Raw genomic sequence first — 71744 nt, 5'->3', positions numbered from 1 at the left:
GGATTTTTAAAATAAACAAATCAAAGAGATTCCTCCTCAAATAGATCATCTACCAAATGCCATTAATCATGTGAAAAATCTACTATGTAAGACCCTCAACTGGGGCCGTTTATACTGTTTTTGCAAATATTTCAGAATATTCTTTTTTTATGAGGCAAGGTATATCTAGCCTAGGCTGACCTAGAATTCACTATGTAGCTCAGGCTGGCCATGAATTCATAATCCTTCTGCTTCTGCCTCCCAAGCGCTAAGATTAGAGACATGCACCACTGTGTTTGGGATGCACATTATACCTTTAGATGCAGTCCTGTGCCATGTAAGGCAGCATAGACTCCACTAACAGCCATGGTCCTGTATGCTTGTAATGGAGCTGAAAATCCCCACTGTCCAGTGGCATCTGAGCCACTGAACATCATAGCACAATGCATTGCTTATACGCTTGTGGTGATGCTGGTGAAACAAACCTATTTATGCTGCCAGCCATGTTAAAGTAGAAAACATGCAATGATGTACTTTAGTACTTGATGGTGAGAATAAATGGCCATGTTACTGGCTTATGTATTTATTACATTGTCTATACTGTTTATGTATTTATTATATATATTTTGAGACAATGTCTGAGGTAGCCCAGCTTGGCCTTGAGTACCACAAGGGGCCTCTTGTGCACAGCTAAGGATGCCTTAGTTCACCCCCTTCTTTTTTTAATTTATTTATTTTTATTTTTTTGGTTTTTCGAGGTAGGGTCTTACTCTAGCCCAAGCTGACCTGGAATTCACTATAGAGTCTCAGGGTGGCCTCGAACTCACGGCAATCCTTTGCCTCCCGAGTACTAGGATTAAAGGCATGCACCACCACGCCCGGCTCAGTCCACCCCCTTCTTTATCCCTCACAAACAGGCTCACTTTGTCTATCCCTCAGGTCTAGGGTTGTGTGTACTCTGGTGTAAGATCCTGAATGTCTTAGAAATGGACTTAGGACTAGTGAGGCAGGGAGTTTTGGGGGTCTACTGTTAGGAAGTAGAGTCAAGGGAAGAACAGGAGACAAAGACAAATCACCCTGGCCTGGAGCCCTTTGTTATTAGGGGTTAGCCTCAGGAGCAGGGCAAGGGAAGGGAAGGCCCTGTTGCCCAGGTCCAAGGGCAGTACAGATTGTTTTGATAAATTGCATTACTAGATTTTCTGATATTCATTCATCCTTGTGATTCTGGAATAAGTCCTGCTTAGTCATGCTTTTTACATACTGCTGGCTTCCATTTGCTAATGTTCTACATAGGAATTTTCCATCCATATTCATAACTGAAATTGATCTTTCGTCTTCTTTATTTGCACTTCCATTGCAGGAGTTCAATGTCAGAGTTATGCAAGTTTTGTAAATTGAATTGGGAAGTTTTCCGTCACCTTCTGGGTTTTGTAGAAGTTATTTTGTTTCTTTTAAACATGTGCGGTATTTATAAAAACATTCTCACAAAGTATTCAAATCATACAGAAAAAGCAACCACTCCTCTGGGTGTGCCCCTTTACATTCTAGTCTTTCACTTAGAAGTAATCACTGTTACCCATCTTCTGGGTATCTTACTGATATTGCCATGCTCTTATATACTTGTACATGGGTATAATTTTGTGCTTTTATTTTACATAATGGCACTAAACTACAGACTGAATTTTTAAAATTATTTATTTGAGAGCAACAGAGAGATAGAGAGAGAAAGAGGCAGATAGAGAAAGAGAGAATGGGTGCGCCAGGGTCTCCAGTCACCACAAACGAACTCCAGATACATGTGCCACCTTGTGTATCTGGCTTAAATGGGTCCTGGGGAATCGAGCCTTGAACCAGGGTCCTTAGACTTCACAGGCAAGTGCTCAACTGCTAAGCTATCTCTCCAGCCCCTACATCCTGACTTTTTTTAAAATGATTTGAGTTTGTTTAATATTTATTTGTGACCAGAAAGAGAGGAAGAGTATGGGTGCTCTAGGACCTCTTGCTACTGTGAACAAATTCTAGGTGTATGTGCCACTTTGTGCATCTGGTTTACATGGGTACCAGGAAATTGCATCTAGGTCAGCAGGCTTTGCAAGCAAGTGGCTTTAACCACTGAACCATCTCCCCAACCCTGAGTTGGACTTTTTTTTTTTTTTTTTTTTTTGGTTTTTCGAGTTAGGGTCTCACTCTGGCTCAGGCTGACCTGGAATTCACTATGTAGTCTCAGGGTGGCCTCGAACTCTCGGTGATCCTCCTACCTCTGCCTCCCGAGTGCTGGGATTAAAGGCGTGCGCCCCCATGCCCGGCTTTGAGTTGGACTTTTAATTTTCTTTTTTTGTTCTATCTTTGCCTGGTTTTGGTATCAGGGTAGTGCTAGCTTCATACAAGGAATTTGGTAGAATTCCTTCTTTTTCTATTTCCTGGAAAAGCTTAAGAAGCAATGCTGTTAGCTCTTCCTTGAAGGTCTGGTAAAATTCAGCAGTGAATTCATCTGGGCCTGGGCTTTTTTTATTTGGGAGATTATTGATAACTGTTTGGATCTCCATGCTTGTTAAAGGTCTATTTAAGTGATTAATCTCATCTTGATTTAATTTAGGTAGGTCATATAAATCAAGGAAATCATCCATTTCTTTCAGATTTTCATACTTTGTGGAGTATATGCTTTTATAGTATGTCCCTATGATTTTTTGAATTTTCTGAAATCTGTTGTGATGTTACCTTTTTAATCTCTAATTTTATTAATTTGTGTCTCTTCTCTCTTTCTTTTGGTCAGATTTGCTAAGGGTTTATCAATCTTGTTTATCCTTTCAAAGAACCAACTCTTTGTTTCATTAATTTTTTTTTGTTCCTATTTCATTAATTTCTGCCCTAATCTTTATTATTTCTTTCCATCTATTGATTTTTGGTTTGCCTTGTTCTTCTTTTTCCAAGGCTTTAAGGTGAAGCATTAGGTTGTTTACTTCTGACCTTTCTAATTTCTTAATATAGGCTCTTAAAGCTATAAATTTACCTCTTAGAACTGCCTTCATTGTGTCCCAGACATTTTGGTATGTTGTGTTCTCATTATTGTTTGACTCTATGAACTTTTTGATTTCCCTCTTGATTTCTTCATTGACCCATTCATCATTTAGTAGTGTATTGTTTAGTTTCCATGATTTTGTGTATGCTCTATAGCCTTTCTTGCTATTGATTTGTAGTTTAATTCCACTGTGGTCAGATAGAATGCAAGGAATTATTTTAATTTTCCTGAATTTGTTAAGATTTTCTTTGTGTCCTAATATATGGTCTATTTTAGAGAATGTGCCATGTGCTGTTGAAAAGAATGTATATTGTGCAGCATTTGGATGAAATGTCCTGTATATATCTGTTAGGTCCATTCCTTCTATGACTTCATTTAGTCCAGATGTCTCTCTGTTTATTTTTCTGGGATGACCTGTCAATTGATGAGAGTGGGGTGTTAAAGTCACCCACCACCACTGTGTTTGGTGTTATCTGTGACCTTAGTTCTAATAGTGTTTGTTTGATGAATTTGGGAGCCCCCATGTTAGGTGCATATATGTTTAGGATTATAATGTCCTCCTGTTGGAGTGTGCCCTTAATCAATATAAAGTGACCTTCCTTATCTTTCTTGACTAACGGTGGACTGAAGTCTACCTTGTCAGATATTAGGATAGCAACCCCTGCTTGTTTTCTAGGCCCATTTGCTTGAAACACCATTTTACACCCTAAAATAATGTCTATCCTTTGTAGAAAGGTGAGTTTTTTGGAGACAACAAATTTTAGGATCCTGCTTTTTAACCCAGTCTGCAAACCTATGTCTTTTCGTTGGGGCATTGAGGCCGTTGATATTAAGAGATATTATTGAAAGGTGTGTACTTATGTTTGCCATTTTTTTGTGGTTCTGGTTCTACCTTTGCTCTCTTGTGTTAACTAGTATTTGAGTATTGCTTGTTTTTTCTAGGTTCCTTATATGTGTGCTTTTCCTTTTCTTCAGCATGGAGGATTCTATCAAGTATTTTCTGTAGAGCTGGTTTTGTCTTCAGATACTCCTTTAACCTGCTTTTGTCATGGAATGTCCTTATTTCTCCGTGTATTTGAATGGATAGCTTTGCAGGATAAAGTAACCCTGGTTGACAGTTGTTATCTTTCAGAACTTGGAATATATCACTCCAAACCCTTCTGGCTTTTAAAGTTTGTGTTGAATAATTTGCTGTCCTGATGGGCATGCCTTTGTAGGTAACTTGATTTTTCTCTCTAACTGCTTTCAATATTTTTTCTTTGGTTTGTGTGTTTGGTTGTTTGATTATAATATGGCGAGGAGAAGTTCTTTCCAGGTTTTTTCTGGCAGGGGTTCTAAAGGCTTCCTGTATCTGCATTGGCACCTCTTTCCCAATTTGGGGGAAGTTTTCTTCTATGATTTTGTTGAAGATGCCTACTATGCCTTTGGAGTGAAATTCTTGTCCTTCTACTATGCCCTGAATTCTTCTTATGTTTGATCTTTTCATAGTGTCCCGAATATCTTGAAATTCCCATTCATACTTTTCTATTAGTTTGTCTTTTTTTTGTTGGACTGTATTAGATCTGCCACCTGGTCTTCTAGCTTAGATATTCTGTCCTCTCCCTCATCCATCCTACTGGTGAGATTTTCTACAGAGTTTTTTATTTCATTAACTGTGTTCTTCATTGCTAGTAATTCTGACTGGTTTTTCTTTATTATTTCTATTTCCTTATTTATGTCTTGTATTGCCTTCTTTATTTCATTAAATTGGTGTCCTGCATCTTCTTTGATTTCCTCTTTAATTTCCTCTTTGACTCCTTTGATTTGTTCTTTGACTTCTTTGAACATATTTACAATCATCCTTTTGAAATCTTTCTCAGGCATTTCCTCTAACTTGTTCTCACTGGAGGTCATTTCTGATGCATTAATACTTTTAGGTGGATTTATATTGTCTTGCTTTTTAGTGTTTCTTGTGTTATAATGTATATATTTTTGTATCTTGAATTAAGTTAAAGCTTGGATTTTCTAGCCAGCTGGGTATTCTTAGCTCTATCAATTGATCTGATGTTATATATCTTTAGGGTAGGAGCTTAAGGTGTTAGGTGTGGCTCTTAAGACTCTCAGAGTATATACAAAAGTGTTCCTAGGGGTTTAGTTTGCCTGCTATGGGAGTATTCAAGTAGCCTGAGTTGAATAAAGTGGAATACAGGTAGATTCTATAATTTAACTAAACACTGTACACCTTCAATCAAAAACAGCACTGAGTATTTATATAAGAGTATGTATTGAAACAACCAGATCCTCTATCAACAAAGAGGTTAAGATTTCTGGTCTGTTGAGGGATCAAGTCAGCTTGTGACCAAGTGAGACCCTTCCCTGGTGCAATCCTAGTTACCTTTTTGGACGATTTTGGTCTCTGTCAAGTTGCTGGCTGGGTCATTGGGCCACTGTTCTGATTTCTGAAGCTGGGCACTGGCTTTTCCTGTGGGGCAAACTGAGCCTGGCAACTGTGGACTTGCAGATCGGCACCCCCGCTGCTGGAACCACTACTGTTGCTGCTGCTGCTGCTGCTGCTGCTGGATCTGTCGCTGCTGCTGCTAAAGCTGCCACTGCTGGATCTGCTGCTGCTGCTGATGAAGCTGCTGCTGCTGGAACCACTGCTGCTGCTGCTGCTGCTGCCGCTGAAGCTGCCGCTGCTGGATCCGCCCTTGCTGGGGCCGCTGTTGCTGGTGCCAGAGCCACTGATGTTGCTGCCGGATTCTGCTTCTGCTTTGGTGCCACTGTCAGCTCAAGTTGGCGTGGCCGGGTCCCCAAGTTGGACTTTTAAAAAAGATTTAAGTCTTGGAGAATTATGTTAACCCATATGAACTTATTTTATTCATTTAAAAATGACATATAATATCCCATAGAATGGAAATTGTATATATGGAGAGAGAGAGAGAGAGGGAGAGAGGGAGAGAGGGAGGGGAGAATTTTTTTGAGACATTCTCACTATGTAGCCCAGGCTATTCTCAAACTTAAAGTCCTCCTGCCTCACTCTCCTTACTGTGTTACAGTCATGTGGGCTTCATGCTCAGCTTAGAATGGATTTTATTTAACACTGTTTCCTTTTCAAGAAATATTTGAGTTCCATTTTTTCCTCTTAACATGGTTTACTGAATATTTTCTTATAGTACTTACTACTGCCTGTTTTTATTCTACTTAGTAATTTGCTTGTTTATTTGTTTACTTGTTGTGGGGGGGGGGCGGTTGAGGTATGGTATCGCTCTAGCCCAGGCTGATGTGAAATTCTCTATGTAGTCTCAAGACTGGGCTAAAACTCATGGCAATCTTCCTACCTCTGCCTCCTGAGTGCTGTCATTGAAAGCCAAGCTTTGTTTAATTTTTCTTGCTTCCTCTCACTGGAACTTCAAGTACTTCCAAGCAAGAGATTTTTCTGTGCTGGGTGTGATGGCACATGCCTTTACGTCTGGCACTTGGGGGAGCTGAGGCAGCAGGATCATGAGTTCAAGGCCAGCCTGGGCGATTCAGAAGGAATGGACATATGCTCATGGTTTTGTCCTGTTCTAACATAACACCTGGGCCTGGGAGATTCTGAAGGAACATACAGGTTGTTCTCATGGTTTTAGAAGCTGGGAAGTTCGAAATCAAGGCACCAGCAGGTTTTTCTGTCTGGTGACGTTCTGGCCTCCGATTCTAAGATGGCATTTGGACATTTTCTTCTCACATAGCAGAAGAACGATCGCCTCCCTCCCAGAAGCCTCATCTCCCAGCACTGATGCATTTCCGCCCAGCGAGTGCTGGTGGGAGTGCTCCCATCCTAGCCAGCATGCCTTGCTTCTTGCTGTTGGGAAATCCTTTTCTGTGTTGTGTTTATATGTTTTGTCACTGTTCCCCCACTTGTTGCTTGGATTTTACAGATTGGTTTGTATGACATTTTTTATTCATTTTGATAAAAAACTTGTCAAACATCTGGTCAATATTTTCTTCCAAATTGTTGCTTTTGACTTAATTTTGCTTATGAATTTCTTCAGTCTGCATTAGAAATGAATCAAACTTACTCATTTGTTTCTTATGGATTTTTTTTTCCCAATGAGAAATTTATCATATTCAACCATAAGGGTTGTTCTTTCAAACTGTTAGTCTTCTTGTTGTTTGTTCTTCTGAGACAGCCTCATTCTGTCAGACTGTCACTCCCAGCTGGCCTCAAACTCTCAGTGACCTTCCTGCTTCAATCTCCCTTGATGTTAGACTTACGGGCATGAGCCATCATACTTGGCTTCAAATTAGTATCCTTTAAATATTTGTCAAACACTTAAAATGATGGCAGTAAGCTATTTTTGTTTTACCTATGGTGGAATATAGCTTTGTAGAGCATGTTACATTAGGGATTTATCCCACATGGTGCCCTTTAAACTGTTTGGCATTATGTTTCATTTTAGTTTCTCTAAACAGTGACTGTCCTGTCGAGTAGAATTCATCTTTAAGACAGAGTTTCAAACTCAGACAGACAGTAGAGCCCGCAGGCCCCAGGAGGGCAGATTCTCATCCTTGGTACGGGTTCATTCCCTTAGGTGATCTCGATGTCTCCTTATGTTTGTTTGGGAGGACCAGGGCCTAAACCACTGGCTGGTCCTTGTACCTGAAGTCTTTGCATTTTTAATATTTATTATTATTATTAATACTATTAACAACATATTTCGTATGGATACATCATGTGTTGGTACTCTCCTTTCCCTCATCCCTGTACTCATTCTGCTGGGGATGCTCCACAGTGGGGTTGAAAGTCTTTGCATTCTTATAGTCGGCAGTTTGGTCTCCCGGTCTAAATATATACACCTGTAACTTGAATTCCTTGCTTATCTCCCTGATATTAGCCATCTCAGGCTAAGTCATGCCGACCTGATTTAGTGCTCTGCAGTCAGCAAATACTGTTGCCTCTGCCTCCTCTTCTTTCTTCTCCGTCTCTTCCTCTTTCCCTCTTCTTCCTCCTGTCTCCCTGCCGTCTCCTGCCCTCCTTCCTTCTTCTCTCTCCTTAATTCCTCCTCCCCATCTTTCTCCTATGTCCTTTCTGTTCCTTCTTTGTCCTTTCTGTCTCCTCCCCCTTTTGCTTCTCCTCCTTTTCTTCCTTCTATTTTCCCCTTCTTTCTCTTTCAGCTCCTCCACTTCTTTTTTCTCTATCTTCCGTTGGTATTATTATTTCTGGATAATCCGTAGCCCTTTGAGAAAGATCCCACAGTCAAAGTCAATAATTCCTAACTGAGGAATAATGCACATCAGAACCGCTAGGTTTGCTTTAAAAATTAATTAATTAATTAATTCATAATGCTCCTGGGCTCTATCCTAGATTTGAGAAATGGAATTGCCAGCCAGGAGGCCAGGAATCTAAATGCTGACAATCTGTTCAGGTAATTCTGTTGTATACCCAGAATGAAGAATACCACCCAGAGACTTAACTTTTGACATACGACCTTAGCTTTGAAGAAGTCTTATCCAGCCCCCTGGGGATGCAGACAGTCAATGTGACTAATTCTATAGGACAAATGACCCAGTTTCTTCAACACATAAATGCAGTGAAAGAGCAGGGGAGTGAAGCTGGGATAAATGAAGACAGAGAACTGTCAACCAATGCAGTGTATAAATGGTGTTTTGATCCTGATTTGAACAGATCCAAAGTGGGAATTTTTGAGACAAGGAGGGAAATCTGAACACAGATGATTTGATATTAAGGAATTATTTATTTTGGGTATGATATTGACATGATAGTTGTATTTAAAAACAAATTCTTAGACATTGGTGGTGTTATGGTTAGTATAGTTGCATGTCAAAAACAAAGTCTTTTTTTAAAAAAAAGTTTTATATTTTATTTATTTGAGAGAGAAAGGAGGGAGGGAGAGAGAGGAAGAGAGAGAGAGAGTGCATGCCAGGGCCTCCAGTCACTGCAAACGAACTCCAGATGCATGTGTCCCCCTTGTGCATTTGGCTTATCTGGGTCCTTGGAGAATCGAACCAGGATCCTTTGGCTTTGCAGGCAAATGCCTTAACCTCTAAGCCATCCCTCCAGCCCCCAATTTTTTTTTTTTTTTTTTTTTGCTAGCAATCAGTATTGATATATTTCTGGGTGAAATAGTACATCTGCAAATTCTTTTAAATGTTCCAGTAAAAGAAAAAAAAAACATATAGGAAGAAATGACAAAATGGTGTTTGTAACTGTGAACATAGAATGGTGAATATGAGGGGAATCTGTTCTATTTTCCTTCTACATATGCTTAAAAATTATAATGAAAATATTTTAGGGTTTTTTCAAGGTTGGATCTTACTATGGCCCAGTCTGACCTGCAACTCACTCTATAGCTCCAGGCTGGCCTTGAACTTATAGTGATCCTCTTACCTCTGCTTGGGCTCAGATTAAAAGCATGTACCTACCATGCCCGGCTACGTATTAAGAGAATGACATAAACCATAAAGATTTGAAAACCCAGCCCCAGATTTTAAGCCAAGTGTGGTGGTTTTATGTTATGTCAGCACTCAGGAAACTAAGGCAGGAAAGTTGAGAGTTAGAGACTAGCTTGAGCTATGTAGTGAGACCATTTCAAGAAACAAACAAGGGGATGGAGAGATGGCTTAGCAGTTAAGTCATTTGCCTGCAAAACCTAAGGACTCAGGTTTGATTCCCCAGTACCCATGTGAATATTTTTGGCATTTCTGTCACAAATCAGATGGCTGTAGCTGCCTGGATTTATATCTGGACCTTCTATTCTGTTCCATTGAGCTACATATCTGTTTTTTTCTTTTTTTTTGGTGTGTGTGTACTAGTACCATGCTGTTTTTGTTACTATGTCTCTGTAATATAGCTTAAACTCAGGTATGGTGATACCACCAGCCTTATTTTTCCTCAAAATTGTTTTGGCTATTAGAGATTATTTTGTGCAGCCCTTCTAATTTCTTAATATAGGCACTTAAAGCTATAAATTTCCCTCTGGACTGCCTTCATTGTGTCCTAAAGGTTTTGGTATATTGTGTTGTTATTATCCTTATCATTTGAGTCTATGATTTTTTTAATTTCCTTTTGATTTCTCCAATGACACATTCATCATTCCGTAGTGTAAAATGTTTAGTTTCCATGATTTTGTTTATGTGCTATAGTTTTTCTTGTTATTGATTTATACTGTAATTCCATTGTGATCAGATAGAGTACAAGGAATTATTTCAATTTTCCTGTATTTGTTAAGATCTGTTTTGTGTCCTAATATACAGTATATTTAAAAGAATATTCCATGTGCTTGTGAAAATAATGTGTATTCTGCAGCATTTGGATGGCATGTTCTGTAGATATCTATTAAGTCCATTTGTTCTATGATCTCATTTAATCCAGTTGCTTCTCTGTTCATTTTTTTTTTTTTTTTTTTTTTTGGACAGGATGACCTATCAATTGATGAGAGTGAGGTATTGAAATCACTCTCTACAATTGTGCTTTGGTGTTATCTCTGACCTTAAGTCTAATAGTGTTTGATAAAATTGTAAGCACCCATGTTAGGTACATATATGTTTATAATTGTAATATCCTCCTGTTGAATTGTTCCTTTAATCAATATAAAGTGACCTTCTTTATCTTTCCTCACTAATGTTGGTTTGAAGTCTACCCTGTTATATTAAGAAAGCAACACTTGCTTGTTTCCTAGGCCCATTTGCTTGAAATACTGTTTGCCATCCATTCACTGTAAGATAGTGTCTGTCTTTTATGGAGAGGTGAGTTTCTTGGAGGCACAAATAGCAAGATTCTGCCTTTTAATCCAACCTGCAAGCCTGTGTCTTTTGATTGTGGCATTGAGGCCATTGATTTTAAAAGTTTTCATTGAAAGATATGTATTTATTCTTGCTATTCTTCTTGTTTTGTTGTCCTGTTTTACCTTTACTCTCTTGTTTTAAGCGTTATTTGAGTATGGTCTATTTTTTCCTATTTCCTCATGTGTGTGTTTTCCTTTCTCTTCAACATGGAGGATCCCTTCAAGTATTTTCTGTAGATCTGGCTTAGTTGTCATGTATTGATTTAGCCTGTTTTTCTTTCTTTTTTTTTTTTGTGGAATGTCCTCATTTCTCCATCAATTTGGGTGGATAGCTTTCCTGGATAAAGTAATCATGGTTGACAGTTATCTTTCAGAACTTGGAATACATCATTTCAAACCCTTCTGGCTTGAAATTTGTGTTGAGTAATCTGCTGCATCCTGATGGGCTTACTTTTATAAGTGACATATTCTTTCTCTCTGCTTTCTATATATTTTCTTTGGTTTGCATGTTTGGTGTAGTTCTTTCCAGGTTTTGCCTGTTTGGTGTATATGCATTGGCATTTCTTTCGCAATTTGGGGGAAGTTTTCTTTGATTTTGTTGAAAACACCTACTATGCCTTTGGAATGAAATTCTTCTACTATACCCTGGATTCTTATGTTTGATTTTTCATAGTGTTCTGAATATCTTGAAATTCCCATTCAAAGCTCCCTATTAGCATGTTTTTCTCTTTGTTGGACTGCATTAGATCTGCCACCTGGTCTTCTAGTTTAGATATCCTGTCCTCTCCTTCTTCCATTCTATTGATGAGACTTTCTACAGAGTTTTTTTTTTTTTTCTACATGAACAGAGTTTTTTAAAAAAATTTTTTGTTTATTATTTATTTATTTATTTGAGAGCGACAGACAGAGAAAGAGGCAGAGAGAAAGAGAGGAGAGTGGGCGTGCCAGGGCTACCAGCCACTGCAGATGAACTCCAGACGCCTGCGCCCCCTTGTGCATCTGGCTAATGTGGGTCCTGGGGAATGGAGCCTTGAACCGGGGTCCTTAGGCTTCACAGGCAAGTGCTTAACCGCTAAGCCATCTCTCCAGCCTGAGAGTTTTTTTTTTTTTTTTGACTTACTGTGTTTTTAATTTTTAGTCTCATGTCTTTATTGACTTCCTTATTTCATTCAGTTGGTTTCCTGTGTTCTCCATCAGGAGTTTATTTTATTTTATTTATTTGAGAGAGCGAGAGAGAAAGAGGCGGGGGTGGATGGGCGTACCAGCCACTGCAAAACAAATTCCAGACACGTGTGCCACCTTGTGCATCTGGCTTATGTGGGTCCTGGGGAGTCAAACCAAGGTCCTTTGATTTTGCAGGCAAATGCCTTAACTGCTAAGCCATCTTTTCCATTCCTCTTTCAGGAGTTTGTTTTCTTCTTTGATTTCTTCCTTTTTTTTTGAACATAGATATAAGAATTCTTTTGAAATCTTTGTCAGGCATTTCATCTAAATCAGTCTCTCTAGAGGTAATTTCTGATGGATTTATAATTTTTGGTGGAATTATGTTGTCTTGATTTTTTGTGTTTCTTGTTTTATAATGCAGAGTTTTTTTGCATTTTGGGTTAATTTGATGCTTGGGTTTTCTAATTATGTGCAATATTCTTAGATGCATAAGTCTGATATTATATACCTTCAGGGTAGGAGTTTAAGGTGCCAGGTGTGGCTTTTATATTATTCCCAGAGTAATAGCAGAAGTGACCCTGGTGTTGAGTTTGCCTGCTATGCAAGTATGCAAGTAGGCTGATTGGAATAATACAGGAAACTTCTAAAATTCAACTGAGCAATATACACACTCAATCAAAACCAGCAGGGAGTGTTTATGTAATAGTGGGTATTAAAACAGAAAATCTAACAAAGTCAAAGACCTAAGGGTGTGTATTGCCCCACACCCTTAATCCTATCTACTGGGCGACATGAGGCTGTTGCCTTTTCTGCCGTCACATCTGAGATTCAGCTGCTCCTGTGAGCCTCTCCAAGCTTACCTGTGCAAGAGTTGGTCAAGCTTTGGGTTTGCAGCACTGCCCTTGCTCCTCAACAGTGCTCCATCATCTGACTTGAAGCTCCGGAGAGGATCTGGGCCTACAGGTGTACACTTTGGAAATCCTGACTGCTTCAGGATAGGTAAGAGTTTGCCCAATGGATGGAGTCAGCAGATGGTTTTTAATAGGCCTTCTGGGGAGCCTCCTCATACTGATTTGGGTCTTTAAGAATCTCAGTGTTTCATACTTGGTCTGCAAGGCCACTGAGAAATCCTGCTGGAACTGAGCTGATAACCTCCTCCATGTAGACCAGCTGGAAGAAAGCTAGAAGAAGCCATTCTACATGCAGTTCAATGGGAGAAAGAGATACCACCAGTGAAGATACTCAACAGTGGATACTTCAAGCCCTATAATTGGCCAGCCAGGCCAAGGCCAAATGAGCCAACTGGTGCAATAGTGGTACATTTGCCATGGTGGAAACCAACTGCCTGCCAATTGGACTGGAGGCCTGCTTCATGGGAGGGAATACATCCCTGATACTGAAAACTTAAAACAGGGGTAGTCATAAGCCCCAGAGGTATAACATTTGCTGATGTCTGGATAAATGTATATACTATGCTTATCAAACTGCCCAGTAAGCACTTCTGTTAATGTTCACACCCTTATGTTAATACTACTCTCACTTTGTGTAGAGAATCTTCTCTTTTCAGATGGCAGTGACCGTGGGACGACTCAGAAGGTATCGTAGTGCTGGAAAGAAGTGACTGGAGTACTCAGTAACATCTTGATCACACCTTCCAAGGTTCAGGGCCTAATGCAGAAGAGGTGGCAGAAAGAATGTAAGAGCCAAAGGAAGGGTAGAACTCCTTACAATGTGCTCCCTCCAGACATAAAATGGCCTGGATATCCATGACCTCATAGTGCCTGACACTACCTACACAAGACCATCATAAGAGGAGGAAAAGATTATGGCATCAAAATAAAAGAGAGACTGACTGAGATGGGGAGGGGATATGATGGAGAATGGAATTTCAAAAAAAAAAGTGGGGGGGAGGGAGGGTATTACCATGGGGCATTTTTTATAATCATGGAAAATGTTAATAAAAATTGAGAGAGAGAAAAAAAAGAATCTCAGTGTTTGGCCTCCTGCATTGCCAAGTTTGCTGGTTTCAAGTTAGGTCCAAATGTACCCCAGAAATACTGGTGTCAGCAGCTCTTGCCTGGCTAGGCCAGGTGGGAAGTGTGAATGCCCAACTGGATGGCAAGAAAAGGTTCTGGGAACTGGGGGAATATTGTCTACTGTGACCCCACTCTTCTTCGAATCCTACTTAGCCTCAGAGGCTCTGTACCAGGTTAGCTTTAACTGGGCTGGAGTTGAGCTTGGGGGAACATGGGGATGATGTAAGGACAGAAAGGAAGAGAGTTTGTTAGGGAGCTTTCTGGGGTGGAGATGAGGATGGGCAAGAAAGACTTCAGGATGCCTTAAATGAGGGAGATTCGAGGGGAGGGAAGATGGGAGGCTGGGAGATCAAGGGAGTGAGAGGGCCAGGAGATCTCTTCCCCCACATTCCTCCCCAAATTTTTTCTGGTTCCCTTGGTTATAGAAGAATAGCAATTAGCAAATTCAGTAAAAAGAGCCAGAAATGGAGATTGTTTTCACATTTGGGGGCCAAGATACATTATCAAAGGAATGTGACCAGAACTATATATAACTCCTTGGCCCACCCACCTGTCCGGCTGGGTGAGCGATGGTCTGTTTGCTTGGAGCTGGTATGTCGCGCATTTCACTCTGGGAGCCCACCATCTGGGCCTGAGCCTCGCTGCCAGTAGCTTGCAGTGACCATATATGGCAAAATGATATATGTTATAATTTAAGAAGCCAAATTCTCCAGTTGCGTCAGCCCCCGGAGCATGCAGCCACTGGGGCTCAAAACCCTTGCCAGCCCCTCTCCAGCACCCCCACCCTGCGACTCCGGAAACCTAAGGAGCTCAGTGATTGGCTGAGGGAGGCCAAAGGCGGGGCTGCCTCTCGGTCGCGGTCTCCTTCCGCCAGCGCGGACCAGAGCTAACTTTGGGGTGGGGAGTGTGACTAATAAGGGTCTACACTGCAAGGGTGTTTGACCCTTGCCTTAAAACCAGGAATGCTAAGAACTGCGTGATAGTTCACATTCTTGCCAGCAAGAAGCTTGGTTAGGTGCGGCTATGCAGGTGGGTATGCATCTGGTTTCTGCCCACCTCCGTTCTAAATAACCCCGCACGAAACATACCTTCAGTTTCCTTGAACCTCCCATTGTGATAAAAGCTCAAACCAGATAACTTAGCTGGGGCAAGGGTGCTTAACAGCCCCCTTTTCTTCTTTTGCTCTAGCAGCATTCCTACCGAATGCCCGTCTGTATGGAATACCCTGCAGCTGATGTCCGCTCTTGGCCGGGCACTATGGGTATGCTGGAGAAGGGGAGCAGCGCACTCGTGATCCACTTTCAAGCAGCTCGCCCTGGAGGAGTGGGCAGCTGCCACGTGGGCATCTAGCCAGATACAAAGGTTCAAAGGGGCTTCTGAAGGAAAGGACATTTGAGCTGTGTTATAAAGGACAAACTGTAGTTAGTGCCATGATGGATGGGCCTTAGAAATGGAAGCCCCAGGCTGAGGAGAGGCTATGAGCAGTCATTTGGGCAGAAAATAGGCAGAGGGCAGAGACAGAAGTCTTAGCTGAGAGGTGTCAAAGGATGCAGACCTCTGCTCGCTACACGCTACACACACACACACACACACACACACACACACACACTCACTCACTCAGGAATCTGCCTATTAATACCCCATGGCATAATCAAAGCAATTTAGCAAAAGGAAAGAAAAGAACAATGGCTTTCAAATGCGAACTAGAGAGGGAAGGCAGGCCTGGGTGAAGGCTGGTTCAGGAAGAGGTGCTGAGTCGGAGGGGGTGGGGTGGGGGGTGGTGAAGTGCAAGGTGTGAGAGCAAGAAGGTGGTTGGGAAGATAAAGGCATGCCAGAAAGCTCTGGGTGCCTCCTGGCTCAGGATGGCACAGACAGGAGAGACAGCTGGTCAGCAGAGGTGGAGGGGAGCATAGCATAGGCTTTGCCCAGCCTCCATGCCTAGCTCAGCTTAGGAAGTGTGTGTCTATGTGTAACCAGGGTAACGCCTCCTTGGCAATAGCAAGTCCCTCACTAACACCCTGTGGGAAAACTGTGGCTCCCTTTTCAGCCCAGCTTCTCTGAGCAGACCATAGATGTTGGGGTACTGTATGCAGTAGGCCCCTGAGAATATGCTCCAGTGTGGCCAAGGAGGGCAACAAGGCCTGGCTTCTTGTTGGGCTCTCCCTTTTAGTGTGTATATTGGTCTGTGCGTCCCTGGACACTTTGGAAGGCTGAGAGCCTGTTCTAGAAGGGTGTGTGAGTAAGCTTTCTGCTGCTGTAACAGAATACCTGAGATAAACAAAAGGAGGAAATATTTATTTTGGTTTGCTGTTTCAAAGATTTCAGTCCATGGTCACTTGGATCTCTTGCCTAGGGTGAGGCCCTATGTCATGGTAAAGGAGAGAAGAAACAGAGGGGGGAGAGAGAAAAGAAGAGAAAGAGGGAGGAGGGGGGAGAGAAGGGGAGAGGAAAAGGACAGGAGAAGAGAAAAGAAAGGAGGGGAGGGAAAGAAAGGAGAGGGAAGAGGTATGCCCTTCAGGGACATACCCCCAGTGACCTACTTCCTCCAACCAAGCCCCACCTCCTGAAGTTTCTATCATTTCCCAGAAGCCCATTAATTTATGATCAATAGATTATTCCACTGGTAAGGTCAGAAGTCTTGTGATCCAATTATTTCTCAAAGCACCCCCTCCGCGCCCCTGTCCCCGCACTGGCATCTAAACCTCCAAGTGAACTTTTAGAACTTTCATTGGGCACTTCAGTCTAAACTTTAACAGAGTGAATGTTGTTTCTAAACTACACCTTCAAAAACCTGCTGAGAGGGAAGGACAAGATTTTTAGACTCCAGTGGAGACATTGCTCCTATAGGAAATCTTCCATGGCTCCTCAGAGATAGGCCAGGTGCCCTCTTGTGTGCTCGTTCGGAAATCATCACGCAGTGCAGCAGACATGGCCAGGGCAAGTAAGGTACATGCACCGTGTCACTACCATTACATTCCATTTAGAGCAGCACTGGTACAAACTGGGAGGAGCTGAGCAAGGGCATGAAACCAGTAGGCAAGGCTCCTTGAGGGCTGTTCTTAGAAGATGGTTACTAAAGTTGTTAAGTTTGTGAGTAATTTGTCACAAACCCATAGTTGATGTCCTAGAAAGGATGCTTGGTCCATAAATGGCAGCCAGGATTTAGCCTCGTTCTGTGTGTTAACAGGATTCTTCCCACTACATGAGGCTGTTACAAAATTATTTCAAACTGACATTGTTTTGGGAAACCTTGTAGGTTTCTCTGATCAAAAGCTCATTGTGGATGGTAGCCCCAAGCTGGTAGTGGGGGTTACAGGTCAGTGCCCACTAAGAAATTGAGGAAAAACATAACTAATATACAAGAGTTAGAGAGGAGAGAGAGAGGGGGGGAGAGGGGGAGAGGGAGGGAGGGAAGATGTAGAAGATTTAGGTTAGTCTTGATCCTACCCTCTCCAGTGTCTTGTGGTTCAGGTGTTTCCTTTTTGAAAGAAATGTGTTGCCCACCCTGTATTAGTCAATTGTCTGCAACCAAGACAAATACCTGAGAGAGAGACAACTTAGGAAGAGAAAAGGGTTATTCTGGTTCAGTTTCAGAGTCCAGAGTTGGTGCCCATGGCTTTGGGCCTGGGGTGATTCATGATGGCAGGAACAAATTGCTCATCTCATGGAGGCCAAGAAAAGAAAAAGAGGAAAGGAAGAGGCTGGGATTCCATTGTCCCTTTCAAGAGTACATTGCTAATGACCTATAGACTTCCTACCTCCTAAAGCCTCTGCTGGCTGTCCAGTCTCCACTATATGTTCCATTTAAAAAAAATTGTCTTTATTTATTGGAAAGAGAGAAAGAGGAAGAGGCAGAGAGAAAGAGAGAATGGGCGTGCCAGGGTCTCCAGCCACTGCAAACGAACTCCAGACGTGTGTACCTCCTTGAGTATCTGGTTTACATGTGTCCTGGGGAATCGAACCAGAGCCCTTAGGCTTTGCAGGCAAATACCTCAGCCACTAAGACATTTCTTCAGCCCCATGTTCCTTTTTTTTTTAGTTTTTTATTTTTATTTATTTATTTATTTGAGGATGACAGACAGGGAGAGAAAGAGGCAGAGAGAGAGATAGAGAGAGAGAGAGAGAAAGAAAGAATGGGTGAGCCAGGGTCTCCAGCCACTGCAAACGAACTCCAGATGCATGTGCCACCTTGTGAATCTGGCTTACGTGGGACCTGGGGAATCGAGCCTCAAACCAGGATCCTTAGGCTTCACAGGCAAGCCATCTCTCTAGGTGCCCCCTTTCTTCCTTTTAATGACACAAGGTTCAAAGTGTAGCACAACTGTAACAGAAGTCTAGAAATACTGCTGGTTTCAAAGGTAGCTGAAACCAAGATTTTGTGAGAAAGTATATGATTGTTTGTTAAAGATGTTTGGAGGGCTAAGAGCCCAAGAATGATGGACAGTGGAGCTTCACGTACTAGAGGTGTTTGGAGGGGAAAGAGCCTGAGAATGACTGATGGGTGATGGAGATTCACATACTAGTCTCTCTGTTTTGGGATCTTTTCAAATTTCTGCAACAACAACAACAACAACAAAATAAACAATAGAAACAAGAGACCAGTGTCAGTGTGCATGCCAGCTTTCCCCTTTCTCCGTCTTTGTAACAGTGGGAGCACATGTTGGGATGGGTCTCATCAGCCTGAGTGTCTAGGAAGAGCAAAGCTGTTGTTATGTGTGATTTTCTTTGGACATGAGGCATGACAAGAATTGGGTCTTGTTGAATTACTGAGACTTGAGATTATCTATTTGTAATGCCTCTGTTATGCTTTGATAACAGTTATTATTAATAAAGCAAAGTGGAAACTCCTGCTCTGTTTTCTGAAAGAATTTGGGTAATATTAATGTTATTTCTTCCTCATGTGTTTCATAGCACTCACCAGGGAAGACTGTCTTTGCTTGGAGCTTTCTTTCTTTTCCTGAATAGTTTTATACATAAAAATTGACACATATGGGGCTGGAGAGATGGCTTAGCAGTTAAACGCTTGCCTGTGAAGCCTAAGGACCCCGGTTCGAGGCTCAGTTCCCCAGGTCCCACGTTAGCCAGATGCACAAGGGGGCGCATGCGTCTGGAGTTCATTTGCAGAGGCTGGAAGCCCTGGCGTGCCCATTCTCTCTCTCTCCCTCTATCTGTCCTTCTCTCTGTGTCTGTCACTCTCAAATAAATAAATAAATAAAAATTTAAAAATTGACACATATGTTGACACATAAAAATTACATATTTGATGTACAACTTGATATCTTGATGTGTTAACATCCCAAAACAGTTGCTACCATACAGGTAATTAATGTGTCTATCATTTCTAAATAGTGTGTGTGTGTGTATGTGTGTGTTAAGATCAATTTAAGATCTTAAGATCTATCTACTTTAGGCTTGGAGTTTCTCTGATAGTTTAATGTCTTCAATAGATAAAATGCTTTAGATTTTCAATTTTATCTTGCACTAATTTTGATAGTTTTTCTTTGGCAAGCAAGTTGTCCACTTTGTACAAACTGTTAAGTTTCTTAGTAAAAAGGTGGACATAATTTTATTTTTCTTCTAACGTTCACCCTCTGTGGTGTTATCTCTTCTTTCATTCTTAAATTTATCTCTCTCTTTGCCCCTGCATTCCATTTCCTTCCTTCCCCCCTTCCCCTCTTCCCTTTCTCTCTCCCCATATCCTTAGCCAATTTACCTAGCTAATAGTTTACCAGTTTTGTCATTATTTTCAACAAACTATCTTTTGTTATTGTTAGCTTTTTTCTGTTGTTTCCTATGTCTCAAATATTTGCTCTTAGCAATAACTTTTTCCTCCCACGTTAAGATTCCTTTGTTCAGTTGGGCATGAGAGTGTACACCTTTAGTCCTGGCACTCTGAAGGCTGAGGTTGGAGGATCACTGGGAGTTCAAAGGCAGTTTGAGGCTACAGAGTATGTTCAGTCCAGGCTAGGGGAAGACCAAAAACAAACAAGATTCCTTTGCTCTTCCTTTTCTAGCTTTTGTTTGTTTTGAGACAGTCTCACTATGTGGCCTAATTTGGCCTCAAATCTGTGATCCTCCTGCTTCTAACCTTCTCTTAGGTGGTGAGATTATAAGCATACATGACTATGCTTTGCTTTTTCTAGCTTTTTAACGTGGAACCTTAGGCAGAGTGTGGTGGTTAACACCTTTCATCCCAGCACTCAGGAGGCAGAAGTAGGAGGGTCACTGTGAGTTCAGGGCCACCCCGGGACTAGATGGTGAATTTAAGGTCAGCCTGGGTTAGAGTAAGACTACCTCATAAAAGCAAATAAAGTGGTACCTTAGATCATTGCTTTTCTAGTAAAACTAAATATTTTCTTCTTTTTTTTTTTTTTTGGTGTGTGTGTATGGCATATGTGTATACACATTCTTGTGTGTATGTGTGTGTAGGTATATGAATGTGTGTGTGTGTGTGTGTGTGTGTGTGTAGTGTGTGTAGGCCAGAAATTGATGATATTGGGTGTTTTCCTCATCTGTTTTCCACCTCATTTTGTGAGACAGGATCTCTCACTGAGCCTGAGCTCACCAATTTGGCTAGGCTACTTAGCCAACAAACCTTCCCAGCACTGGGATTACAGGTGTGCCACCACAGTCAGCTTCTTACCTGAGTCCCAAGATCTGAATTCAGATCCTCATGCTTGCTGAGGCAAGTACTTGACCCTCTGAACCATTACCCAGCCCCCATATTTTCCTTTTAAGTACTCTATTAATCCTATGTCATAATTTTTGATAGATTACATTTATATTTATCATTTAGTTCAAAATATATTTTTTTAAAATTTATTTATTTATTTATTTGAGAGTGACAGACACAGAGAGAAAGACAGATAGAGGGAGAGAGAGAGAATGGGCACGCCAGGGCTTCCAGCCTCTGCAAATGAACTCCAGACACATGCGCCCCCTTGTGCATCTGGCTAACGTGGGACCTGGGGAACCGAGCCTCGAACCGGGGTCCTTAGGCTTCACAGGCAAGCGCTTAACCGCTAAGCCATCTCTCCAGCCCCAGTTCAAAATATTTTTGAGCTTACAATTTTCTGGTGATTTCTTCTTTAATCTGTTGGTTGATTTTAGAAGTATGTGCTTAACTTTCAAATTTTTGGGTTACTTTAGATGTCTTCTTTTATTTATGAGAGAGAGAGAGAGAGAGAGAGAGAGAGAGAGAGAGAGAGAGAGAGAGAGAGAGAGAGGGAGGGGCAGGCCACAGTCTCTTGCCACTGCAAACCAACTCCAGACAGGTGCACCATTTTGTGCATCTGGTTTTCTTTATATGAGTACTAGGGAAATGAACCCAAGCCAACAGACTCTGTAAGGAAGGACCTTTAACTGCTGAGCCATTTCCCCAGCCCCTTCTAGATATTTTATGGTATAATGTGTTATTGAACATGTGATGAGCAGATGGAGTATTCTTCAAGCATCAATTGGGTCAAGAGGCTGGTAGTGTTATTCCAAATCCTCTGTCTTTACAGAATTTTTTTTTGTTAAGAGAAGAATGTGTTGGGCTAAGGGTGTAGGTCAGTTGATAGAGTGCTTGCCCAGCATGCATGAAGCCCCTGGGTCGGATCCCAGCACTACATAAACCAGTTGTGGTAAGACACACTCATGAGATGGAAGTGGGTAAATCAGAAGCTCAAGATTGTACTTGGCTATAAGATGAGTTCAAGACCAGCCTAGACCCTGTCTTAACAACAATAATAATAATTGTGAATGTGGTGGCTTGATTCAGGGGTCCCCCATAAACTTAGGTATTCTGAATGTAAGTCTCCTCAGCTGATGGCAATTGGAAATTAAAGCCTCCTGGAGGCAGTGTATTGTTGAGGGTGGGCTTATGGGTATTAAAGCCAGTTTCCCTTTGGCAGTGTTTGGCACACTCTCCTGTTGTCCACCTGATGTTGGCCAGGGGCTGATGTCTACCCTCTGCTTATGCCATCATTTTCCCCGCCATGATGGAGCTTCCCCCTCAAGTCTGTAATCCAAAATAAACCTGTTTTTTCCCCACAAGCTGCTCTTGGCTGAGTGATTTATACCAGCAATGAAAACCTGACTGCAACAGTAATGTTTGTACTGAGAGTAACATTGCTGCTAGACACCTGACTATGCAGCTTTGGCCTTTAGGAGCTGATTTTCAAGAGGAATGTGGAAGGATTTGAAGCCTTGGCCTAAGAGACACCTTGAAGTACTGTAAGTACAGCTTTATTGACTATTCTGATCATAGCTGCAAGACCTGAATGCAGTAAGAACTATGGACTGTGAGGTTTGGCTTCTGAGAGTGAAAAGGAGCTTTGTTTGGACTGGGATAGAAGCAGTTTGAGTGAGAGGCTTGCTGTTATGGCCATGTCCTGAGAATTTGTGCAGGGTTGCAGTATATAGAAACAGACTGGTGTGAGCAGAGAGATATGGCACAGAAATAAAATCTTTGGGCTGAAGCTGCTGCCTATTCAGCTGTAATTGAGAGATTACAACTTTGAGATCGGGTCACCTGACCTGCACTGGGGCAACAGGAAAAATGTAAACTCTTTTGAAGGAGCTTGAGTGCTCAAGGAGTGTCCTGTTCTTCAAAGTCTGATTTATTCCCCCCCCACACACACTGGATTAACAAATTGGCACCCTATCCAGTATTGTGGAGTATAAGAAATGCAGGATAGAGTGGATCACTGAGTTTGCAACATGATATTGTGTTTTGGAAGCGGCCATGGGCAGTGTGAAGCAGGTTTGCTGGATGCCTACATGGAGACCCACTGGAGCCTTAATGATGAACCATAGCTTGCAGTGGAGACCCAGTGGAGATGCTGGGACCACAAGATGGCTGCCAGGGAGAGCTGCTGGCCCCAATGAAGTTTTCCAGGACTTGTGAGTGGCCTAGCTGGAGGGGCAGAATTGGAACTTCAGAGACTTGTTGCTGGTTAGAATTAAGGACTTGGAGGCTTATCACTGGCTAGAGTTGTTGGACTTGGAGCTACAGAGCTTGGTGCTTGCCCTGTTTAAAGCATGTATTGCTTGAGTATTTCTTTGCTATGCCCAATGCCATCTTTTGCAGTGTAAATATTTATTCTGTGCCATTATGGGTTTTGGGGGGATTTTTTTTATTTTTGTTTTTGTTTTTGTTTTCCAAGGTAGGGTCTCATTCCAGCTCAGGCTGACCTGGAATTCACTATGTAGTCTCAGGGTGGCTTCGAACTTTTGGCAATCCTCCTACCTCTGCCTCCCAAGTGCTGGGATTAAAAGCGTGCACCACCATGGCCAGCTTTTGGGGGAATTTTTGGTATTATGGCTCAGTTAAAAGACCTTGGACTGGGCTGGAGAGATGGCTTAGCAGTTAAGCGCTTTCTTGTGAAGCCTAAGGACCCCGGTTCGAGGCTGGTTCCCCAGATCCCACGTTAGACAGATGCACAAGGGGGTGCAGGCGTCTGGAGTTCGTTTGCAGAGGCTGGAATCCCTGACGCACCCATTCTCTCTCTCTCCCTCTATCTGTCTTTCTCTCTGTGTCTGTCACTCTCAAATAAATAAATAAAAAATTTAAAAAAAAAGACCTTGGACTATGGAAATGTTTGAACATCATTGGGATTGATAAAAACTATGAGAGCTTTTAAAGTTGGATGAATCGGGCTGGAGAAATGGCTTAGCGGTTAAGTGCTTGCCTGTGAAGCCTAAGAACCCCGGTTCGAGGCTCGGTTCCCCAGGTCCCATGTTAGCCAGATGCACAAGGGGGCGCACGCGTCTGGAGTTCGTTTGCAGAGGCTGGAAGCCCTGGCGTGCCCATTCTCTCTCTCTCCCTCTATCTGTCTTTCTCTCTGTGTCTGTCGCTCTCAAATAAATAAACAAATAAAAAAAATTTAAAGTTGGATGAATACATTGCATTTTAAATCATATATGTTTATCAGTTTATGGGGGTCAGGGGCAGAATGTAGCGGTTTGATTCAGGTGTTCCCCCATAAACTTAGGTATTCTGAATGCTAGTCTCCCCAGCTGATGGCAATTGGAAATTAAAGCTTTTTAGAGGCAATTTATTGTTGGGGGTGGCCTTATGGGTATTATTTATTTGAGACAGAGAGATGGAGGAAGAGAGAGAGAGTGTGTGTGTATATGAGAATGGGCATGCTAGGGCCTCTAGCCACTGCAAACGAACTCTATACGCATGTGCCCCCTTGTGCATCTGGCTAACGTGGGACCTGGAGAATAGAACCGGGGTCCTTAGGCTTTGTAGGCTTGAGCTTTAACAGCTAAGTTATCTCTCCAGCCTGGCTTATGGGTATTAAAGCCAGTGTCCCCTTGCCAGTGTTTGGCACACTCTCCTGTTCCTATTGTCCACCTGATGTTGGCCAGGGGGTGATGTCCACCCTTTGCTCATGCCATCGTTTTCCCCTGCCATTATGGCGCTTCCCCTTCAAGCCTGTAAGCCAAAAATAAACCTCTTTTTTCCCCACAAGCTGCTCTTGGTTGGGTTATTTCTACCAGCAATGTGAACCTGACTGCAACTCTGATGATAATAAATAATAATAACCAATGCTAGTGTAGCTTGGTTCCTAGAGTTCACAACTTTCTTTTTATTTATTGGTTTTTGGTTTTTTAAGGTAGGGTCTCACTCCAGCCCAGGCTGACCTGGAATTCTGTATTCTCAGGGTGGTCTCAAACTCACAGTAATCCTCTGCCTCCCAAGTGCTGGGATTAAAACTGTGCCACCACATCCAGCACAAATTTCTTTTTTTTTTTTTTTTTTTAAAAAAGTTTTTATTTGGAATGGAGAGTTGAATCAGCAGTTAGAGACACTTGCTTGCAAACCCTGACAGCTCTGGCTTAATTTTCCCCAGCACCCACATAAAGCCAGAAGCACAAAATGGTGCATGCACTTTGGAGTTCATTTGCAGTGGCAGGAGGCCCTGCTGTGCCCACACTCATTATTATTGTATCTCCCTCTTTCTCTTTCTGTGTATGTCTCTCTCAAATAATAAGTAAAAATATTTTTATCTATTTATTTTTAAGCAGAGGGAAAAAGAGAATGAGAATGGGTAAGCCAGGCCTAGTGACACTACAATAAGAGACATGCACTGCTCTGTACATCTGGCTTTTATGTGGATACTAAGGAATCAAGCTCAGGCTATCAGACTTTGCAAGCAAGTGCCTTTAATCACTGAGCTATCTCTCCAGATCAAGTTCACAAATTTTTATCTCTAGCTTAGGATTTTTGAGATGTAGACTCATATCTGACCGTCTACTGTACACCTTAACTTTGATATCTTAAATATTCTTCAAATGGAGTGTTTTAGAGAATAAAACCATGGCCTTTGATCGGAAAACAGGTGCTTTTCCTAAGTTTTTCATCTCAGTAGATAATAATTCTCAACCATCCAGTTTCCCAAACCCAAAACCTGGAAGTTGTCCCTTATTCCTTTTTCTATCTTTTCTTTTTGCATATATAAATGTATTAATATGCATGTGTGTATTTATGTTCATGTGTGTGTGCACATGTGTTTGCATGTGTGTGAAGGTCAGAGCAAGCATACTTGCACAGTAAGCACTTTACCCATTGAGCCATTTTCCCAGGTCTCTCTGACCTATTTTCTGTCTTACTATCCCTGTAACCCACTATAACTCTAGTCTGAGCATTAGCTCCTCAGTAGATTTCAAATCTATCTGCTTGTCTCTATCTCTCCCAATACTGCCCTAGTGCAGACCACTATTGTCTCCCACCTAGACAAATGATCCCTCACTGGTCCCTCCATTTAACCTGGCTTCCCTTCCTATACCTTCTCTTAGTAGCCAAGATTAATTGCAAAATCTGCAACTTGGTTATTTACTTTCTGTACCTCTGCCCACTTAAAATAATTCAGTAGCTTCGCTTGTTCTTCAGATCATCTCAAAAATCTTTCTCAGCCAGGTATGGTGGTGCACGCCTTTAATCCCAGTGGTTGGAGGATCGCTGTGAGTTTGAGGCCACCCTGAGATTACATAGTGAATTCCAAGTCAGGCTGGACTAGAGTGATACCCTACCTTGAAAATCAAAACAACAAAAATCTTTCCCATGGCCTTCAGGATTCTGTGCACTCTGGCATGACCTACGCCCCAATCTCCACAGTCTCCCCTCCCTCACTGCACTTCAGCCATAATTGCTGCCTTCCACCACAGGGTTGTTTTTTTAAATAATATTTTATTTATTTACTTGTAAGCAGAGAAAGAGAGAGAGAGAATGGGCATGCCAGGGCCTCTAGCTGCTGCAAATGAACTCAAGATGTAGGTAGCACTTTGCACATCTGGCTTTATGTGGGCACTCAGGAATCAAACCCTGGTCATTAGACTTTACAGGGGAGTACCTTAAATGCTGAGCCATCTCTCCAGCACTACCACCATAGGGTTTTTGCACATTCTCTTGGCTCTAAATTTAAGGTTTCCTTTCTATTTCACTTATTATAAAGATTAATTGGAGCCGGGCGTGGTGGCGCATGCCTTTAATCCCAGCGCTCGGGAGGCAGAGGTAGGAGGATTGCCATGAGATGGCCACCCTGAGACGACAGAGTTAACTCCAGGTCAGCCTGGACCAGAGTGAGACCCTACCTCGAAAAACCAAAAAAAAAAAAAAAAAAGATTAATTGGAGAACTTTACTGTAAGAACATGTTTTATATCACATATTGGTCCCATTTCCATAAGATTATACTCTTAGGTTTCCTCTCCCCCACTCCCATTCCCTGGAGGACCCTCCTCTGTGATATTATCAGTATTCACTGGGGTCATGAATGTACCAGTCAGTCTCTGTGTATGAGGGGGGAACAGTACCTCAGAATACACTTTTATACCCTGTGGCTCTTCTGTTCTTTCTGCCTCCTCTTCTGTAATGTTCCCTGAATCTTGGAAGGCATGTTCTAAGTCTCCTTGAGTGTTGAGCTCTTAGAAGCCTCTGAATTTCTGCTTTGATTAGTTTTGAATTTCCTTAGTGTCTGCCACCATCTCCCTAGAGGAGGTTCTCAGATTACCCATGAGAGCAGAATTCAAACTTAATCCACTATTTCCTCTAGTGTTTCCTGGGCCATGGAACATGGAAGAGAGATGAAGAGATGAGTTGTCCCATACTAGATAGTCAGCTTTCTTTTCTTATACTGATGGGTCTGGGGTCTCCCTGGTATTCACTGCCATCTGTAAAAAGTAGATTCACTAGCCAAGAGTGAGAGAAACATGTATCAAAGGGAATAGACATAGATGTTTAGAAAGCGTTTGGATGGGCGTACCCTCTCCTTTTAGCCAAAGAACAGTGGGAACTTCCCTCTAGGGTCTATGATTTTCCAACGCATAGGCTTCTGACTTGGTTCTCAGTATCAGATGTGACTTCCCTCCTACTGAGCAGGCCTCATATCCAATTAGAGAGCAGTTGGTTACCCCCATAGCCTGTGTACCATTATTGCACGGGTATGTAATCTTGCCTGGCTGGTTGATTTTGTAGCTTGCAGGATTCCCTGCTTGTTCATGCTGGAGGTGACCCATTATCCACCAGCAGCTTGCACAGCACTTTCCAGCACTATGAAAACTAGCCAGCAGAGAGCTGGCTTCTATCTCAGTTCCATCTTGATCTCTCCATGTCATTTAACCAGAGCCTGTTCCACCTATTTTTGACTAGCCACCTTCTTTCCCTAACTCAAGTCCTCTTATGTCTCTGCTGTTAGCTTTCCCAAAGAGTATATTTCATAACCCCAGTTTGTTTTCTTTGAGAAGTAAACAACAAAATGGAACTGGATGGTCTAGAGATTCATTGAGGGTGGGTAACATTTGTTGGGGAGAAGGGCCTTCAAGTCTGATACCCATGAGGACAGGAGAGAGGGAAGGAAGGAGGATTGGCTAGGAAGAGCTTCAGACTGCAATGCAGATCTGAGAAGGGGGTCAGTCAAGCATACAGAGAGCCCCAGAGCAAAGACTGTTCCCTGGAGTAGTCCTGTGCCAGGCAGAGATAATTCCACCTATAATGTCCCCATGGTCATTGGGTTAGTATACCTAGGAAGGAAGTAGCCTTGGTGTGACATTGTGGTGAATTTGAAATCATGACAGTTGGAAATTTCTTGCAAAAAGGTCTCTTTAAGGAACATGTGTGCAGTACATCTCCATGACCATATGATACAAAGCCAGATGATGTCCCTTTGACGCTATGATAGGACTATATTCCTGCTTTTCAGAGAACTTATCTGGGCTGTAATAGAACCACTCATGAGCACTATTTTTTTTTTTTTTTTGAGGTAGGGTCTCACTCATCCCAGACTGAGTTTGAACTCACTCTGCAGTCCCAGCCCCTCAAACACTGATATTAAAGGCATGTGCCACCATGCCTAGCATGAGCGCTATTTTATTTTAAGGTCTGCCTATCTGTCCTCCAGAACAGGGATTGTGGACTTTCTTGCTACTGGGTTTCCTGTTTGCATAACACAGTGTGTTCAGTTTTTGTTTGCTGGAGAACTTAAAGGTGTGAGTGAGTAGCTTCAAATCCAGTTTTTGAATTCTCTGGTTCAAATTCTCAGAATAGAAGTTGACAGCCAGCTTACCTTTTCCACCTGGATGATGGTGTACCAGGCAGCCAGCAGACCAGGCATGAAACTGTGGTTGATGTCAACCCTGTCCAGTCAGTTATGCTGGGGAGGAGAGTTGCATAGTACAATCTGGTTCAACATGTTTTTCTAGAATAGATATTTCTGGACCTGAGAAGTCTTTGAGTATCTTTTCTTTGTAAAGAGGATGACACGATGACACCTAATTCACTGCAGAGACTGGTTAGAATTGTGAGGAACAGTGCCAGGTATAATGACACATATCTGTAATCCCAGCTGTAGGGAGGCAGAGGCAGGAGGATTGCAAGTTTAAGAACATCTAGTCTATATTGCAAGACTTTGACTTTAAAAAAAAAGTGAGCAACAGTAGATGCCTAAGTGTGTCTGAAAGGCCCAAGAATTCAGAAGCCCAGAAATACTATCACACTCCAAAGGGAGCTTAAGCGGGCCCCTGCATACCTCAAACTCCAGGCTTTACTCTCTGTTGGAAGCAAGTAAAGAATCCCTCTTCTCAGCCGGGCGTGGTGGCGCATGCCTTTAATCCCAGCACTCGGGAGGCAGAGGTAGGAGGATCGCCATGAGTTCAAGGCCACCCTGAGACTACAGAGTTAATTCCAGGTCAGCCTGGACCAGAGTGAGACCCTACCTCGAAAAACCAAAAAAAAAAAAAAAAAAAAAAAGAATCCCTCTTCTCATTATATCAGAGCCTGCTCCTAATATAAAACTAGGTAAAAAGGGCATGAGATAGCCCACAAGGATGGGAAATGAGTAATGAAGTGAACCACTTATTTTGTTTCTGTAAATAGCCTGCACCATAAGCCTTAGTAGCCCACACCATAAGCCGTAGCAGCCTGCCTCAGACCACCAAGGTCATAGGAGACTGATACCACACTCTGCTACTCCCACCCAAGGACCTGTGCAAATGCTGACCACCAAGGTCATAGGAGACAGATTGGTCCACGAGGGGCTTGAACAAATTAAACTAATTGGCTTAGAAACTATGGAGTGGCACAAACTGACTGGCTCGCACCCCACGGGCTCCTGATGTTAAAAAGATGATTGGTCTAATGCACAGGCTTTGTTAGAAACCCTATAAAAACTGTCCTGTTCCTGCATTCGGGGCTCTGCAGTCCTCTACCCCTGCGTGGTGTACGACTGTGGGCCCTAGCGCGCTTGGAATAAAATCCTCTTGCAGTTTGCATCAAGACCACTTCTCGTGAGTGATTTGGAGTGTCGCCATATCCGGGCAGAGTGTGGGGTCCCCATTCTGGGGTTCCTTCATGTCCTGCCTGAATGAGTTGTCCCAGGACACAGCATACTCCAAGAGGGCATCCTCTTACCATCCTCACCTCTCCTACAGAAACCTACTCCTTTGCCCATCTCCCCTGAGGTATTTCATCAAGAACAACAGCAGCAGCTCAGGAGTGGTAACTTCTTCCTGGGGCTGATAATAATTAGAAAATATAGCATGGAGCTAGGACCATGGGCTTTTCATTCAGACTAGACCTGAGTTAAAATCCTATCATCTTAACTTCAAGGCTGAAGGATTCCAGGCAAGTCATTCAACCTCTAGGAGCCCCTTGTTCTCATCTGTAACACAGAAAATGGCAAAGTAGCAAAACTAAACAGGCTTCTATATGAAGGTTAGGTGTCGTGTCTCTAGTATATGACTCTTAGTTCAAGGTGGATTTGCCTGGTCAAAGCTCTGAGAAATCCTCCAATCAAGAAACCTAGCTTTCCAATCAGACGTAGTGGCACAAGCCTTAATCCCAGCACTTGGGATGCAGAGGTAGGAGGATCGCTGTGAGTTCAAGGCCACCTTGAGACTATACAGTGAATTCCAAGTCAGCCTGGGCTAGAATGAGACCCTACTCGAAAAACCAAAATAAATAAGTAAATTAAAAAAAACAAACAAACCCTAGCTGTCCCCAAACTTTACTTGGCAATAGATTGTGAAACATACGTTCACATGAGATCCTGGGGTTCTATAGAAAGCAATTTGGGAAACACCATTCTAAGAATTTTTCTTTTATCTTCAGATCACTATATACCTTCAAAACTACCACAAATGAGATCCAGATGGTTCTTGTCTGAAGAATCATTCTGAGTCTAGGGATTATGTGCCTGGATTTCACTGAGGCATGCTGGAACTCCCTAACATGTTCATGACTGTACTCCCTGAATGACATTGCTCTGTCCTAATGTTAAAGGAACATTTCTCCAGCAAAGTGTATTCATGGGCAAAGAGGCGCAGACCACTTACAGGGCATTTAAGGTTATTGCACTTAATGGTAGATACTGGTTCATTCCACATCCTCATTTTATTGGTGGGAAAATGAGCCCAGCTAGAAAGACAAGCGACTTATTGAGGGAGATGTGCAAGTGAGGGGCAGAGCCCAGAACTCAGAACAGGCTGCTGTGCTTTCACTGGATTCTCCTGGGTTAGAACTGAGCATAGGGATGACCACCCGGTGGGCTCTGGGAGGCTCTGTGCCTCTTGGCTCCTCCTGATTTGGAATTATGAGGCAGGCCTATGGCTGAAGGTCAGGGGTTAATAGGCCTGAGTCCAGATGGCAAGCAGCTGGGGTGAGGAAAAAGCCAAAGACTGCTTCCTCCTCTTTCTGGTGATTCCAGGGACAAGAGGAAAGGAACTTGCACCAGATGGAAGGAAGACCAGAAAGAATTTGGAGTGGGACCAAGGGTCCAAACACTTAGAAAATGAAGGAGAAATGTTTTCTGTTTGGAGAGGACATTATTTACCAGAAAAGAACGGGCATAGGGCCCCACCAGGGTAGATGGGTGGGCTCTGGTTCATATTTCTTGGTTGTGACAGATCATACCAATACATGTTTCTAAGACAACCAGGGAACCAAATAGGAACAACAGCAATGATGATAAGAGGTGGCTGCTGCAGCCAGGGCCAGCCCAGACAAGTTGAGCTCAAAGATCAGAAGTTTTGAGGCCAATGCTAAATTTAGAGTCCAATTTTTGAGGAAGCAAAAATGAGCACTCCTAGTAAGAAATGTGTCAGAAAAATAGAAGCTACAAACCCCAAAGGGAGGCTAGCAGAGAGGGGGCGGGGAGCCCCTTTGCTGGCAGTGAAAGTTAAAAGGAGATCAACCAGGCTTTTTCTTTTTAACTTTTTTTTTTTTTTTTTTTTTCAAAATAGGGTCTCACTCTAGCCCAGGCTGACCTGGAATTCACTATGTAGTCTCAGGGTGGCCTTGAACACAAGGCAATCCTACATCTGCCTCCCAAGTGCTGGGATTAAAAGCAAAAGACACCATGCCCTGCTTTTTCTTTTTAGCTTTTTAAAGATGTAGTATCTTTTCAAACTAAGAGCTTTCTTAGTTTCTTAGCACTGCACATCACATCATCTTTTCTCTTTCCCCAGCTGCTTTTTAAAATTTGTCTTGCTCAGAAAGACATTTGGATCAAGTCAGGGTTTATATGGAGGAAGTAAAATGCAAATGCTCAATTCTTCCTCCACCTCGAGCCCCAAGCTAAATCCACGAGCTCCAGGCCTCACTCCCTTCTCCGAGTGCATTTCATGGCAGGAAGAATGCGGACAACTGCCCCCGGCCGGCACTTTGTTAGGCCAAACCATGCAACCTCTTCAGTAAACGGCCCTGAGGATGGACACTAGGATGGCTAACCTTCATTAGCAACTTGACTGGATTCAAAGTCACATGGGAGATTGGTGAGGCACACTTGCATGTGTGAGTGTTTGTAGGGATGTTTCCAGAGGAGGTTAACTCAGAATGGAGAAAGTGTGTGGTACCATCCCGTGGGCTGGAGGTCCCAAACAGAATAAAAAGTGAAGAGAGAGAGAGAGAGAGAGAGAGAGAGAGAGAGAGAGAGAGAGAGAGAGAATGCCGACTCAGCACCAGCATTCCCCTTCTTTCTGCTCCCTGTGTGACATGAGATGAAGAATTTCTTTTGCACATGCTCCTGCCAACATGATATTCTACCCAAGGGCATAAGGTCAAGCAACCATGGGCTGAACCCTCTCGAATCATGAGCCAAAATAGATCTTTCCTCCCTTAAGTTGTTTTTGTCAGGTATTTGGGCACAGCGATAGGAAAAGTAATTACTAAAAACACCAACACCATCTTGAAGCCAATGGGTTCCATAAGTCATTGCAGTCCCCACATTTTGTAGCTCTCTACCACAAATAGTCCTGTTGTGCTTGAATGGACAAGGGCCCAAAGAGGTGCATTTCAACCTGAACCACACCCTCCACTTAACTCTTTAACAGGGTGAGTGCTTACCATCTGCGTTTGCCCTACATTCAGCTAAGAGATCTTGGAAGGTTAACCTCTCAGAGCTGTAATTTCATCTAGAAAATACCAAGTGTGTTGAATCCACCCATGTCATGTTTTCTGCATTTCTGTCCACCCCTTGTTCCCATGGGTGCTATTCAGGTCAGGTCTTTGTGACTCTTGCAGGGACCTCCTCATTTATTGGGTTGACTCCATTCATCCAGAGTACATGGCTAGGTGGTCTTTCTAAATGACAATCTTGATCAGTTCACTCTGCTTAAAAATTTTCCTGGCTCCCCACAGCCTGTGGAATCAACTTTAAATGGTTTAACCTGGTGTTCAAGGTCATCTGCCCTCTGTCCTGAGATTTGCCTCAGTTTTCTCTACCAATTGTTTCCAACAAACTGAACAATCGCGCTCCAGGTCTTCATGCTGATGGTTCTCATCTACACGCACCATTTAACCTGAAAGGTCCTGCCCTTCTACATTACTGCATGTCTGAACTTTCTCCTACAGATTCCCAGAGACTAATTATTAGCTTTATGACCTCGATTGAGTTATTTAAACCTGGTGTCTGGGAAAGATTGTTTCCAGTGATGGCCACTGTGATCATCTCCATCCTGCATGCCCTTTGACTGTGCCAAACCTCCATGTCACTTTTCCTTCCATTTGAACCTGGGCTGGTTCTGTGACAGTCATTGACTAATTGAGTGTGATGGGCACAATACTCTGTTATTTGCGGTGTCTATTTTGGCACTGGGGGAATCAGCCTGTATAAAGAAGTTCTTGCTATATACTGCTAGAGGAAAACTGAAATGCCTCAAATAGCAGTGAGCTTCAGGGTTTCAGTCTAGCAAGATCATCTTGGCCAAACATATTGTCTCACACTGGAGAACAGACAAGCTGCCTTGCTGAGCCCTGCTTCAGTTCTTGACTGTCCAAATTGTGAAAAAGTAAAATGATTATTTTAAACCAATCAGTTTAGGGGCTGATTGTTACACTGTAATAGTTAACTCTAACAGTCTTCTCAACTACAAAATGGGGATATAATGGTTCCCTGCCTTCTAGATAATAAATTACCTGCCATCAGCTAACCTCCATCTCTTCCTCCCCCAGCCCCCTATGATGCTATCTCAAGACCCCCCCCCCTTTTTTTTTTGAGGTAGACTCTCACTCTGGCTCAGGCTGACCTGGAATTGACTGTGTAGTCTCAGGCTGGCTTCCAACTCACAGTGATCCTCCTACCTTTGCCTCCCGAGTGCTGAGATTAAAGGTGTGCACCACCATGCCCTGCTTCTCAGGACCCTTTCTATAATGTAGATTAAATTCAGCCTTGGGCTCTCCCAGTGAGCTCTTTGAAGAAAATTATCATGCCCATATTAGGCAGTAAATATTTATTGAATGAATAAACGAAAGATGAGAACAATGCTTTCTCTTACCAGACTCTCCAGTCTTATAATACAAAAGAAAAGATGGAAGGAGACATGCTTGGAGAACTCTGGGCTTCTCCCCAGTGCAAATCTAAGTGGACATTTGCTGTTTCTGTATCTTCCTGTTTCATCTGTGTGACCCTTGTCCTACAAGGAAGGAGTAAACCTAACAGAGCATTCCTAAAGGAAGTCTCCCTATTTCCTGTCCTAAGAGTGGCTTGAACTCAAAGGCCAGGGAGATACAAGGTGTGATGTTAGAAACCTGGGAAGGAACCAATGACCCCTTGAATTTGTTCCCATGGCTGACAGATGCCTGAAGTTCTACCACATGGTGAAAAATAGCTGATTAATAATTCAATTAAATGTCATTTTAATATCTCTAAAAGGTGTGTAGTCTAAAGAATTGGAAGAGTATGAAAAAAGGCAGAATCCGGGCTGTAGAGATGGCTTAGCGGTTAAGCTCTTGCCTGTGACACCTAAGAACTCCGGTTCGAGGCTCGATTCCCCAGAACCCACGTTAGCCAGATGTACAAGGGGGTGCATGCATCTGGAATTCATCTGCAGTGGCTGGAAGCCCTGGCGCATCCATTCTCTCACTCTCTCTGCCTCTTTCTCTGTCACTCTCAAATAAATAAATAAAAATAAACCAAAACAAAATTTTTTAAAAAAAGGCAGAATCCTATCTGGTTCAAAGGTCTTTAGTGTTATAAATAACCTTAGCAATCTTAAAAGCCAACACACGCAAAATCAAATCAGGTGACAGAGCTTCCTGGGTATGGGTAATATGCAACTTAAATCTAGGTGTCATGGGTCCTGTGACACCATCTTTGAATTAGTGGGTCATTGGCACAGCAATGATAAACATGTCAGAGTGGGTGTTATGTAATCTCAGGAGAGTCAGAAAGCAACCCCTCAAACTGGAAATGATATTACAGTTTTATTGGTGGGTGATAATCTCTTAAACCCATGGAGATTTAATATTCAGTAGAGAAGTCAGGCTTGGTGTCATATCCTTATAATTTCAGCACTTGGGATGCTAAGGCAGAAGATTTGCAAGTTTGGGGTCACCCTGATCTACATAGTGAATTCTAGGTTAGACTAGGCTATATAAAGTCCTTGTCTCAACTCCCACCCAAAACAATAAAAATAATAAAATTTAAGCTTAGCCATGATATTAATGTTTGTATGTAACTGTATCCATGTACATTTACATATTCATAATGTTTGAATTAAGCCTATTCTGACCGAAAACCTCAAATTTCAATTGAACAGTGTTAAGAATCTAATTTATCTAAACCCATGATTTTAAACTAAAAAGTTTTCTAAACATCTGAAAAATACATGCCTTGGAATATTTAAGCAAACTCCAAGTTTCCCATATTTATGTTTGATTCATTGAATGAATAATCAGAATTTAAATACATGGAAAGGTGCTATTTGTTAAGTCAGACTACTAAAGTACATAAATGAAAGTGAATACAATAAATCTTTGAGTGTAATTTGAATCTTTAAAAGGAGTTTAACTTTGTAATTAGGCTCAACCATTCCAAACCCTCTTAAAAATAATAGTTAAAATATGTTGGTCATATATAGAATAACTAACATAAAGAAGAACTAGGCTTTTAAAATGTAATTTAAATAAATTAAGTATTAATGTTAAAAGTCAGCCAAATCTTCGAGTCATCTTGTCTTGGTCTACAATTAAGATATGTGGCAACAGCTGCTGCCTTGTAGGATTATTGAGAGGATTAAAGGGTTTGGCACTGTGTCTCTAGGACTAACATGCAAAATAGCATATTTTTAATTCATTTCATGTATTTTTATTTTCTCTTTATTTATTTGAGATAGAGGAGAGACAGAAAAAGAAAGAGGCAGATAGAGAGAGAATGGGTGAGCCAGGGCCTCCAGCCACTGCATATGAACTACATGTATGTGCCACCTTGTGCATCTGGCTTATGTGGATCCTGGAGAATTGAACGTGGATCCTTTGGTTTGCAGGCAAGTGCCTTAACCACTAAGCCATCTCTCCAATCCGATTATTAGTATTTTGACTCCTCTGAAAAGATTAGCAAAATTTACTGTAAGGAGGAATATAGAATGTGATATAGAACCCTTGACACCTTTCACCCTGCATTCCTCTGTGGCTAGGAGAGCTTACCCATATCTTATCCAGGTCTCCCCCCAAAGTAAACACCATCAACATCAGCCAGTGTCCCCTTTGCAGTTTCCATGGGAACCATTTTTGCCTGAGTCACTCCTTCATCCATAGAACAAGCATCCATCATCCTGGGCAGTGGGCATCCTGCAGCCAACAGCACAGATGAGATGAAACTCCAGTAGAGGAGACAGTACATGAAACCATCAGGTAAATTAGGTTGGAAGATGATACATTCATGGAAAGAAAAAGATGCACAGGTTGGGAATATCAGGCTGAGGACTAGAATTTGAATAGCTACAGCAGAAATCTCTGGGAAGCTGCCAGAAAAAATGTTGGAAAGCTGTCTACACACTGGGGCCAGGCCAGCGCTGGGGCTGTAATATAACAATGTGCCTGCTTAGAGGCTTCGAGAAACGTGGAGGAGGCCAGTGAGGCAGGAGAGGAGAGGAGAGAGAAAACACGAGTGGAGAAGATGAGATCTGAGGGATGATACAACTGTTAGTTCACTCTGGGGACAACTGGAGAAATTCAAATATGAAATGTAAGTAGATATTTAATCAATATTTGCCAACAAACTAAAATTCCTATGTTACTAATTACTTCTTTCTTCTTTGGTGTCCAATTTTTTCTGCTGTTACCCCTCCAATACCCTGATTTGGATGAATATTCCTCACTTGTGTAAGAGCTGACCCCCAGACTGGCACTATTTGGTGATGATGGAACCTAAGAGATGGGCCCTCAGGGGTGGTCCTTAGGTAATTGGGAATGTGCCCTTGGCAGGTCTTGTAACACTTCGTTCTCGTTTCTCTCTGCTTCCTGGCTTAAGAGGGGGACACTTGTTCTGACATGCATTCTAGCCAGGATGCACTACCCTCACCAGAAAACAAAACCAATGGGGCTGCCTGATTTTGGATTTGAAACTTCAGGACAATAAGCCACAAGAAATCTCTATTTGCATCATACATAACCTGTGTCAAGTACTCTGTTAAAGTAACATGAAGCTCACTTGGGCAACACAGTGTGCATCCACTGTCTTCAGCAGTCTCACCTGGTGCCTCACATGTCACATTTGTGATCACTGTAGGTCAGTCTTTGATGCTCCTGGTGGTGGTGATGAGGATGATGAAGATTCTCCCAGCTCAGCGGACTACTCTTTCCTGTCTGTGTGTTCACTCTTCTTGCCTGTTGATTCATGGATGATCACAGTTTTGATGAGGTGAGCATGAAAATCCAGGATTCACCAGGATTCTCATGAGCACAGTGAGTCAGAATGATGCTGTGGACTCATTTGATCATTAGAATCATGGTAACAGAAAATACTAATATTTAACATGCTTCAGATACTGTCCTAAGGAATGCATAAATATCCTAACTGACTTAACCTTCAAAGCAACCCTATGCAAAAGAGGTTGAGTCTGATTCCAACATCATATTCTTAAAGATTGCCTCTAAAACTGTACATGAGGCTGCAAAAATTGCACAGTGGTTAGAGGCATTTGGTTGCAAAGCATGTGTTCTAATTCTCAAGCCATCCATGTAAGCTGGTAGCAAAAAGTGTCACAAGCACAAGCATTTAGTCTTCATTTGCAGTGGCAAGAGGCCCTGGTGTGTTCATACATACACACACACATACACACACACACACACGCACACACACACACACAATTTTAAAAAAACTCACACAATTCATGTTTAATATTTCCTAATACCTGAATACAAGAAGGAGGAGGAACTTTAATCATACAAATGATCGAGAATAAGAGGAAAATCAGGTCTATGGAGATGGCTCAGTAGATAAAGTGGATGTGCAAATTTGAGCATCAAGAACAGAAAAGCCCACTGGATATTGTGGTCCCCTGTAAACCCAGCACTCAGAAAGAGAAGACAGGGTATCCCCAGGGTAAGTGGCGAGTTAAACTAGCTGAATGGCTAAGCTCTGGGCTCCTGTGAGAAATTCTGCCTCAGTAAATAAAGTGGATGTTGGACTGGAAAGATGGCTTAGCAGTTAAGGCATTTGCCTGTGAAGCCTAAGAACTCATGTTCAAATCTCCAGGTCCGCGGAGCCAGATGCACAGCGACACAAGGCACGCAATGTTTCACATGCGCACAAGGGAGTGCATGCATTTGGAGTTCGTTCACAGCAGCTGAAAGCCCTGGAACACCCATTCTCTCTCTCTTTGCCTCTTTCTTTCTCTCTCTCTCTCAATAAATAAACAAATAGTAATAAAATAAAGTGGATGTCAATTGAGGAAGACACCTGATGTGAACCTCTGGTCTCCACATGTACATGGAAAAAAAAAACAGAGGAAGATAGAAAGTTCAGGTAAGATTGTGTGCTATGCAGGAGGAAGTCTATGGAATATCTAAGCTGATGTTTTTAGTTGGATTCTGAAGAGTCCCAGGTTCTCATGCTGTCTCTGGATCTGTTAGTCAGGAGCCAAGGAAGCCTTTGGTCCTTATCATCCCAGTTCACTGACTGCACCTCACTCACATTTCATTCCTCTGTACAAGCCCAAGATTACCTGGACCATGACAGCGACCTTAGGCAGTCAGGGAATTTTGCAAAAGGCTTTGAAATAGACTGGGTTCCTCTCAAATGTGTGGTCTCTAGGTTAGTACCTTTCTTTCTATCTGCCTGTCTGCTTTAAAAGCCATGTGCAACTCTTTAGAGATGGAAGTTAAGTATGGAGATGGTGCAGCTGATTGCTGTGGATAGAAATTCAAATGAGTTTTGTAAAGGGAAGATGCAGTTGATTTCTACCCTGGGGAAAATCATTTCTGCATCGATTAGCAAATTCATTTTAGTATTCCAGATTGTCTATACATATACATGTCTCTTTCTTGGATTTTGCTTTGAACCATGTTTATGACATATTGGTGCTGTCATTAAATGAAATACATGCATATTTTATATTTATAGGGTAGTCATAGTCTTCCTTTTGTAAAAAAATAAGAAGAGGTCTTGCTAGGTAGTCCATACTGGTCTTAAATTTGTGATCTTCCTGCCTCCCAAGAGCTGGGATTAGATATTGTTAGGAAAGTGGAAAAGAAATGAAAGAAATGTTGGCTCAACAGCAGAGACAGAGTTTATTCAGAAAAAGCCTGAGAAGGGCTCTAACCAGGCAAGAAGCCACTTCTCTTACAGACTAGAAGATAATTAGGTGTGGGTGGGGTCATTGGAATTCCTTGGTTGCACAGCAGCCCACCTTGCCCCAGGGCTTGGGCCACTGCTGGACCGTGATAATGAGGATGGGTGGTTGGGTCACTCTTGAGAAACAGAGGGTTACAATGAAATGTCAGAGTCCAAAGGTGGAGTCATTCTGGTTCTAACAGATATGATCATTATACCCAGCTTATAAATTCATATTAAAAAAAATTATCCTTTAGTCAACAATCAGAAGGCTGAGGTAGGAGGATCATTCTGAGTTTGAGGCCAGCCTGAGATTACATAGTGAATTCCAAGTCAGCCTGGGCTATAGTGAGAGACCCTACCTCAAAAAAATTATCCTTAAAAAAAGGAGGGGTGGAGAGATGGCTTAGCCGTTAAGGTGCTTGCCTACAAAGCCTAAGAACCTAGGTTCAATTCCCCAGTACCCATGTAAACAAGATGCATGAGGTGGCACATGCATCTGGAGTTCATTTGCAGTGGCTAGAGGCCCTGGCACACCCATTCTCTCCCCCACTCCCTGCCAAATAAATAAATACATAAATAAATATTATTTTTTTAAAAAAGAAGAAGAAAAAGAAAACCTCTCAGATTCCTTTCTTTGTCTCTTATCTACTTCTTGGTTTCCCCTCCCTTTTCTTGGGAAGGGGGAGAATTTCTTTTGGCTTGGGTGCTTTCCTTCTTTGCTTTCCCTCCTGTCTTAACTCTCCCTAAAATAAATCTCATAATTTACTCTTTTAAAAACCCTCAGGTAACATGAAAATAGAACAAGGACTAGTTGGAAAGAAGAAGGGATTAATGAGGGCAAAAGAGAATGGAGGGAAGGGATGGTGAGCACGGTAAATTGTGTATGTGTATAGAGGTTGTCCATAAGAAGTTAAAAACAGGCTCTTAACAAGATGGTATCCCGGTGTGCACTCAGACTTCCTTCTGATATGGGAATTTGGGGTGTCTTTGAGAGCATCAGAGCTTTAACTTGGCTCTTAGATGGCCAGTAACTCAAGAGCTAAGATCACAGAAGATGGTGGTCACACAGAGATTACACTGAGTCAGTGGCCTTTTGGGATTCTTGTCATAAGAATTTTGACAAATAAAATCCAAACCCCAGGAGATGATTTAGAAAGATTTTATTAGATTATAGATAGAATTTAAGAGAAGGAAGGCAAAGCTCTTGCCCAAGGAGGCAAGAGGGATTTCAGGACATGAAACACCCACCCGGGACCCACGCTGGGCTCTTTTATGGGATTTGTTAGTCCAGTCCTGATGTAAGTTGTCTGTGGTTAGGTTTCCTGGGAAAGGCTGATCTTCCCAGAAATCTTAATCCTCCAGGAAGGGCCTTCTCAGAAGGGTGGTGGAAGGTCTCCTCTGGGGAGGTGGGCAGAGATAAGAAAAGCCAGACCCTCCCGGCATTTCTGACCTGTAGCAAAGTGGAATGACCTAGATTTTCCCCCTAGAGGCTCAAAGACATTCCTCACTTTTATTTTCCGGGGTGGGAGGGCTGTTACCCATAAACTGCCTCTCTTCCTTTCTTGAAGGCTACCTTTTACTGTAGTTTGGATCTTGAGTATCCCCTAAAGCTCCGAGTGTTGAAGGCTTGATCCCTAACCAGTTGGGAGGTGGTGAAGTCTTTAGTAGGTGGAAGGAAGTTAGGTCATGGGGCACATCTTTGAAAGAGATTTTGGAACACCAGTCCCTTCTATCTCTGCTTTTTGGCCATAATAGGTGGTGGGCTTCTGCCATGATCCACCCCTTCCAGACCCAGGCTCTTCCCATTTTGTGCTAGGAGTCCCTCACTCCCTCTCTTTCTACTCCTCCTCCTCATTGTCTAGATAATCCTTTATTCTCTCAAGTCTTCTAAATATTCCATCCTTGGCACTCTCAGAGAGACTTGGTTAATTCCCCACCCTTTTCCCCATACAGCATCCCATTGACCCAGCAGTCCAGTTTGTTTTGTGTTTGAGATAGGGTCTTGTTCTAGTCCAGGCTGACCTGGAATTCACTATGTAGTCTCAGGTTGGCCTCAAACTCATAGTGATCCTCCTACCTCTGCCTCTCAACTGCTGGGATTAAAGGCATGCACCACCACGCCCTGCTTGACCCAGCATTTCTTGACAGCCAATTTGATGACTTAACTATTTAGAACTATTTAGTGTCTGTCTTTCTTAACAGCAAATATGCTTTAAGAGAAGGGAAATCACATCAATTGTTTACTGTCTTGTTCCCTTGGCTTTACTTGGTGTGTGACATCCAAGAAGCCTAACAACCAAAACATTACTGATTGACAGCTCTGCAGTCTAGAGGTAAGGGTACAAGTGGGCATTGGAGGCTGTGAAATGACTCTTTGATCTCAGACAGTGAATTATGGGTTGGAATATGATGCTTACCTGGTCTCTTTCTCATGGTCCAGTCTCCTTCTCCCTGAAGTCTGAACAGTCTGTAATTGAATATTGTATTCATCCACCCTGAAATGTCCCTAATTATTGCTTCAACAAATCCTGAGTTTCCTCCTATTTCTTGCCAAATTGACCTTCCTGTTTTACCAATCCGATGTTAATTTTTGGAATGAAAATGTCCTCTAAGTATCTCAAAATGTAGAGTTTGATAGTTTTTCAAGAGGTTAAGCATAGACTTAACATATAATTCAGCAACTGCGCTCCTAAGTAGATGCTCAAGAGAAAGAAGCACATCCACATAAAAATGTGCACAAGAATGCCTACAGCTGCATTACCCACAGTCGCAAGAAAGTAGAAGCAACCTGAATGGCCCATCAATGGATTAGTGAATTACCAAAACATAACATATCCATCCAGCAAAATATTATCCACCTGTAAAGACAACAAATATAGTGAAATACATGCTATATCATGGATGGGCCTTGATAACATTTTGGTTTGTAAAAATATTATGCCAAGCTCAACATTAAAGACCATAAGTTATGTGAAACCACTTAGATGAAACATTCAGAACAGGCAAAGTCATAGAAAAAAGAAACATTGATACTTTCCTGGAGTTGGGGGTTGGGAGAAAATGGGAGTAACTATTAATGGAAATGGAGATTTTGGAAGGGTGATGAAAATGTTCTAAAGCTGATTGTGACTCCACAATGAATACCATAGCCCAACTAAGGAGAGCCCCTGGGGTAATGGGAGTCAGGGCAAGGGAATAAAAGATATAACCTATTACAATGTGTGTGTGTGTGTGTGTGTGTGTGTGTGTGTGTGTGTGTGTGTATATATATATATATATATATATATATATATATATATATATATATATATATATGACTGCTGGGTGTGGTGGTGCACCCCTTTAATCCCAGCACTTGGGAGGCAGAGGTAGTAGGATCTCCATGAGTTCGAGGCCAGCCTGAAACTACAGAGTGAATTCCAGGTCAGCCTGAGCTAGAGTGAGGCCCTACCTCCAAAAAACAAAACAAAACAAAACAAAAAAAACCCTGATTGCATTGATGGTTGGACAACTTTGTTAATATACTAAAAACTACTGAATACTGAATTGGTCTATTTAGTTATTTACTTACCTATTTATTTCAGTCTTTGAAACCAGAACATTTATGTATGACTAAGCTTTGGCGTTATCAAGATGAACTGGAAGCTGCAGCCACTGCCATGTGGCTTGAGGTGGTGTTCCTTTACAGAATCCATGCCTGAGTCTAAGAGAGACACCTGTCAGGTGCCTTTCAATCATCTCAGTAGTATTTCATCTTTTGTCACTGACACGCCAGTTATACTCATGCCACATTTGCCACATGTTGGCTTCTGAACATGACAGGCTTTAAGAGCCAGCGTGGTGCTACACAACTTATGTGCCTTGCTTAGGTGGGACACCGTAGAAATGGTGAGAGACTCATGATCCTCCCCCTTCAGCTTCAAGTGCTAGAAATACAGCGATGTGCCACCACCCCCAGCTTGACTCCTTTTTGGTCAATGTGGTGGGCAGAATTTGAGGCTGGTATCTACTACCCGCCACTCCCCGATGTTATTCGGCACTGCAGGGCAACAGGGAGCTTATCCGGTGGCCTTAATCTAACCACATGGGCTCTTCAAAGCGGAACGCTGTCCTGGCTGGTATTTGCAGAAGCAGATCCAAAGCCCGACAAGGACTCCATGTGCTATCCCGGTCTTTGAAGATGGAGGGGGCCCTGCAATGAGGAATGCTGTTGGCCTCTGGGAACAGAGAGCCGCACCTGGCTGACAGCCAGCCAGGAAATGGGGAACCTCAGACCTACAGCTGGAGGAGCTGCATTATGTCCTCAGCCTGAAAGGGTGGGGAAGTGGAGTCTTCCCTCCAGCTCCGGACGAGAGCCCATCCAGGCGACACGTCCATTTCACCCCTGAGCAGGACCTCCGCACAGCTGCCGGGGCTCCAGATCCACTGCTGTGAAACATGAAGGGTGTTGGTTTTAGGACTCCATGGTCGTGAGAATTTGTTACGCAGGCTTCAAAACTAACAGGATCAGTTCCGCATCACTGTGCAGCTAGCTGTCATTCTGTTGGGTGTTCCTAGATCTAGGGTTTTTTTTTTCTTCATAAAGTTCCTAAAATGGCTACTTTTTCTGATTCCCCTCCACAGGGTGATGTCACACCCTGGATGCCTCTGAGCCAGGCTCTTATTTCCTCCTCCACATACTGTGCTGCCCCATTGAGTTTCACAAGTTAAAGCAGAGACCTCGCTTGGTTAGCGCAGGGAGAAGTCTGAGGGGAGGCCAACACTTGGCTAGCGTCACAGCTCTTTTCCTTCCAGGAGAAGAGGAGCTGGCGGGGTGTCTCTTGGGGTCTTTCTGTGGGCCTCAGAACCTTGCTATCCATCCAGGAGACTCCAGCCCCTGAAGGGTTTCTCTACTACCCGTGTCTCCTTTTATCCATAAAACACCCCAGCCCTGCTTCCTGCCTTGGCTGAGGAGAACCACTCATCTCTGGAACCAGTTACTTCTGCTCTAATGAGCTCATGTCTTTTTTTTTTTTTTTTTGGCTGGGAAATCTCCAATCAGGCCCTTAACTTTGCCCAGTTCTTGGAATGTAATCTCATCCATCTGGGAGCTTAAGTCTCTTTCGACTGGCCAGACTTAGGTTTTAAGTAGATGCAGGTCCAGAGTAGTGGTTCTGTGGGACTGAGAAGGGGTGGGGCCACGTGGTGGCCCTCGCCTTTAGTCCCAGCTCTTGGGAGGCAGAGGTAGGAGGATCACCACGAATTCAAGGCCATGCTGAGACTACATAGTGAATTCCAGGTCAGCCTGGGCTAGAGCGAGACCCTACCTGCGGGGGGGGGGGGATGGGGGGAGCAGGGTGTCTCTAAGCACCTGTGGCAGCTGCCTGTTGCTCCTACTCATGCCAATAGGAAACCTTTTAACTTCTTTTCACTTTTCACTCCCCCCCACCTTCTGGATTTGCTCTCCTGCTTGGGAATGAGTTGGTGGTATCCCTGGTACTCAAGAATTCTGCCTAGACACCTAGAATTTCTTTTGCCCCAGGACTGGGCATCATTTTAAACCTGAAAAGAAAAAATGCCATAGGGCTGGAAAGATGACTTAGTGGTTAAGGCCCTTGCCTACAAAACCAAAGTACCTAGGTTCAATTCCCCAGGACCCACATAAGCCAGATGCACAAGGTGGTGCATGCATCTGGAGTTTGTTTGCACTGGCTGGAGGCCCTGGAGTGTCTATTCTCTCTCTCTTTGTCTCTCTCTCAAATAAATCAATAATATTTTTTTTAAATGCCACAATACCAGAACAAGTTATACCCAGGGTGTAAATGCACATGAGTTATGATGAGCATGTGATATGTGATCAGAAGCATTCCAAGTTGTCAGTCTTCTCCATCTCCCACTGTAGGCAAGCCGGGAACATGACGCTACAAGGCAGTGGATTGGAAGACCGAGCACAGAGGAGGGAGCTAGAGAGAATGCCTGTGGCTCCTGGCACAGGGCCTCAGGAGTGGGGCTGAGGGGTCTGACCTGCCAAGAAATGTGCTCATTCTTAACAGACAGGGCTTCTCAAACACCACCTCACAGGAACAGCAGAAGGTTGGCGGGGTTGGGGGGTGAGTTGGAGGAACTGTCTGTGCTTCACCCTGTCCAGCCTCTCTGAACCAGTCTGGGCCCAGTAGTTAGAGAAACTATTTCAGAGGCACAGCCTTCCATGCTCTCAAGCCATTTCAGGTGGGCTGTGACTCATTCACCTCTGAAAGGTGCCCATTCTGCTTTGGGAGATGACCTCTGACATGCAACCCATTTCATCTGATGGGACAGGCCAACTCAGCTGCAACCTTCCAGGCTGTACAATGGAGAAAGTGATCATGTGGAGGCTTGTAGCGTGTCAGCTTGTCTAGGATGAGCTACATCGTTCAGACTCCTTTTTCTGAGTATTTCCGTGAATGGGTCACGGAGGACTTCTCCTGGGAGATCTGATGGCTTGAGGGAAAGAGGCAGCCGTGTTGTGGCTCACATAAGTTGCTGTTCTCTCAGTCGTGGGGTGTACAACTGTTTCCTCTTCTCCTGGCTCCTCACCCAGCCACTTCCTCCTCCACTTTGGGTCTGGAGTGTGTAAGTATGTGGGAAGGCAGTGTTCAGCTCCATAGCCAAGGAGCAAGAACTTGACAGGAGTTTCTGTCCATCGGTGGGGTGGACTTCCCAAGGTTTTTATTTTGTTCTTGATCATCCCTGCTTCTCCTTTGTGTCTCTTTCCCAACTACCTCCCCGGTAACTTTCAGCGCTAACATCAGATGTGAAGATAGCAAGCCTTACAGAGACTGCTTGACCAGCGCCCACAGTTACCTATGGTCAAATCCCCATAAGAAAGCCGTACAAATACATGTATGTGAATAAGATAATGAGATTTTTATGTTTCTATCTATCTACATCTGTATCCAAGTTGAATATCTTCAATTTGAAAATCTAAAATCTGAAGTGAGGAAAATTCCACACCTGGCCTCATGACGGGCCACACAAAATTATTTAAAATAGTTTATAAAATTGTGTCCAGGTTACGTGTGTAAGGCATATATGATACACAAGTGAATTTCATGTTTAGACTTGAATCCTATCCCTGCCCTGTGTCATTATACATATGATGATATCACACATTCTGAGAAGTGCTCAAATCTGAAACATTTCTTCTTCCAAGCATTTTTGGTGAGTGCTACCTAACCTATATAGCTTCTTCTTGTCTGACAATGCTGACTGATACAGGGAGGTGGTCTTTTGTAGGGGGAGATAATAATCCCAGCATTCAGAATGTAGAGGTAGGAGGACCATTGTGAGTTCAAGGCCAGCCTGGGACTATAGAGTAAGTTCCAGGTAAGCCTAGGCTAGAGTGAGACCCTACCTCAAAAAAAAAAAATCTAATAAGTAAATGAATAAATGTATTTGGTCCTTGTAAAGTAGTGGTTCCCTACTTTTTTCATTGCCAGGGATGGGATCTCTTCAAGTGAGTTGTTGGCCAGGGAGGTCCCTGATGCCCCCAAAACATCAGAGGCCATTGTTGAGGCCCTTGGTTTCCCACCAGGAATAGATGGTAAGACCCTATTGCTGAAGACTCCATATACTTGGGCTGCAAGGCCACTGAAAAATCCTACTGGAACTGAGCTGATAACCTCCTCCATGTAGACCAGCTGACAGAAAGCTGGAAGAAGCCATTCTGCATGCAGTTCAATGGCAGAAAGAGAAATCACCAGTGAAGATACTCATCAGTGGACACTGCAAGCCTTATAATTGGCCAGCCAGGCCAAATGAGCCAATGGGTGCAATAGTGACACTGCATTTGGCTTTACGTAGGTACTGGAGAATAGAACCCAGGTTGTTAGGCTTTGCAGGCAAGCGCCTTAATTGTGAAACCATCTCTCTAGCCACCCTACTTTTTTTTTTTAAACAATGATAACTAACTGCACTGTCTTGGTTGGCTTCAAATTCCTGGACTCATGTGATCCTCCTCCCCTCATTGACTCTTGCCTATGAACAAAATACCAAAAAGACAGAAAACTTCAGAACAAGTTTCTTGTAACATTTAATGCTATCAGGGTTGGGGTGGACTGATGCCTGAGGCAGAAATTGCAACGTGTTCAGCAGCAGAAAGCCACCAGGTTCTCAGCAGGTGGAATGGGAGGATTCTTATCAGCAGCTTTACTCTCTCACAGTCTCTATCTCAGAATATTCTGGAAACATTCTACCACCTTACACCCGGACTTGCTGCTGTTCTTTCTTCTTCACCTCTGCCCAGATGTCTGACAGATCTTGGATAAACTGCTGAATCTGACAAGACAAGGAGACCAGCATTAACCTCACCGAACCACTGCCCCCCATCCCAACCCCAAAACGGAGCATCTCCTTGGAAGGAATTGATCAGTCTCCCATGCCTTTCCAGAGGTGGCCACAATGCCTCACATGAAAATTTTCCTAGGTGAACACGAGTATCAGGTTTAGCATGTGTATTTGTTACTTCTCTGCCACTATGGTCAAAATACCTCACAGGAAGTAACTTAAGGGAGGATGCATTTAAAGGATTGCAGTCTATCATCTGGGGAGGCATGATGGATTGGCTCAGTCTGTGGTGGGAGGAGCGTGTGCCAGCAGCTGTTCGTGTAGCATTGGACTAGGAAGCAGAGTGTGTGACTGGAACCAGGGGCCAGTTATCATCCTCAGGATCCTGTACCTTTGACCTACTTGTGCCAGTCATGCCCCAGCTCCTAAAGGTTCCACAGCCACCCAAAACAAAATGCAATCTAGAGAGCAAGCATGAACAAAACATGAATCTGTGGAGACATTTCAGATTCAAATCATAACAGGAGCCAGGGTAGAAATGGAGCTGGAGCCTGCTAGAGGCGGATACAGTAAGAAGTACAGGAGGAAGAAGCAAAGAGGATCACAAATGGGACACAGAGTTAAGGCATCTTATAGGCAGGGCCCTCAGATGGCCCTCCACAACTTCATCTTGAGGTGGTCATGAACTTGGAATCCAGACCTGAAGCTCATTAAGATAATCTTGAATCATCACGGGAAATTAAAATCCTATTCACTAGCTTCTGTTTGAAGAGCTTGTGGTCAGCATGACACAGCATAGCTTCACAGGTCAGAAGACCCAGCGGGGTTCCACAGGCAGCAGCTCATTCAAGGATCCTTCTCTCTTTCTCTCCTTCCTCCCATGTTTTTCTACAATGCTGGGGAGGGAACCCAGGACTTACATATACTAGGCATGTGCTGTACCACTAAGGTATATCACAAGCCCAGTTTTTCCACCTTTAAAGAAACACCTCTGAGGTAAAGTGTGTGCTCTATCCTTGTCCCCTGTGCTGGTTTAAATCAGATGTCCCCCATAAACTCATATGTTTTCAGTGCTTGGTCACCAGTTGGTGACAGTTTGGGAGGTGGAGGCTTGCTGGAGAAAGTATGTTGCTGGGGGCAATTGTAGCCAGCTCCTCCTTGCCAGGGCTCCATTCACTCTCCTGCTGCTGTTTTCCATCTCCTGTGGCAAGGAGTGATGTCCAGCCTCAGCTCTACTATGCTTTTCCTGCCATCATGAAGCTTCCCCTTGAGACTCTAAGCCAAAATAAACTCTTTTCTCCCAATCAGCTGTTTTCAGTGGGATGTTTTGCCCTAATAACATGACGGTAAGTACAACAACCTCCTATTTTCACTTATACTTTCTCAGGTCTTCATGTTTAATTTTCTTCTAGCTAGTTAGCCATTTGTATTTCTGTTAATAAGCTTAGATCCTATGAGAATGGAAAGGGATATTTTTTAATTTTTTTTATTTTTATTTATTTGAGAATGACAGACAGAGACAGAGACAGAGAGAGAGGGAGAGAGAAAGAGTGAGTGGGCGCACCAGGGCCTCCAGCCACTGCAAACGAACTCCAGGTGTGTGCGCCCCCTTGTGCATCTGGTAACATGGGTCCTGGGGAATCGAGCCTTGAAACAGGGTCCTTAGGCTTCACAGGCAAGCGCTTAACCACAAAGCCATCTCTCCAGCCCCAAAGGGATATATTTTTTAAATTTTTTATTTTTTTTTAATCTTTTCACAATTTTTATTAACATTTTCCATGATTATAAAATTTCCCATCTTAATACCCTCCCTCCCCCACCCCACACTTTCCCCTTTGAAATTCCATTCTCCATCAAATTACCTCCCCATCTCAACCATTCTACTTAAATATATACAATACCAACCTATTAAGTACCCTCCTCCCTTCCCGAAAGGGATATCTTAAGACAACCTTTGGGCTGTGTGAATACTCCCACCAAGGAAAGTCAGAGATGGGATGTTCTGAAAGTTTCCGAAAGCTGTCTGAGGAACAGTGTCCTGGCTGTGCTGACCTACAGCTCTCAGCCCCACCCAGCCTGTGCAGTCCCTGCTCAGCTTCCAAGTCATCCGCTCCAGACTCTGAGCTTGCTGAATCTCTCAGAAAATCCCATCTCTGATGTTCCTTAAATAAATAAAATTTTTAAAAAGAATAAGCAGGTGCAAAAAAAGACGGTTTCCACCTATAGTGTGATTTTAATGATATGCATTAGTTGGAGAACTCTTTTTTTTAAGATTTTTTTTTAAATTTTTTGTTCATTTTTTATTTATTTAAGAGCAACAGACACAGAGAGAAAGGCAGAGTGTGGAGAGAGAGAGAGAGAGAGAATGGGCACGCCAGGGCCTCCAGCCACTGCAAACGAACTCCAGACATGTGTGTCCCTGTGCATCTGGCTAATGTGGGTCCTGGGGAATTGAGCCTTGAACTGGGGTTCTTAGGCTTCACAGGCAAGGGCTTAACCACTAAGCCATCTCTCCAGTCCTAGAGAACTCTTAAGGTACTTTTTACTGAGCCATTCTCCCAGCTAACACTGAGGGGCCTATACAGCGATGACCATGGGTGAGGATACTGCTGAAACAAGGATGCCTGAAGTAGTTGAAAACACTGTTCCAACACATTGGGCATAGTTACTCTGCACTCTCCTACAAACTGCGAGGGCCAAAGGTCTGTGGAGGGACAGAAGTAGTATTTTAGGCTTTCCAGGCTAGTATCTATCAGCCATTCAGCACAGAAGTACTCCCCACCCTGAATAAACAAAGATAAGCATGGCTGTGTTCCAGAAAAATTTCATTCAATTTAAAAATTGTATTTTATTTATAGGGGGTAGAATTGGGGCACCAGGGCCTCTAGCCACTGCCATCAAACTCCAGACACATGCACCATCTTGTATGCATGCATCAACTTGTGCATTTGGTTTATGTGGGTTCTGGGGAGCAGAACCTGAGTCCTTAGGTTTCATAGGCAAGCTCTTTAACTGCTAAGCTGTCTCTCCCTGTCTAGGATTCCATTTATACATACTAAATTTTATATTAATTTTTACATCACAGTCTTAAAAACTATACAATTCTTTGTGCACAGGCAGTGGTCTGGATTTGGCCACATCCCATTTTTGGTGATCACCTATGTAGGCTTTTATATCTTATGTAAAAATGTTTCAAGTTTTTTACTTTTGGGACTCATTTTTTGTTTGCATTTAAGGATTTTTACCACATGAGCTTTCTTTGTGAACAAATATATTCACATGAAAGGCAGTGAATCAGGAAAAAGGAAAGTACAATTCCCTGCTTTTTCTTCTTCTTCTTCTTTTTTTTTTTTTTAATAGGCTCACCAGGGCTTTTAGCCACTGCAGATGAACTCTAACTACATGTACCACCTTGTGCACCTGGCTTTATGTGGGTACTGGGAAATCAAACCTGGTCCTATGACATTGTTGGCAAGCACTTTAACAACTAAGCTATCTCTCCAGCTACTTTCTTTCTTTTCTTTTCTTCTCTTTCTTTCTTTCTTTCTTTCTTTCTTTCTTTCTTTCTTTTCTTTTCTTTTTTTTTTTTTTTTTGGAGGCAGTGTCTCAATGTAGCCCACGCTGACCTGGAACTCACTCTGTATCCCCAGGCTGGCCTCACAGTCATGGTGATCCTCCTCCTACCTCAGCCTCCCAGTGCTGGGATTAAAGGCATGTGCCATTATGTCCAGCTTTAAATTTTTTTTAAAATTTTCTCATTCTCTGCTTAAAAAAAAAGAATTTACCAAACAAGAGTTTTACCTTAAAATACAAAATTCACCCCTCAAAACAACTGACTTCTCCTACAATACATATGCCACAACCCATAGGGAATATCTGCAACACCACTGAGGAGGGTCCCCAGGGGAATGAGGGCAGGGACGAAGAAAAAGAGAGTGCCACACATGATGTATCCATATGAAATATGTTGTTAAGAAGAAGAAAAGAAAAATTCAAAACTCAGGGATGGAGTGATGGCTTAGAAGTTAAGGTGCTTGCCTGTGAAGCCTGAGGACCCAGGTTTGATTCCCATTACCCACATAAGCCAGATGCACAAGGTGGCACATGCATCTGGAGTTTGTTTGCAGTGGGTGGAGGCCCTGGTGCACCCAATTTCTCCCTCACTTGCTCTCTCTCTCTCTCCTTTTCTTTCTAATAAATAAGTTTTAAAAATACAAAATTCAGCAACATGTAAAATAAAAATTTAGAACAGCTATTCTATGTGATGTAAAACAATATACATAGACTTGGAACATAATTTCTTAGCTCACACTTTAAGAAAAAGAACAAGACCATTTACAAAGATTTATAAATCTGTCGGCCTTTTGTAAATGTTGTTACTAAAACCAATAATCACTTTCATGAACAAGCATTAATGCTAATAATAATATGATCTATACTTGGAAATTACATTTTACCTAGACAAGTTCTGGCTGCTTGATTTTTTTTTGTTGTTGTTTGTTTTTTCGAGGTAGGATCTCACTCTAGCCCAGGCTGACCTGGAATTCACTATGGAGTCTCAGGGTGACCTCGAACTCATGGCAATCTTCCTACCTCTGCCTCCTGAGTGCTGGGATTAAAGGCATGAGCCACCATGCCCCGCACTGGTTGCTCGATTTTTAAAGAAGAGCCACATAATTGCATTATGAATACTATATTTACTATTTTGAAAAGAAGCTCCAGCTTCTATAGGAAACAAGACTACTCCATGCTATCATTTAGTATAAAAATACTTCACATTCTAGTTTACCTTCATCAAAGGTAAACTGGTTCACCACTACATCTGCATGAAATATTTTGATCTTCAGTAGGTTTTAAGTACAAGATAAAGTTCTGCATGAATTTCATTTGCTTGGGTTTTCAAAATAGTAATATAAAATGTATTCTACTGGCAAATGCTTATGGGTGAAAGAAAAAGGAATTGAATATAAAATGTCTATCAACTTTATCCTTTCTATTTTTATAACTTCAGATATTGAGGCCTAATTGGTTTCTTGTGCCCAACCTGAATACAACTTGTTTTTCTGTTTTCATGCCTATCAGTGTCATCTTTTGGCTGTTCCTTCATTTTGTGACATGCAAGATCATTTCATCCAACTTCAATCATTTGTTCTTTCCAAGATTTCATTTCATTATCATAATGGATTTTTATCATCTTTAGCAAGTTGAATATATACTTGTTTTGTGAACTAGACAGATTTTTCCATGCTTCATTTACAGTCTTCAGCTGTGCCTATGATAAACTATTTTTAGTTTTTTAGAAACTCAGATTTTTTTTTTAAATGGTATAGCTGAGTGAGATCTTTTTGTTTTTCCAAGTGTATTAATTCCTTTTCTCTTTGCTGTGATAAAATACCTGTTAAGAAGCAACATTAAGGGAGGAAGGACTTATTTTGGCCCATGGTTTGAGAGTACAATCCAGTACGGCAGGGAAGGCATCATGGAGAGAGCAACTCAAGGATGGAGTAAAAAACTTCTTTTTCCCACTGCAGTGGACCAGGAAGCAGAAACAGGTCAGGAAGTAGAGCTGAGTCACAAGGCTCAAGGCCCATGCTGCAGAGATCCACTTCTCCCAGCCACCTCCCACCACAGCCTTCCAGAACAGCACTACCAGCTGGGGACTGAGTGTCCAAATGCATAAGCATAAGCGGATCATACCCAAATCATAACACCAAGCATTGTATTAAAAAGATATTTCCTGGGCTGGAGAGATGGCTTAGCAGTTAAGGCGCTTGCCTGCAAAGCCAAAGGACCCAAGTTTGATTCCCCAGGACTCATATAAGACAGATACACAAGGTGGCACTGGCAAGTGGAGCTTGTAGCAGCTGGAGGCCCTGGTGCACCCATTCTCTTTATCTGCCTTGTTCTGTTTCATTCTCACTCTCTAATAAAATTTTAAAATGTTACAACAACAACAACAACAACAAAATTCAGCACTTGGGAGGCAGAGGTAGGAGGATCACTATGAGTTCAAGGCCAGCCTGAGAATACATAGTGAATTCCAGGTCAGCCTGGGCTACAGCGAGACCCTAACTCAAAACAAACAAACAAGCAAACAAACAACAACAACAAAAAAAGCATTGCTTCTTAAAACATTTTCCCAATTTCTTTTCCGAAGGGTATTATCTGACTTGGAGTTAGATGTTCCTGAAATCCCTGTCTCAGTCCTACAAGTATCAAGTATTTTTTTTTCCCTCTGAATCAAGACATTCCCCTTAATAGTTCTACAATTTTTCTAATTAGTTTTGAATTTTGCATCTGGGTTCTGGGCTTTAAATATGCACAGCTATTGTTTAGAAAATTTAAGGAATGAGGTCGTAGGTTTCTAGCTGAAAACCACTTCCGAACATAACACTGAAGGGTGAACACCGTCAGCTTCCAGGGCCACTGCACAGCTCTGCTCCAGACCTTTGGCGCCCTTGGTGCTGAAGGAACTCCATAGCACTGCCACAGAAGTTGTATTCAGGCCCTATCTCGCACAGCGTCCGTCGCACAACAGCATGGCTCCAACAATGACAAGCCTGCCTGAGAGCCTTCTGGACTTGTCATGCACCGCCGATAAGACTGTAACTAAAGGACTCAGTGGTGGGCGCCTGTTCTTGTGCTATGATTTGAGGCCAGAGAAGGTCTAGGCTAATACGGTGGTTCTCCACGTGTGACACCCCAACCAGCAGCTTCACCTGGGAACCTGTTGAATATGCAAATGCCTAGGTTCCCATCCCAGACACCCTGAGTGGAGGACTGTGGGATGAGGCCCAGCAATCCCCCTCCTTAACTCACCGAGTGATGCTGATGCTGGGAACGTTTAAGAGCCACAGCTCTGCCTGGTTCATTCCCTCCATCAACCAATCCAGAACCTCCCTGGCCCCACCAACCCGTCTGCTCCCAGCTCCACATTCTCCTCCTACCATGTCCAGTTGTTTATGGGTGTCCTCCAGGGACACGGAACTCGTCTCCTTCAGCTGCTTGCTCACGATCTGGAAGAGGTTCAGGGTCGCCATCTTAATGGTACCAAGAAGGAGGGTCTTTTTGGCGGCAGTGTTCTGAATGTGTGCCCAGCGAGATTCCTGGGGGAAGGGATTGGGGGTGTTGGAGACCAGGTGTGAGCACAGAACAGGCAAACGAATTGTGTGTGTGTGTGTGTGTGTGTGTGTGTGTGTGTGTGTGTGTGTGTGCGCGCACACACACACACACACAAGTGCGCTCATGCACCCAGAGCCAGTGGCCCGAGCATCTCACCCAGAAGATGACGTCGCTGCGGGCGCGGTCGAAGCGCATCTGCAGCCGCGCCAGTTCGTTGTTGTGCTGGAGGATCTCGTCGTCCTTCTCTTCCATGTAGCGGGACAGGCGTGCCTTGGCGCGCTCAATCTTTTCCTGGCCCTCTTGCGCCGACTGCATAAGGTCATGGTGCATGCTCACCAGCGTCTTGTAGCGCGCAATCACCTCGTGGATCTCCTCGAACTGAACAGGGAGGGAATGGGGACTCAGCTGGGGTCACTGCTCTGCCGTCTCCCAGGGGCCTGGTGCAGCTGTCTCAGCCCTCCCTCCAACCTCTGACCTGGATGCCTGAATACCAGGGCAGGTAGATGGGTGCCAGGCCACAATCAATGACACAAGCTATGAAGATCTTGGAGTCCCACTACTTGCTTCTGATGGATTAAAATGGTTGATGGTGTCCCCTGTGTTAGAGGAAAGCACAAGGTTCCCAACAGTAGCTGCATGTTAGAATCATCTGGGGACCCTCTAAAAGACAGCTGCCAAGCTCCATCCTCAGAGATGCGAATTAATAATACTTCTAAATTATGAAACGGTATCCTTTTGGGTGATGATTTTAGGCCCAATCAAGGTTGCAAAGAATAGCTGCTGGGAGGAATCTTGGGATGTGTGACAGGGCAATAAGAATTCTGAAGAAGAGGGCTGGAGAGATGGCTTAGCGGTTAAGTGCTTGCCTGTGAAGCCTAAGGACCCCGGTTCGAGGCTCAGTTCCCCAGGTCCCACGTTAGCCAGATGCACAAGGGGGCGCACGCGTCTGGAGTTCGTTTGCAGAGGCTGGAAGCCCTGGCACGCCCATTCTCTCTCTCCCTCTATCTGTCTTTCTCTCTGTGTCTGTCGCTCTCAAACAAATAAATAAAAAAAATTAAAAAAAAAAAAGAATTCTGAAGAAGAATGCACTGAGAACAACTCACAAGCCTTGAGCTGTGCTAAAAGGCTAGTGACGGAGCCAGAGATAAGAAGGCCAGGCACTTCGGGAGTCTATAGCTCCAGGAGTGGTTAGGGATGGTGGGGGGGGGGAGGGGTTAAACAGGCAAGTGAACAGTCAGTTACAACACAGAGTGATAAAACTTCTCTGGGTGGGGCTGCACAGAGCCTGGACACAACTCCTTCACAGTGCTTTTCAGCATTTATTCAACTGGAGAAGTGGGGCTGGACAGGGTCAGCCAGTGGGGCAGGTAGCCGGCTAAGCTCAGCTCACCTCCTCCAGGGGAGTCCGGACTGCATTCAGCAGATCAAAAGCCATGCTGAAGCCCCTTCAGAAGGCAATGTGAACTCCAGTACCATGACACCAGTTCACTTCCCTAGAGGCTTATCAAAGCGTGCCTGCCAGCCACCCAGGGGACACTCCCTGTACATGTCTGCATATCATGACATTTTCCAGTAACAGATTGGGTGTCCAGCAGCTGCCCTGCCAGCCTTTCCAAATATGCCTCTGGGGGAAGACTACCCAACCCAGTGGGTAAGAAAAGAAAAGGGTTCCTGGGAGAAAGCATGGCTGCAATGAGACTGGAGGCATGACTAGAAGACAGCCAGGCAAAGACAGGTAGAGCAGCAGTGTCACTGGTAGAGCGAGCAGTCTGAACAGACACAAAGGGGCTTGAGGGAGCGTCTAGGGTACTCATGGTAGTTTAACACGAATGGTCTGAGGTTCAGATAGGGAGGGGAGATGGGCCTAGAAGCCCCCCCTTTTTATTTTGAGGTAGGGTCTTCCTGTAGCCCAGGCTGACCTGGAATTCATTATGTAGTCTCAGGGTGGCCTTGAACTCATGACGATCCTCCTACCTCTGCCTCCCAAGTGCTAGGATTAAAGGTATGTGCTACCGCACCCGGCTTAGAAGCTTTTTGTTTGTTTTTTAGTTTTTCAAGGTCTCACTGTAGCTCAGGCTGACCTGGAATTCACTATATAGTCCCAGGATGGCCTTGAACTCACGGTGATCCTCGGTGATCCTCCTACCGGTGATCCTCCTACCTCTGCCTCCTGATTGCTGGGATTAAAGGCGTGCACCACCACGCCTGGCAAAGCTTTTCTTTGTTTGTTTATTTAAGTGTCCACCTTTGGGACTTGGGAGGCTGACGGAGGAGGATTGCAAATTCAAGGCTTGCCTGGGGCTACAGAGTGAATCTCAGGCCAATCTTAGTGATCAAGCTAAAATTACAAAGGTCTAAAGATGTAGCTCAGTGGTAGTGTTTGCCTGGCATACAGCAAGGCCCTGGGATCAATTCCTAGCACCTTCAACAACAAAAACAATGACAACAACAAAGCAAAGTGTCTAGGAGGCCATAGGAAGAAGTGTGAGCATTATCCAGTGAAGGGTTTTAAGAAGCAGAAAGATAATGTCATGTTTGTATTTCCTAAAGTACTTTCAGCAATCAATGCAACATCCAGCAGTTAAAATGAATGGATTGGAAAAAAAAGTATGAATGTCTTGCATAGGACCTACTGGGCAGGAGTCTTGAAATCATATTCTAATATCAAAAGAACTCAGGTACCAGGTTAAAATGGTTCCCACTGTCTAGAGAGGGACAATTTGAACATCAGTAAGAATAAGTACAAAGGACTGAGACATGGATTAAACATCCATGAACTTATAATAATACTAAAAACATTTGTGGTCATTTTGGAGGCTGTTGAAAATACCAATTCATTATTGTGAAGGCTGTAAAGAATCAAGGGGTTTAATGTTTGGGAGGCAGAGGCAGGAACATTTCGAGTTTGAGGCTTGCTTGGGGGATGGATAGTAAGTTTCTGACACCCTCCCCCCCCCCACACACACACAGATCAAGTAGCCAAACAAGGAAAAATTCTATTTACAAAGTCCTTTTCTTTCTGGTACTGTGCTATCTGATAAATAAAGAAAGGGTGCTAACTACTTCTGCCCCTCTCAGTCAGTACTAAAGAGACCAGTATTCTGACTTTTGTGAACAAAGACTAATTGTACCTTGGGTTCAAACATATCAGTGAGTCACCCTGCTCAGTCTTTTTTGAGTCTGGCCTTATTTTGCTTTGTATAATGTCTATGACATATAAAAACACATGCAATGTAGGGTACTTAGCTTGTACCTTGATTGGAACAAGACAAGTACACAAAAGGCATTGTTGCAATTATTGGGAAAAACTTAACATTGATTCTTTCATATTTGCTATTTAGGATTAGCTTATAACCAGGCATTACAATGGCATTGTGGTTATGTTAAGACAAGCTCTTGTCTGGTAGAGACATACTGAAATACTTATGGCTGAAAAATATTTGCTGCAAGGTGGTGGGGGTGGGAAGGTGTAGGGGGGTTACAGTGATAATTGCTGGAGCTAGATGATGAGTAATGAGTGTTCAGTAGAATGTTCTCTCTACTTTGTATATGTCTGAAAATTTTTCATAATAAAAAGGTTCTTAAAATATCATTAACTGGAAGGTAGGGCAGATGGCTCTGGGTATAATGATGCATGCCTATAGTCCTAGTGCTGGAGAGGCAGAGAGAGGAAGGTCACTGAGGCTCTCTATCTAGCTAAGCTAGCCAAATCAGTGAGCTCCAAGCCAATGAGAAAGTCTGTCTAAAAAAATAAAGTGGAATCAGGCATGGTGGCGCACGCCTTTAATCCTGGCACTTGGGAGGCAGAGGTAGGAGGATCGCCGTGAGTCTGAGGCCAACCTGAGACTACATAGTGAATTCCAGGTTAGCCTGGGCTACAGTGAGACCCTATCTCAAACAAACAAACAAACAAAAAAGTGGAGAACAATTGAGGAAGATACCTAACATTGACCTCTGGCCACCATATACATATGCAAACATATATGTGTCCACACACATACAGACAATCATACACATATGTGTGCAAGCCATACATACATGTGTGTACAAAAATATCATTGACTGGTTCAGGGCAGTTAAATGGGAAGAATAATTTCTAATCTATATAGCATGGTAGAACAACTAAGATTGACATCAATTAATTATATACTTCAAAAAAGCTAGTAGAGAGTATTTTCAATGTTTCCCATACAAAGAAATGATAAATGTTTGAGGTGATGGATATGTCAGTTATCCTGACCTAATCACTATGAATTGTACATACATATCAAAATATTCTGCCAAACTTTAAAAAGAAAGAAAGAAAGAGCTGGAGAGAAGATTTAGTGATTAAGGCATGCCTGTGAAGCCTAAGGACCCAGGTTCAATTCTCCAGGTCCCATGTAGGCCAGATGCACATGGTGGAACATGCGTCTGGAGTTCATTTGCAGTGGCTAGAGGCCACCCATTCTCTCTCTCTCGCCTCTCTAATAAATAAAATAAATAAAAAAGTTAAGAAATAAAAAGTACTTGCCAATGTGTACAATTATTATGCATAAATTAAAAACAGGGTTGGAGAGATGGCTTAGCTGTTAAAGTGCTTGCCTGCAAAGCCAAAGGACCCAGGTTTGATTCCCTTGGACCCACGTGAGCCAGATGCACAGAGGCACATGTGTCTGGAATTCGTTTGCAGTGGCTGGAAGCCCTGGCATGCCCATTCTCTCTCTATCTACTTCTCTCTCACTCTGTCTGCTTCTCTCTCTCTCTTTCAAATAAATAAATAAATAAATAAAATATTGAAAAAAAACAAGGATGGAGAGATGGCTTAGAGATTAAGACGCTTGCCTGTGATGCCTAGGAACGCATGCTTGAATCTTTAGGTCTCATGTAGCCACATGCTAAGCAACACAAGTGTGCAGTGTTGCACATGCACACAAGGGGGCGCATGCATCTGGAGTTTGTTCACAGAGGCTGAAAAGACCCTGGGGTGCCCATTCTCTCTCTCCCTCAAAAGTAAAATAATCTAAAAAATTTAAAAACAAAAATATCCGGCTGGAAAGATGGCTTAGCGGCTAAGCGCTTGCCTGTGAAGCCTAAGCACCCCTGGTTCGAGGCTCAATTCCTCAGGACCCACGTTAGCCAGATGCACAGGGGGTGCACACGTTAGGAGTTCGTTTGCAGTGGCTGGAGGCCCTGGTGCACCCATTTTCTCTCTGTCTCTTTCTCTCCCTCTCTCTCTGTCACTCTTAAATAAAGAAATAAAAATGAATAAAAAATATATATATTTTTAAAACAAAAATATCCAAGTGTGGTGGTGCACACCTTTAATCCCAGCATTTTGGAGGCAGAGGTAAGATTGCTGTGAGTTTGAGGCCAGCCTGGAACTATAGAGTGAGTGCCAGGTCAGCTTGGGCTAGTGTGAGACCCTACATGGAAAAAACAAAAACAAACATATAAATCAGCGATTGAAAAAAGAAACTCACAGAGGGATATGTATAACATGATTCATGGTTTATGAGTAGGCAATATGTTTCAAAATAATAAAAACAGGCATAAACATGAGAACTTTTAAAATTAGAAAACCGGAGAAAGGGAAGAATGAGATTTGCAAGGACACAAGGGTTTTCAATTAGCAGGAGTTTTTTTCCCCCCAGATAATATAAAGATTTGACAAAGCTGTGTGGTGAGTGCATAGGTACTGTTAAGTGTTTCTCTATATTTTCCAGTATGTCTGAGAAAAAATAGGGAGGGGCTGGGGCCGGGAGAAGCTAGCTGCAGAGCACGGAGCAGAGTGGCCGGGAACGGCTGAGTTCACTCCAGATGAAGTATACCAGCTGAAGAAGGGGCAGGGGCTGGATTCCAGAAATACTTAAGAGGCAGAATGGACTAGATCTGCTGACCGTTGACTGCAGGACTGGGGGCAGGGTAAGAACCAAGCTGAGTTCTGATGGGATTGTGGACCAGTAGCCACGTACTCACTAGCATAGGACACACCAGTCGCAGGGCTGGCCGGGGAGCAGCAGGAAGCAAGGACTAGTGCTTAGGATGAGCAGGGGCTGACACTTAGGGACAGTCCAGCTAGTTAGCGCATTTCTAACCAGCTCTGATTTGGGGACATGGCATACAGTTTATACACTGCTTTAATGTGACGGTCTTTACTCCCCTGCCCCTTCAAAAACAAAAACAAACATAAAAACCAAAGTCCAATCATTTAGTGAACAATTTTTCTTGCAGTAGGAAATGCCTTAGAATGGAGGAAATTACACAGATTTGGGTTTCATGCACCAAAAAAAAACGAGAAAGGTTAGTGTTTGTACATGGAAACTGCAAGGACTTTCAAAAGCTCTGCACCTTCTGTCTCCCTGAGCCCCTCACAGGACACTGGTCCACACCCCTGGAGAAGTTCTTATTGTACCCTGTCGCTGGTCACATGAGGAAGAGAGTTGGTGGCATCCGTAGGAAGGCCCAGAAATTGTCAAGGGTGAAAAGTGGGGTGTTTGTAAGGAAGCACCTGGGAAGAGGAGCCTTGGAAGGCACAGGGCAGGAGTAGGAGAGAGGAGGAGTTGCCATGGAACCAAGGTAAAGTTAAACTTCATGAGGGAGAAATAACAATGCCAAGTGCTATAAGAGGCATAGTGAGAAGGCGGCTGTAAACTCCCTGAGCCCTGAAGGCCGGGGTCTGCAGAACAGTGAGTGGTCTATGGAGGAATGGGGAAAGCCACAGGCTCCGTATCTCACAAGCTGTGAGACCCTGAGTAGGTGCCTTAATGTGTCCGAGTCTCCATCTCTTCTGTAAAGGGGTGACTTCTTTCCTCTCCCAGAGACTAATGAGAGGACAGAACAAAGGCCATCATGCAAAGCCCGCGGCCAGTCCACAGTGCATCCTACCCATGCCAGCCCTGTGGGAGGTTGAATGTGTTTTCACTTTGCCTCCCTTCCTCTCCCCAGTTTACTTCCAGTAAACAAAAGCTACCAAGAAGAGAGGGAAGCAGGCCACATGTTGATGCAGGTAAAGTTTATCATTATCATTGGTGCTCAAAGACCTCACTCCAACACACACACACACACACACACACACACACACACACACACACACACACACACGTGCAGAAGCAAACACAGAGCTCACGCTACAGTTGCTCTCCAGAACACACCTCTAGGGAAGAGGAGGAGCCCTGAGGTGTGCTCCCTGCCCTTGGACCTACCTCTGAGTTCTCCACCACCTTCTCCAGATACTTGTTGAAGATGGAGTAGTCCTGCAGCTTGCTGGTGAGCCGTTGGTGCTCCAGCCGCAGGGCAGCCATCTCCTGCTTGGCCTTGGCCAGCTCTCGCAGGTGCTGCCTCTTCAACTCCCGCTCCTTGTTGGCTTTCTTCAGGGCGCGGATCCTTTTCTGGTCGTTCTCCTGGGGTGAGGGAGGGAGCGTGGATCAGAGAGGCTCCCTGAGGCCCCAGCTTGCCTGGGCCTGATCACACCCTCAAGTCCTTCTGCCTGCTTAGCCCTGACCATCCAACAGATGGGCAGAGTTTGTTGGGTCACCCATCTTGGAGAAGGGCAAAGGAAAAGGTTTATTTGATTTGAAGATACTTGGCGAAGCTCAAGGATTTCTGTGGCCTGAAATGGGGCTCAGGAAGGATGTGAGCATAGAGGCTTTAATTCAAGGTCAAGAAGTGGTCTTGGTGGGGGGGGGGGACTGGAGAGATAGCTTAGCTGTGAAGCCTAAGGACCCCGGTTCGAGGCTTGATTCCCCAGGGCCCACGTAAACCAGATGCACAAGGGGGCACATGTATCTGGAGCTTATTTGCAGTGGCTGGAGGCCCTGGCGTGCCTATTCTCTCGCTATCTATCTGCTTCTTTCTCTCTCTATCCCTCTCAAATAAGTAAATAAAAATAAACAAAAATTAAAAAAAATAAAGAAGTGGTCTTGGGAGGGACAGGCTACAAAAGCATTCTGAGGGCTGGAGAGATGCCTTAGCGGTTAAGCACTTGCCTGTGAAGCCTAAGGACCCCGGTTCGAGGCTCGGTTCCCCAGATCCCACGTTAGCCAGATGCACAAGGGGGCGCATGCGTCTGGAGTTCGTTTGCAGTGGTTGGAAGCCCTGGCGTGCCCATTCTCTCTCTCTCCCTCTATCTGTCTTTCTCTCTGTGTCTGTCTCTCTCAAATAAATAAATAAACAAAAAATATTTAAAAAAAGAAGCATTCTGATTTTGTGGGATTTGGGCTCTGGACTTCAGAGAGAGTGGGTGGGAGTGGAAGGGTACACAGAAGAAACGAGGGTGGAGGAAGACACATATTGCATCAGAATCAGTGTTGCGAGAACTGAACTCCAGGAAGGCCGATGAAGTCCAGGAGTGGGAGTAGGAAGGGCTCTGACAAAGCGTCTATTGTTTCTGTGTTTAGTGGTGGGCATTTGCCACGGGGCAAATGGCTAGACCAGAAATGAGAAGCCCAGATTTTTCTCCAAATGTCGACTGTGAGGCGGTAACCCCTCTCCTCCATACAAAACCCAGAGCAACAGTACTAGAACTACATGTGTGGAAGACATGTGCCCGGGAACTCACACTGGCACCCACCAGGTTAGAAGAGATGGTGCAGACAATTCCGTGCCCAGAAAGCAATGGCAAAGCGAGGCTGCTGCATCTGTGGGACACATCTTCTTCCCTCCCTCAGGATAAGTAGCAAGCCCACCCCATGCACTACCCTGTGTGGGTCCTTACTCCTCTTTGGGGGTCCCTGTAATTCCACATGGATAGGTACCTGTGGTGGTAGAATTTGGAGGACATGGAGATTGACCCTGGTGGAATTGAAACATGTCCCATGACACCCAAGATGACTAAGGAACCCTAAATCCATGGTGGTTACCTGTGTAGATCTGGCCCAACTTGAGATCTACTGGAGACAATGAAAGGAAAAGCTCTGGGCTCCAGAGTCTCTATGGGCTTTGACAGCTCCTGGAAGTCATTTGGAGAATTGTTCACCCCTTAACTGCTCCTGCCACCCTAACCACTCCACCAGCTTTTCTCGGGTTCAGATGGACTGGACTTCAGAAGACAGTGTCCTGCGTGGTTGGGCATACAGTGTGATGAAGTAGCTTAAGGGCAGGGCTCCTCTGTAGGAGAAGACAGCAGCCGCCCCCTTGCCAGGGGCCAGTCCCTCAAGGGCTCCCATAGTGATGGTAGAGAGGGTTGCTGGCCAATAAATCTGGCTTGAGGATGGTTACATCATTTCTGTAGGGACTGGTTAAAGGGGTGTGTCTTCAAAGGTTTTCTGCTGCATGGGCCTCCAGTGGTCCCTGGATTTATGGGTTTCCCACCTTCAAGGCAGGGGCAAAGATGGAGGGATATGGTGAGTGAGGGGACTAAAACCCTGTCTTACACATTGGCCTAACCCCAAATACTTAGCCAGCCATGCTCCCACCTACCTATCCATTCATCCATTCACTTGATAAACTGACCCAGGTACTAGCCAGGAAATAGAAAAGAGGCAGCTAGAGGGCAGACCCTGGTAGGTAAATATGACAAGACAGCATGATAAGTGGGATGCACACGATACTGGAACACTGAGGGTGCTTTTAACCCAGAACAAGGAGCTTACAAAATTTAGGAGAAGAGGGCTGGAGAGATGGCTTAGCGGTTAAGTGCTTGCCTGTGAAGCCTAAGGACCCTGGTTCAAGGCTTGACTCCCCAGTACCCACGTAAGCCAGATGTCCAAGGTAACCACCATGCATCTGGAGTTTGTTTGCAGTGGCTGGAGGCCCTGGTGAGCCCATTTTGTCTGGCTCTCTGCCTCTTTCTCTGTCACTCTCAAATAAATAAAAATAAACAAAAAAATTTTTTTAATTAGGAGAAGAGACAGCCCTACTGTAGTGTGTAGATTCTCAAGGCTTCTGTAGTCTATACCTTTTTGTGTTTTTTGAGGCAAGCCCAACAGACTGGCCTTGTTTTTTTAATGTGAGAGTGAGAGTGAGAGAGGAAGAGAGAGAGAATTAGCTTGCCAGGGCCTCAAACCAGTGCAGTTGAACTCCAGACGCGTGTACCCCCTTGTGCGCATGGGCGAGCTTGTAGGCTTGTGTCACTGTGCATCTGGATTACATGGAACCTGGAGAGTAAAACATGAGTCCTGAGGCTTTACAGGCAAGCACTGCTCCCCCTTTTGTTGAATTAGGGTATCACGAAACCCAGGCTGGCCTTGAATTCACTATGTAGCCATCCCTGGACTTCTGATCCTCCTGTCTCCATCTCCCGAGTGTTCGGATGACAAGTTCATCACCATGCCTGGATGTGTGGGGTGCTGAGGATTGGACCCGGGCATCACACATGCTAGGCAAGCAGGCTCCCAACTGAGCTACGTCTCCAGTGCTAGCCCCGCCTTCTTCATACCTGGATGAATTGCTCGAACTTATGGATGTGAGCTTTCAGCTGTTCTTCCTTCACACCCAGTTCCTCCCAGCGTAGGTTCAGGGTTTCCATTCTGCGCTGGAATGCCTTTGAGGGTGTGGGAGCAGATAACTCAGTAAGACCTCTGGTGGGGGGGCCCAGTTCCCCTGCTCCAGGATGTCTATCCTTAAGCCTCCCACCCTGTGCCTGGTTTAGAGTACAGCATCCCAGGTCACTGGGCCTCTCAAGATTCAGATCTTCTCTGTTCTTCCTAAAGAGACCAGATCCACCATGCGGTACTCCGGTTCTAATCACTTCCACTCACAAAACCAAGGAGTGCTAGCTGCTAGATCTGGGCCCCAGCAGGGTCCTTGCCCGTCTAGTGCTTCTGCCCTGTCTCACTCCCCTTCTCCGGGCATCACCTCCTTTTTCTTCTCCATGGCTTGGTGCATGACTTTGGCTTCCTTCTTCTTCTCCAGGAACCGGATAGATGGGGAATATGGCTGGTCCTCCACATTTGGGAACTTTCTGCTCAAGACACAAACAAGAGAGATCACTGCGTTCTCAGGGCTGGGGGCAAACTGGGCAGAGTGACCCAGGGAGACAGATCTCCACGGGGAGAGAAAGGGAAGCTCTGCCCCACTTTCCTGAAAGGAAGAGTGTGACGTGGAGAGGGGGCATTCGTGGAGCAAGCTAGGGCAGGGAGATTGGAAGAGCTGGGTTACAGAAGAGGGGCCAAGTTGGAAGGTGGGGTATGGGTTTGGGTGGCACCAGGCTCAGGGGGTAGGGACAAACCAGGTCCTCAGACACGCACTGCAGAAGTTGCAGCAGCCGCTCTCCATACTGGAGCCGGAAGTATTCTGCCAGGTCTTCCTCTTCCATGATGCCTAGACTCATGGTAGCAGTCACCTGATAGCCCAAGTGGCCTAGTCTTCACTCTGAAAGCAGTGTGTGGCAGAACCACGGGGGGATCAGTGATGGTGGCTGGGCTCTCGCTCTCTGCTCCTCCTGTTTTCAGGATCCCAAAAAGGGCTGGTGCAGAGAGAGACCCAGCAGAAGCCGACCAGAGGCGAGGCGAGACTGCTCAAGATACAGGAGATCTGGTTACCTAGCAACCTGGCGCCCGGATCTGTGGACCACAACTGAATTCCAGGCTTTGCCCTCTGACCCCGCTGTGTCCACTTGTGCCGAGGTCCACTCTTTCTGTTCCTGCCCTCACCTTTCGGGGCCTCTGTGAAGTTAGGCCTGCGTGTGCTGCTGATCGCCGCAGCGTGATGCAGGGAGGCAGGCTATGGGCGTTCTGGCTGAGAGGGGAGATTTGGGGTCGAGGAATGGGACACGTGGAGCCGGATCCTGGGGCTCCGCTGCCAGGTTTTGCTGTACATGATGGTGAAAACGAAAGCTGGGCCTCAGACAGAGGGCAAAAAAGATCGGGAGGCAGAGGTAGGGGGATCTCTGTGAGTTCTAGGCCACCCTGAGACTACATAATGAACTCCAGGTCAGCCTGGGCTAGAGCGAGACTCTACTCAAAAAACAAAACAAAAACAAAAACAAAAGGCACAAAACAAAAGCGAGGAGGAAAGGAGGCACTGAGCTAAGGAGGGGGTGGGGTGGGCAGAGAAGGCGACATGAGAGGACGCTCAAGTTAGAACCAAGTAGGGACAACCATATGTGATGGGCAAAGTCTCTCAGACAATGAGAAACTTGGGTGAGGCGAAAAAAGAAAAGAGAGAGAGAGAACCTGACAAAATGCTGGTACAAGAAATGCTCCCTATGCAAACGATTTGATGCTGGTTGCCATCCCTGATTTATTTCACGGAGCACACGCATAAAGACTTGAATTTAAATGGTGTAAATTTGGACCCTGTGTGAGGCAGATGCCCTGGAGACTTGTGCTCGGCGCCTGTCCCGGGCCGTGACCCGGTTCGCTCCGCCTCCGACCTCCCACAGCTGTCTGAGAGCCAGAGCTGAGGTGCTGGGGTGGGATCACTGGGGTTTCCCACGTCCGGAGGTCTCCACGCCCATGCCCGCCACCTGGCGGCACCTGGCAGGCTCCTCCACCCCATCCCTGCTAGGGACGAGAGAAGGCGTGGTGCGGGGCGCTGCCCACTCCTGCCCTGCCCCTCTACCCTCTGTGTGAGCTTTCTCCCAGGGCCCGTCCTAACACGTGCCCTGTCACTCATCAGGGGCGACAGGACAAACCCCACCACATTCAGAACATACCCACCCATCTTTTCAACATTGCCACCCCATCCTAAAATTTATTTTAAATATATTTTATTTATTTGAGAGAAAGAAAGAGAGAGAGAATTGGTGCACCAGCGCCTCCAGCCACTGCAAAGGAACTCCAGATGCATGCACCCCCTTGCGCATCTGGCTTATGTGGGTCCTGGGGAGTCGAACCAGGGTACTTAGGCTTCGCAGGCATGTGCCTTAACCACTAAGCCATCTCTCCAGCCCCCATCCTAAATTTGAGATATACTTCATGGTGTTCCCAAGCGACAGACACAGCAGGTGGAGATAAGAACAGTCGTGGTTTCAAGCTGCCCGCTGGGGTATGACATCTCCTCTTTACCCACCCAACCTGACACAGTCCATGAGGGTCTCCCCTCCCCTCCAGGTGGTGGCTAGGTTTGGGGAGAGGTTAGATGCCAGCCCTTGAGGAATAGGGTGTGGGCTCCTTGAAATCACTAGTCACCCTGCTTCATAAGACACATCCTTGCTTGTCTGTGATATCAGGTGGGCCAAGGCCAGGTTAGTTCATATAGGGTCTTGCTAAGGCCTCCCCTCTTACTCATGAGGACTCGTGTGTCTGGAAGCTCTTTTTTGTTTGTTTGTTGTTTTGTTGGTTGGTCTGTTTGTTTGTTTTTGTTTTTCATGGTAGGGTCTCACTCTAGCCCAGGCTGACCTGGGATTCTCAGGGTGGCCTCGAACTCAAGGCGGTCTTCTTAGCTCTGCCTCCCTAGTGCGGGAATTAAAGGCATGCCTGACCCACATCCACCTGGAGCTGTTTTCATTTTGTGTTTTGCATGAGTCATGAGAACCTTGGTCCTCATCACTACCATCCTCTGAGGGGGGCTCTCTGCCTTCCCACGCCTGTGATCTCTCTATCTCTCCTCTGCCTCCCTGCGTGAGCTCCACTTTCTTTCCTGTCCCTGTCCCTGTCCTTCTCCCATCCCATCCACTCACTGCGCCCCTTTCTATCCTGATGTTTGCCTCTGAGATAAAATCTACTGGGCTTAGGCATCTGGTATGCAAGTTCAACCTGCAGGATGCGTGAGTCCAAGGGTAGCTACTGGAGCCCAGTAGATTTGTAGGTGAGCTGAGCATTGTAGCACACACCTCTAATCCCAGCAATGGGGAGGAGATGTAGGATTACTGTGAGTTCAAGGCCATGAGAGTACATAGTGAATTACAGGTCAGCCTGGGCTGGAGAGAAACCCTACCTCAGAACCCCCCCCCCAAAAAAAATTAGATATGTATATGATAAGGTAATGTGGCATTGTCAAAAGGTTAGGTACAGGGCTGGAGAGAGGGCTTAGCGGTTAAGCGCTTGCCTGTGAAGCCTAAGGACCCCGGTTCAAGGCTCGGTTCCCCAGGTCCCACGTTAGCCAGATGCACAAGGGGGCGCACGCGTCTGGAGTTGGTTTGCAGAGGCTGGAGGCCCTGGCGCGCCCATTCTCTCTCTCTCCCTCTATCTGTCTTTCTCTCTGTGTCTGTTGCTCTCAAATAAATAAATAAAAAATTAAAAAAAAAAAAAGGTTAGGTACAGCTGGTGGGTTTAGGCTGGTGGACACCAATAGGTATATTTTGCTTTCTGCTCTGTCCCATCCTCCTTCAGGAAAAGTTACCTGCTTAAAATGAGGGAGGAGACCTGGGCTGTGGCTCAGTGGTAGAGGGCTGGTCCAGCATGTATGAAGATCTGGATTTGGTCCTCAGCAATGAAACAGGAACAAGGGGGAGAGGAATAATAACAAGAGAAAAAAGAGCTGTACGTTAATATCCCCAAAGTACTATCCTAGCACAGTGCTGGGCATGCAGTCTCCCAGCTGTCCAGAGGATTATCTTCCAGGCCAGGTCCATGTGTGTGAGACCCTTTCATCTTGCAGCTCCTCTCTGTTCACCCAGACTTCACAGGTCACTTTGGGATCATACAGGGAAGGTCTGTGTGCTCTTACATTACTGCCTTTGCTCTTTGACTTCTGGTGGGAACACGTCACATGGCTACCTATACTGCAAGATGCTAGAAATACTGTTTTGCTGTGTCCCCAAGAAAAGAAAATTTATTTTGATTAGCATCAAACAAATTTGTGCTGTCCCCTTTTTGAGTGTTAAAAGGATATTTGGAAGTAAGCTGAAAGCAGAGCTTAACAAGGGACCTGACGAAAGACAAAGAAGGAAAATAGGTCAACCATGATGTCACATATGAAAATCTTAATGAAAACTATCAACTTTTTAATTTCATTCACACGGTCTCCCAAATTTCCTGGGAGAATCTCTTCCATGTGGTTGTCAGGGTACTACGTCTCTTCCAATTTGCAGCTCCCACATATTTGCCATGACCTCCAACTTAAAAGAATAATGAAAAAAAACTCACCAGGACCATGGATAAATATAAAATCATTTAATTTTAGGCAATCTTTTCACGAACTTAATTCTATCAATAAGTCTCAAGAGAAAGGTTCAGTAATTCTGATAGATACCAAAGTGGCATCCTTCCTTTAAAAAGCATTAGTATACAAAAGCACCTTATTAACATGCTGAAAAACTATCTGAACCTGACACATAGTATTAACTTATGCCAAAGGCATTCTTACCAAACCTAGCGATGTGACAGGCTTTCTGTTGTCGCTACAACTGTTTAACATTGTTTTGGATGCTCTAGCTAGTGCAAAAAAAAGACAAAAAATTTAAGCTATTTTTTTTTCTTTTTTACACAATGGCAGATGCTGTGATCATGTACTGTGAAAATCTAAGAGAATGACTAATTTAAAGATTTGAATTTAATGTGATAGTATGCAATTTCCAAAAAGAAAGACATTTATTTGTATGCTTGGACATGGAAAAATATCAGTGCTAAACTGAATAACCAAAGCAAGCTGCAGAGCATTACATCTAGTGGGATGCAGTGAGTGTGCATGTGTGTGTCAGGGGGTTAAGTGGAGAACAGTGTGGAAGGAGGTTACTAGAGCTCTGAGGTAGGGACGGCATGAGGACAGGGAGCATCATTTTGAATAGTTGTTTGATTTTTCACTCATATTGCTTTGTAATGCTTGTTTTTTTCACAAATATATATATATATATAATATAGGTTTTGTAATTTTGAAAAAAGTAAAATAAAAATATATCTGTTTGTATATCAGCAACAAAAGAACATTCTTAGGAATAAATTTAACAAGAATTGGGGCTGGAGAGATGGCTTTAGCGGTTAAGGTGCTTGCCTGTGAAGCTTAAGGACCCAGGTTCAATTCTCCAGGTCCCACGTAAGTCAGGTGCACATGGTGGCGCATGCATCTGGAGTTTGTCTGCATAGGCTAGAGGCCCTGGAGTGCCCATTCTCTCTCTCTCTCTGTCTCAAATAAATAAAAAAAATAAAATCTTTAAAAAAATTTAACAAGAATTATGCAAGATGTTTTGAAGAAAATATCAGGTATCTCAGTGGTAGACCACTTGGCTAGCATATACGTAGCTGGGTTCCTTCTCCCCCACTGCCAAAACAAAGAAGAGGAAGAAGAGGAGAGGGAGGAGGAAGAGGAGAGGGGAAACCATGGAGTTAGAGGCATAGTTTAAGTTTGTGCACTAAAAAGGGAAAATATTTTTATTAAATTATGTAAAAGAAGACTTGAATAGAGGTTTCTGAGTGATGTCTCAATATCATAAAAATGGAAATTCTATCCAAATGAATAAAGAAATTTAATATCATTCCAATCAAAATCCCCAAGAGCTTGTTCTCTCAGAAGCTAGATTGTAAAACATGTTCTAAATATGAAACATTATGGGTTGCTCAAATCACTCCAGGCAGGGAAAAACAAGCAAAACAAAAAGAAACCAAGCCTCCAATGCCCTAGATGCATGGACAAGTAACTGGGTCTAAGGCAGGCCAGATTCACAATCCCCAAGATTGTTAAAGTTGACAATTTGGAGGCTGGAAAGATGGCTTAGAGGCTAAGGCACTTGCCTACAAAGCCTAAGGACCCAGGCTCAACTCCCTAGTAGCCATGTAGGCCAGATGTACAAGGAGGTGCATTCGTCTAGAGTTTGTTTGCAGTGGCTGGAGGCCCTAGCATGCCCGCTCCCTATCTGCCTCTTTCTCTCTCAAATAAATACAAATAAATATTTTTTTTAAAGATTGACAATTTGAAGAAACATCTCTGGCCAAAGAGAAAACACATCTTGAAGCAATTGGGATCACTGGACCCTAGTTGACGGTCCTTTTGATACAAAGAAACAGAACAGAAAGC

At 43.9% G+C, this 71744-nt stretch overlaps 1 protein-coding gene across 2 annotated transcripts; it reads right to left on the bottom strand.

Annotated features, from left to right (window-relative positions):
• Positions 1-47720: 47720 nt before the first annotated feature.
• On the bottom strand, positions 47721-66214 carry Ccdc42 (coiled-coil domain containing 42). Of its 2 annotated transcripts, XM_004663146.2 has the most exons (7): positions 66098-66214; positions 65706-65811; positions 65287-65391; positions 62114-62311; positions 55086-55307; positions 54755-54913; positions 47721-47798 (listed from the first exon to the last, which is right to left on the bottom strand). In XM_004663146.2, the coding sequence occupies exons 1-7, from the start codon at positions 66178-66180 to the stop codon at positions 47721-47723; spliced, it is 951 nt and encodes a 316-aa protein (XP_004663203.1). In that variant the 5' UTR covers positions 66181-66214. The 2 variants fall into 2 exon arrangements, with proteins under 2 accessions (XP_004663203.1, XP_004663204.1); XM_004663147.2 differs by lacking the exon at positions 55086-55307.
• Between the last annotated feature and the right edge of the window lie 5530 nt (positions 66215-71744).

Source organism: Jaculus jaculus, chromosome 12 (genome assembly GCF_020740685.1).
Source record: "Jaculus jaculus isolate mJacJac1 chromosome 12, mJacJac1.mat.Y.cur, whole genome shotgun sequence".
Lineage (NCBI taxonomy): Eukaryota > Metazoa > Chordata > Mammalia > Rodentia > Dipodidae > Jaculus > Jaculus jaculus.
This window is presented reverse-complemented; position numbering and strand designations above follow the sequence as displayed.

Coding starts and splice junctions, on each gene's coding strand:
- Ccdc42 (XM_004663146.2), bottom strand. CDS start 66,180: ATGAGTCTAGGCATCATGGAAGAGGAAGACCTGGCAGAATACTTCCGG. Junction 55,308..62,113: donor AGGTGGTGGAGAACTCAGAG/GTAGGTCCAAGG, acceptor CTCCCTGTTCAG/TTCGAGGAGATCCACGAGGT. Junction 54,914..55,085: donor GCAGCGACGTCATCTTCTGG/GTGAGATGCTCG, acceptor CCCTTCCCCCAG/GAATCTCGCTGGGCACACAT.